We start from the raw sequence: 72,089 nt of genomic DNA on the forward strand, positions 1-72,089 counted from the left end.
AGAGAACCAAAAATTTCACACATCTGTTTTTGCACCCTCCCTTTTTTCTTGTGTTGTGGTGGGTTCCAAAAGAGATGAATATCAGTTTTTATGTGAGATTATGTGAAATAGTAAGTGAATAAGTCAATGCCTCTACCAACATGGCCTCCAGCATACAATTCCATCTTGCATTATTCTTTCTTAACTTCTTTCTATCTATCTAATTATTATTATTATTGAATAAATGAAGAAAGGGATTTAAAACTAGGTTCTCACTATTGTGGGAATCAAATAATGTCATTGAGATACAAGGCTCTTAGCATCTTACATCACATTTTTCAAAAAAAAAAAAAAAAGTTTCCAAAACAAGTCAGTAATTACGTAAAGTTTGAACTAAGAAGAAAGGGAGTATGGAGTTTATATGTGTAATCCAAAGCCAAACCCAAAAGGACACAGAACAAAGTTAATATGTGTAATCTCAAGCCAACCTCAAATGGAGTATTATATGCTTGCGTTACAATAAACAAAACAAGTAATCTTCTTTTTCATTCCCTTACACAGAATTCAAACATCACATCTCCACTCATGTAACTCTTACTATTTGACACTTTTGAGTTGTCAGTTTATAATAGCCCAAGTCCATGTATGGGCTTTAGGCATATTCTTCAATTCCCCTCTTACAGGGGCCAAATCGGCTATTTACCACTTTACGCAGAAATTATTAGCAACATACCACTATTTGTAAAATAAGTAGCAATATACCACTTTTTTGAAACTCGAGTTTGCTGTGTAAATCGAGTTTTAAACACTCAAGTTTCACAAAAAACTTGTGTTGATGTGGATTTTTTTATTGAAAAAATGTCACATGGAACTCGAGCTTGGTAAACTTGAGTTCCATGCAACACAATTCTTGAGCTTACCAAACTCGAGTTCTTTGTAAATACAAAACTCGAGCGTAATACTCTTTTCTTTTTCTTCTATGGTACTCAAGCTTACCAAACTCGAGCTCCTTGTAATATTGAACTCAAGTTTGACAAGCTCAAGTTTTTTATACTTTTTTTTCGATAATCAACAAATAAACATAAACATAAAAATAAGTAGTTTTTTTTCATTTGAATGCACAGACATATGTTTTTATTTATTTAAATAGAAATATTGTAAAATATAGAAATTTTAATTTCAAAATATTAATTTTTAGGCCACTCATACACCTCCATTGTTTGCAAAATAAGTAGCAATATACCATTTTTTTGAAACTCGAGTTCATGAAACTTGAGTTTGCTGTGTAAATCAAGTTTTAAACACTCGAGCTTCATAAAAAAAAAAAAAATAAATAAATAAAACTTGTGCTGACGTGGATTTTTTTATTGAAAAATGCCACATGGAACTTGAGCTTGGTAAACTCGAGTTCCATGCAACACAATACTCAAGCTTACCAAGCTTGAGTTCTTTGTAAATACAAAACTCCAGCGTCTCTTTTTTTTTTTTTCTTCTATAGTACTCGAGCTTGGTAAGCTCGAGTTCCTTGTAATATGGAACTCGAGTTTGGCAAGCTCAAGTTTTTTGTACTTTTTTTCGATGATCAACAGATAAACATAAACAAAAGTAATTTTTTTCATTTGAACGCACAAACATATGTTAAATAGAAGCGTTATAAAATATAGAAATTTTAAGTTCAAAATATTAATTTTTAGGCCACTCATACCCCTTGTTCATTCATTTTTAACACACTCATCAATTTCTAACTTCTCGAAAGCGTTATGGTCAAATTGGTTAAAATATTGTGGGTTACAATGAGAAATTAGAACAACATGTAAAAGAAAAATCTCACTCTATTTTTAGCCATGGGCACACCAAAAGAAGTTTAAGCTACATATTGTTACTCTATCAATCCTGTTTCAAATTACTATATGGTCAAATGATTGATAAGTATTGCAGAAAAAGTGGACCACTCAGATAGGAAGAAGAACTTACGTCTTACCACGTCTGGATATGTAAGTTCTTGACTTGCAGTTTTTCTAAGAGGAATGTGAAAGATTTTTTGTAGTGTTTCAAGAACTTATATATCCAAATGTGGTAAGATGTAAGTTCTTCTTTATATACGAGTGGTCCACTCTTTCTACAATACTTATCAATCATTTGACCATACAGTAATTCGGAACAGGATTGAAAAAGTAACAATGTGTAGCTTAAACTTCTTTCAGTATGCCTATGGCTAAAAATGGAGTGAGATTTTTCTTTTACATGTTGTTCTAATTTCTCATTGTAACCCACAATATTTTAACCAATTTGACCATAACGCTTCCAAGAAGTTAGAAATTGATGAGTGTGTTAAAAATGAATGAACAAGGGGTATGAGTGGCCTAAAAATTAATATTTTGAAATTAAAATTTCTATATTTTATAACGCTTCTATTTAACATATGTTTGTGCGTTCAAATGAAAAAAATTACTTATTTTTATATTTATTTTTATTTGTTGATTATCAAAAAAATAAAAGTATAAGGAACTCGAGCTTACCAACTCGAGTTCCATATTAAAAGGAACCCGAGCTTGGTAAGTTCGAGTACCATAGAAGAAAAAAAAAAAGACCATTACGCTCGAGTTTTGTGTTTACAATGAGCTCAAACTTGGTAAGCTCTAGTATCGTGTTGCATGGAACTCGAGTTCCATGTGTCATTTTTTCAATAAAAAAATCCACGTCAACACAAGTTTTTTTTATATGAAATTCGAGTGTTTAAAACTCGATTTACACAACAAACTTGAGTTTCATGAACTCGAGTTTCAAAAAAGTGGTATATTGCTTCTTATTTTGTAAACAGTGGTATGTTGCTAATAATTTCCGCGAAAAGTAGTAAATGGCCAATTTGGCCCTCTTGCAAGAATAAAAGTCTAAAGCCAAAATATGACTTATTTTAAGAAGGTTACAACCCATTACACACTCATTTTCACGATTATCCTATATTTTGACTAGTTGTTTGTTGCTTTTATATAAACCCACTACTTTTTTTTATAAACATTCACAATCTACCACATCAAATAATTATAAACATAGATATGAAATTGATTGTGGTCTTAGAATGTTTCCCAAAATATATGACTACATTTTGTATCTCAATAAACACATATTTTGCTTGGATTGAGAAAATGGAAAAAGCGAAGTGGGAAAGAAGTGGTTATAATATCTTAGTTTAAGTATATATTCCGGTCATTCCTTTCTTCTCCTCTTATCTCTCCTACTAAACATGCCCATAATTTGTAAACCAAGCAAAAAGGAATTCTCTTTCCTTTTTATTTTTTGTTTATGTTTGCATAAATTCACTATCGTCTATGGTTGATTGATAACCCTTTAAGGTGCTCCTTCATACAAAATGGGGGAGATAATACAATCATCCTTGGTGGGAAGGTAGCCTCCATGAGTGGTGTGCACGGCCAACCCTATGCAGTACACTTTGAGAGTACCATATGTTTTGTATTTGGTCATAAATCCCATCAAACTACCTTTTTTCCTTTTTGTGAAATAAATCTACACTTTCACAGTGGAATAATATATGTCTCAATTACTCTCCGGTTCGAGAAATTATAAGGTCCTTATGGTGGACAAGTGACGTAGTCCACCATTCCACTAAAAGACTATCACCTGTTTAAAATTGCTGAATTAGAAAAATTTTTTAAACAGAAACTAATTACTGACTCAACAATTCTAAACAAATGAAAATTTTTTAGTGGAATGGTGGACAAGTGACGTGGTATACCAAAGGACTATATAATTTCTCCTCCAGTTTAGCATTTCAAGTAGAAATTTTCAGAATCAATGTTAAGGTTATGAAATTTCAGAATCTACCATTATATCAAGGGATTTTTATCATTGTCATCTTTTTTTCTTTTTTTTTTTCTTTTTTAAAAGCTAAGGTTATGCCACTTCCTGCATGTCTTGCAAATAAATAAATAATTTGGTTAGAGGATTTCAAATTAAACCTTTTTCCATATATTATTAATTAACTCCTATAGTTTAAACAAAGTTTCAAATTAATAAATCCTATATTTTCATAAGTTATAAATTAACTAGCATATAAATACCCTGGAAGTATGACACCACAGTTCTCTTGCATATTTGAACTCTTTGCACTTTTTCTCGAAGATGCATACTTTCATGTTATCTTTTTAATTTTTATCAACTATATAACTACCCTTTCAATATAAAGCAATGTTATTATTGTGTCCAAGAAAGCAGAGAACTACTCTAAAGAGTGGTAAATGCAAGAATAATGAAGGCATTTTGAACATTTTATAAAGTTGGGCATGAATGATATATTCTTTGACTTTTAGCTTCAAGGACTTTGTTGGAAACAGGTTAGTCCATGCATCTATCATTGGAAAAAGATTTGTTTCCCTTCAGTCATCCAATGGCAGTACTTAAAAAGTTCATTGCATTATGCAACAAAGCCTTATCCTCCACAACATCATTGTATGGAATCAATAGTAGAGCATAAGTAGCATGATAAACCACTCTCTTAAAAATTCATTGCGCTTCTTTTTTTTCTTCTTTTTTTAATGCTATGATGACCATATTTGATGTTTTTCGATATCTTAAGTTGATATATATATATATATATATATATATATATATTTTTTTTTGGTAAGTTGATAAATTGTTATTAGAATAACATCACTTTCACTACAGCCATCACTTACATCACTTTTATTATTTACCAATAAAAATACACCATATCAATAATTGTGAAAACAAAAATTGTAAACAATGTACTTCCCTAAACTTTATCCTTTATATTTAAAATAAAATGAGCAGGACTAGACATTGAGGCAAAAAGAATAAAACATCAACAGGCTTGGTATAATACCAGGTTTAGACTTTAGAGGTACAAAGGTATTTTAAGCTACAGCTGCAAGAAACTCAAGTTCCAAGCTACATCACAGACCCAAGATTGCTTTTGATCTTGCAAATGTCTTCTAAATTGGCTTGCAACTGCCAGTTTGATTTCTTTTGGTATAGGCACATAGCTTCCTCCTCTCTGCCTGTAAGAAGAACCACCACTCTTATGAGAGCTATGTTCTTAGCAGTTAATTGTGCTTCCACGGTAGCTAAAAAAAATAAAAAATTTGCATTCTTTTCATTTGTTTCCCAGATGTACAATGTTTTCATGATTCTTTCACCCTCACGGTTTCTACAGAGTCCAGACAAAAGCAGAATTCCCCCCATCTTCTTCTCCTGCTTTCCCTTCCCTCCCTGTTACCAAAATAACCCTGCATATTACTGCATTATTAGAAATATTTAATTTTAAAAAAAGAAAGACAAAGTCAATTGAGGCAAGAAATAGGCTATGGTTACAGCTTTTATGTGTCATCAGGGCCAAAAAATTGGTCCTATTTCGTAGGGGCTTTGGTTTAGCTCCCTAATACATGTTTAAGTTGTACAGAAATATATTGTGTGTATGGTTTGTAGCACTATGATTATGTCTTTCATTCCTCCTTTATACACATCAAATCAAATTTCATAATCTGATAAGAAAAATCATCATAAAAGAAATGCACATCTGTGTATGGTTTCTTCTAACATTACTCACTCTTATCTCCTTGATAACATTTAAATTTATGACCCATAAATCCGATCCATGGTAAAGGATAGAAGAACACTTTACCTTATAAATCCGATCCATAATAAGTCAAACTGTAGGCCTCCATCTTTAAGAGGAGAAAAGGTACCATTAAACTGAAAAAGCTATTTGTAAGACTTATCAAATCCTGAAAATAAATATTGAAATAAGTATTTCTTGACTACATAAAGGATAACAAGAAAAGCCCAATGAAAAATATATAATCGATAAAGGAACACAGGGCACTTTCAGATTTTGGATAGCTTAACAATTACATTTAGGCTGAAAATTATAGTGCAAGTGAAAACAAGGGCATTAACAAAAACAAAAACCCTCATACAAAAGTTGCTCCAAGCCTGCAGGAATCCAGAGATTCTTCATTTACCACAAGCCCAAAGTTATTAGAATTTATCAGTGCAAAATTAGCCTGCCAGCTACACACATATCCCTTTTTTTTTTTTTGGAGGGTTATCGGATAGGGAGTTTGTTAATAAGAATCTCCACATCTGCTTACAGAAGTTACAACAACGCCATATCTACAGATGATTCATTATTAGCTCAGTTGCATAAGGTAGAGAAGCACAGCCACTACAAAACAATTCTATACCACCATGTCATGCCCACATCCTTTTCTTTTCTTTTTCTTTTTGATAAAAAATCAAATTTTATTGATATAAAGAAAATAGTCTCACCAAAGAATACATGTCCATATCCTAGTTGACACAGTATCTTCACAAAAGAGATACCTAACTTGACAATTTAAATATTCTTGCCTGCTGGATAAGAACAAGGCAAACTTGTACTTCTCAAGTGGGAACTATTAGATTTAAAATGTACTTACAAGGAATACCAATGACAACTTGAACTTCCAAAGGATTTAAAAAGAATTAGATCCCAGCCTGCTATTCCTGCTTTACTGATAGCAACCAAAATCAATTTGCCTTCTTTTTCTTTGCCTTTCCCCCTCTAATCTCTTGAGACTTTGTAAGTGAGAACTATTGGAAATTTCACAATGTTTATGAACATAGAACACCAATGATAATATGTGTTCTAATATATTTTAAATCTTGATTTGAAGTTAAAAGCCTAAAACCTAATTCAACTCCATCAGTTTTTTACTAGATTAGTATGTTTGTAGAAATAACAAAGTTTTGAACAATACACCTTGACAATATATTTTTAGTGATGGTCTTCAGGATGTGTAATGTTAAGCCAGTTGCTTTTAGTAATTTTAGTCTGATTTTCCATTACATGTGCTTCTCTTCTTTTTTTCTCTTTTAAAACATTATATTAGTCTTTAATCCCATTATTAATATCCATAACAGATAGAATCTTTATTATTGAAAGAATGAAAACTAATCTTATTTCTATAAGTGTAGGCTAATTTAGTTTGTAATTTGTCTGAGTTGTACCAAAAACTTATTATTCAATCTTTTCTTATTGATTGGGAAGAGTTAGAGATTAAGGAGTTTATGATCAAAGGAGAGCTATCCTGTTATGCAGCCTAATGGGGGGGGGGGGGGGGGGGGGGAAGAAAAGCAAAAGAAAAGATCACCCCAATACCCGTAGTTCTCTCTTGGGCTTAAAAACACAGAAACAATTGAACAAGTAAATCATGTGACACATGTACAACTAGCTTAGCCAATAAAGTCTAGGTGTGTTCTAATGGTGTATTCATTTTTTTTTTCTTTTCTATTTTTTCTCTCAATATAGAGTATAGACAGAACACACCGCTTGCCATCGAATTGACTGTTTTTCTCTTTTAAAAAAAAAAAAAGACTAAGAAATTTTTTTCAAACAAATGAGAAAAAGATGATAAAAGCAAGACAAAAACACACAGCTATGCTGCAAATTCCAATCAAAGGACACCAGCTCAATCTAAAAGGGAAAAAAAAAACTTCAGAAACTACAAGTCTACAACTACCTAATAGGCTAATATAGAGTGCAAAACAGAAGCTGCTAACCTCCAGAAACTACTCAAAACTGTCTTTTGTCTTTTCTTTTTGGATAATTCAATTGTTATAGTAAGTGGGGGAGGGGGGATTTGAACCTTGGTTCTCTTCATAGAGGAGACAGGCAATGCCACTGAGCTACAATGCTCTTGGCTACTCAAAACTGCTTGAATTGATCTTTTGAACCCTCTTTCTAGCCAACAATCTGTATCTCATATCATGCATGACAGTTCTTTTTCTTTCTTTTTTTGGGTTCCCGGCCTAGATATTACATTTGACTTAAATTTACTGCAATGATGGTCCAAGTTACGTGTTGAAATCAAATGCACCCATAATGGGTGTTAGCTTCATTTCATACAATACAACCATTGCATAGATATTTACATTGTGGATTGCAACAGAAAAATAGCTGGACTAGATACTACATCATCAATTTATATATCAAATAATAGTCACAACCAAGCAGGGCGGTGCAAGGGGACCCCTAAAATATAGCCACATGTACCTGATTTTCTGGATCCTCAATTTCTTTGAGGTCTAAATTCTGTAAAATATGTTCTTCACCAGAGTTGATATTTGCAATTTCATTGACAAGAAAAATGTTATCTTCAGAATCTCAACAGCAGAATACACTATTCAATCCAAATTTAGTGTATATTATGGAAAGACAAACAATTTAAATCAGAAGAACAGAATTGCTACTGAGTAATAAAATTAGCATTCCCTTGGTTATTATACTCAGCTATAGGACAGTAAAAAGAGAATCTAACAACACTGCAACAGAATAATTTTCAAATTTTTCGAATTTTACAAGTAGTCCAAATTCGTTTTCATTTATATATTAATATAATCAATATTACCTATGTAAAAATAGAGAAAAGACACTGCAGACAAAGGCATTCCTTTACTTGGTTTAAAGAGGATGCCTTTTTGATAGACCCATTTTGGCCAAGCAGATTATGCCAACGCCAATCGTCAAATTATCAACAATGAGAAGTGTATAGCGACATCAATAATAAAAGCAGGACTGATTTTTGTTTTTATTTTTTTGAGGATCAGAAAGTTCAGGGGAGAAAAGGTTGTTGTGCCAGAGAAGTAACAATAGGTTTTAGCTTGTCTAATCTGCTCTCTATAACCCACCTGCTTACATGAGGATGGAAAATTGTACAAACAAAAGATGATATTACGCTTCCTTGCATTATTTTAAGCAAGAAGCTATCTCAATGACTGACAATTTAATGGATTTTTTTCTTGACACCATGGTCAAGTAAGAACCACTATCCACTAGTAACAAGGAAAACCAGTGATTCCAGATTAAAATGATTTTTTGCCAAAATAGGAGTTGCCTCTAGTTGAGTATGCCAACTTATCTTGTTACACGTGCCAACCTTTGACCCTGCTATAATAAAAATTTCAAGAAAATGCCAGTTCATGATATAAAGATAGTTGAAAATGGTATGAATTTATTAATCTTCAAAGTGACTATCACACCATAATTGGTGCAATCACCTAAAAATTACATTACCTGTATATTTGTCTTTGTATGGTTGGCAGTCTTGAAAGGTAGTGAATTGATCTGCATTTCTGGAAGGAGGTCAAAAATGTATTGGATGAAACATACAGGTAATATATATATATATATATATATATATATATTTCAGAGAAATAGAAAATGTAACTAAATATACATAGCAAACTATAGACAAGTGTGGAGGGAGGAACCTGCATTTCCAAACTTATTGAGTGCCTGGAAGGTAACTAAGACAACCAGAATTTTTAAGGTGAGTAAAAGCAGCTGCTGTTGTGAATGACAAATTAAACAGTGACCATTTCAAGAACATTTCCCAGTCCTGTGACTTCCCTAGTCTGTCCTACGCTAAGTAGGAACTCTCTTTCCAAGTTGCTTCCATAACCACTAAAATTAGACATGGAATAGAGATGGTTTTGTTAGATGAATTTAGGGGCATCATTCATAACTAAAACGTTCCATTCTAGTTTTACTATTATTCCAGAGCCTTTAAGAAGAGCATATTTTATCTATGAACAATTTTTTATAATTAGAGGAAATAATTTTTTTCCACACCTGATTCAAACTACCATTTGATTATTCTAACAAACCAACCAAGCTAAATGGGAGGCTTAACCACACTAGCTTCACATCCCAAGCCAATCAAATTTCAGCAAAGGTAGCTCAGCTTGATGAGCTTAGTACTCAGTTGACTGGGCTAGCTTTACATCCCAAGTATGAGATTGGATAATCTTTGTCATGTCCATTCTTCTCAAGGACATTACTCAAACGCAAGAACAAAAAATTAAATTCACTAAAAATAAAGCTGAACATAAACCAAAACTGAATTCCTACTGTACCTTTTAAGCTCCAACTCTCTCTTGTGGAACAAAGCATCTAAATTTGTTGCCCCTACAGGGATATTCAAATCCAAATTTTTGGCATACTCAATCATATCAGGAAATATTGTCAAATCCAATAGGAGTAACTTGCTTATCGTCAGTAGCTGCAGCTATATTTGACTCAATAAAGAACAGGCCTGCAAAAAAAAAAAAACTATCATTTGGAACTTAATGCAGGTAAGTTAAGTAAGAACAGATTACCAACATCTCATTTTTCTTTTCTTTTTTCTTTTTTTGAGGAGGTGGGGGGTGGGGGGGAGTTCTATGGCTGATAACTGTTATTTACTTATTTCAAAATCTAAAGACTTCGAAACAAAAGAGCATTTGCTTAATCAACACTGGAAGCTAAGCATAAACCAGGTCACCTTTGGCAGTCTTGAGTGCAGAGAAAAAGTTGTCAACTTCACTCTTGAACAGAGTAACAGAAGAAAAAGAACACAGACTTTGGAAGTTGTGGGGCAGGCCAATTTAGTGTCATGGGCCAAGCAACAAACAGAAAGATATGCATCTTGATATAAAGCAGCTGAGGCACAATGAGTCAAATGCCACCTTATGAGGTAAGGCATCCAGGAGAAGCAGATTTCATTTGTATTCCCCTCTTTCAAAAATTTAATTGGGGCTGGGGGAGAGTTTTGACCTGCAGTTGTCACAACTTCCCAGCCTGCCTTGACCTGTTTTACAGATAGAATAGATTTGATAAAAAGATAGTTTCAGGATTCAAAATTTCTTATCTGCTTTAAAAAATAAGCCACACGCAGACAGCATGCTCCTATCTGCATGTAGTCATACACAAAAAATCTCAAACAAACATTTCAAATGCAATATCAAAGCTAAAATGATAATTTTTGCCAAAAAAAAAATAAAAACATATTTTGAATATGAATGAGAAAAATACTACACATATCACTTTTATCCAAAATTAACAGATTAATCATTTTCGGCTATAAACTCAAAAAGCTCCTCATTTGCCACCGTTTGACAAATTGTCATGCCTCTCAAATAATGTACATTGAATATCACTTGGTCATGTGGTCACATCAATATAAACAAATATATTGAACAAATTCTGTGCAGATAAAACATTGAAATCAGTCTAGGATAAAAGCATATCAACAACAACTAAAATTTCCAATAGCCAATATGACATTGTTATGTGAATTTATATTATAAATGTAATGGCATGGTGCTTCATTTGTAAAAAAATGTGGTAAGGATGTGATTCATTGTTTCTTCACTGTGCAGTGGCATCAGATATGTGAGGTATGGTATACTCCTTGTTTGTTGTGTCATGGGTAATGCCCCTTTCGGTCAGGGAGATGATCAAGGGTTGGAAGGGGTGCTTTGGTAGGCATGGGAATGGGGCTGTGTGGCAAGCAGCTCCATTGTATCTCATATGGTCCATTTGGAATGAAAGTAATGCCAGTTACCATGACCAAGCTGAAATATACATTCCTCAAGTCCTTGTATGAGTGGATATAGCCGCCTACATCATTTTTGATTGCAGGGTTCCTAGATTATTTGGCCTCCTTGAGATTTTCATAGTTGTTTCTTTTACATATTTCTTTTGTTCTTTTCTTTGTATGTCCTGTTGTATACAGCTAGTGTATTGGGAGCACACTTTTTTCAGATTTCAATAAAATTATTTACTTATCTAAAAAAAAAAATTATAAGATTGGAAGCTACTAAAAGCGAAGTTCAAGTTTCATAGATATTAGAACAATCTGAGTTTCAGAAATAACATGGATTTTCAAAATACAACTCAATGTGTAAACGTTTGTCAATTGTGAGATTAACACCTTTTCTTCTTTGAATTTTTATCATTTGTTATTTATTTCTTAATTAAAAATTTTATTTTGCCAATACTTCCACTTCTTTTTTGGCCTATATGCATGTCTCATCAATATGAAATAAGAGACCCAAGGTAGAAAGAAGACACCACTGAAACATATAATAACTTACAGTTTTATTTCGCAAATACAAGGCCTATAACTGATATCAGATATGTTTACATTGCTCTCCTTGCAATTAGAGGCTTGGGAGGAGACAGAGATCTAATTTCAGGTGCTGAACTGGGAAAAAGTGTGTTCAGCTTGTGCAGGAGGATATCAGACCTTGATGGAATCTCATTTAGAAGAAATTGTTGAACAATTGGTTTCTTAAACCACTCCATGACAGAATCTCCAGGGGCTCTTAGAACCACCTTACTGACCTCAAAAGGAGATTCTACTGAACTCAACATCTGTGCGACCACAATCTTCAAGGTAGGTCCAGTAACCAATTTAATGCGTCTTGGGACAGCACCGTAATACAACATGCGTTTTCTGAATCTATGGAGGGTGTGTGCAACTGCTATAAGAGCAGCTCCCACTGACAAGTTTCTAACATCAAGGGACCAAGCAATATGTTGATCGAAGACTATTGCCTTTGGGAAAAGCTTATTCTCATAGGCAACCTTCCAAACACATCGAGCTCGGTTTATCTGCCCCATAAGAACAAGATAGTTGAGAAGAACATTGACAAAGTACCTTGCAGCACCCTCTTCCAACTCATAATCGATGCTCTGAAAGAATTCCCTCACAAAAGATAAAACCGGTTGTTTCCTCTGCTCTGGGCCTGTGAAGAGTCCACACATGAAAGAGTGTGCCCTATGTTTGGTAGCACTACGAATAGACATCAAATGCTTCTCATTCTCCTCTTCCTGGCATCTCACAAGATGCGCCAAAATTGATGTGTATAGTATGAGATCAACTTTTGCAGCAGAGCTCACATATGTTTCAAGGAGAGGTTTGGCTGACTCATACAAACCATTCTTCATACATGACTCAAACAATTGTCTGATTATAAAATTATTTGTTCTAATACCTGATGAACCCATGAAGCGTAACCATCTCAAAGCAAGATCAACAGAACCATCCTTGATATACACCATCAAAACATCACTAGCACTCACATCAACAGAATACCCCATGGCCTTCATTTCTAGTAAAATTTTGGCAGCCACATCTACAAGCTTCTTGTTAGCCAAAAGCGTCAAAAGGGCAGTATAAGTACTTAGACCTGGTCTCAGACCTGCATTCGTCATCGAGTTATAGAGCTTCATGGCAGAATCTACTTGTCCAGTGGCTGCATGCATTTCCAAGAGACAAGAATATGTAGATGGGGTTGGTAAAAATCCAGCCTTCTCCATATCTTTAAAGGCAGACATGGCAATATCAAGCTTCCCTGATTTTGCGTGTGACTCAACAATCAATGTGTACAGCCCAAAGTTAGGTCTGAACCCTGCTTTCTTCATCTCATCCCAAAGCCTAAGAGCAGCATCTAACTTCCCGGCCTTCACATATGACTCAATCAAAGAAACATACATAGTAGCAGATGATCGGAGCCCATAACCCTGCATTTCCATGTACACCTTCATTGAGGTGTCCAATCTCCCAGCTTTGCCCATTGAATCAACAAGTGACGAGAAGACACTGAAGCCAGGCCGAAAATTCCTCTCTTTCATCTCCTGGAAGAGCTTGAAAGTGGCATCAAGACGGCCTGATTTCGCCAGACTTGGTATCATCAACTCATAAGTTGACCCATCCAACAAACACCCTGCTGCTTCCATGCTTCCATATATCTCAAATGCCTTATAAGGCAAACCCTTATTCAAAAACAATGTAATAAGAGAGTTATATGTTTGGACATCAATTTTACAACCTGAATCCTGAACCTTCTTAAAACAACAAAATGACACCTCCAATTTCTCAGCTTTAGCCAAATACTGAATTACCCGATTATACGCAGTAAATGATGAAATCCCATTATTACTAGAATCACCAACCATTTCATCAAACAACAATTGGATTCCTTCAAAATCTCTATTTTGGTTTAACCCATCAAACAGCATCGCATAACACTCATCATTTGGCAAATACCATGGCTGCCTCCTAGCCCATCTAAACAAACTCAAACAAGCATCACTATCTTAGCAATGTGAGTCATAGTCGGATCATGATGAAATTTCTGAAATTGACTTGAGGGTCAGCAGACAGGTTCAGATTGGGGTTTTCGGGCTTCCAATTTTGGGCCACAGTTATGAAGAAATTTTCAGGCCATTTTTGTATTACAATTATAGGGATTAACATGATTTTTTTTTTTTTTTTTTTTTTTTTTTTTTTTTAATGAACGCTGGGTCCAAATGACTGGTTTTTTGGATTAGACCCCATCAAACTTTGTTGAATTAGGTCATATCTAGTATTTAGAGTTTGCCTCGGTTTGGTACCACTTTCGCAGTCCGCACCAAAATAGTGCTTTACCCTTAGATGTCTAGTCAACTACTGCGCCTTAGCGTATTTCGGGGAGAACCAGCTAACTCTGAGTTCGAGTAACATTTCACCTCTAATCACAACTCATTCACTGATTCTTTAATATAGATTAGTTGATTATTTTCAAGAATAGTTATTTCACGACTCATTTTTCAAGGAAATCATTGGCATTAATAATGGGTTGGATTAAAAAGTTTTGATTTTTTTTTTTTTTTTTTTTTTTAGAGAAACAAACACACACATTTTTATAGTGACCTTTCAGTCTATTAATATTACTGACATAGCCAATGCCTCATTAACCCTTACATCATTTTAAGCGATAAAATTAGTTATAGCCTAAGACTACAACTTTATTCAATAAAATAAATATTACTACATATTTTGAAAATCTAACCGTTGAATTGCATGTTCTTTACGCTCTTAATACACATATCAAATTTTGTGTCAATCGAATATTATTTATTATATAATCTATAAGTTTATATTTTATGCATAATTTTAAACTACAAAAACTTACAATTTAAACAATTTATTTATGACATAGCTATTGATCTTTAATTTTCTAGAAATTTTGCAAGTATGGAGAATATAAGAAAAATATGTAATCTAACGGTGAATTTGTCAAAATTCACTTCCAATAAAAAGATATTGAGTAAGATTGTAGCTAAAGACTACAACCAATTTTGTACCTAAAATTTTTCCATTATTTAATCCAAATCAGCAATTTAGAAGGAGAAAAAAATCCTCATCAACACTATATTTTATTATAAAATTAAAAATTAAAAATTAAATAATTAAATAATAATATATTCTTTATTTTATTTTTCTCTTCTCTTCTTTTTTTTCTTTTTCTTTTTCTTCTTCCCCACCAATAGCTATAGCCCAAGGGACAATTAAGTTGGGTTTGATATTCAATCTCTTTACTTAGTAGAGATGCTTCAAAGAAACATAGAGGAGGAGAAGGAGGTGGAGGGGAAACCTAATTGATTTGGTTAGCCCTCTGTTTCTTTCTTATTCTTATAATCTCTACCTATATTAAGGTTGTTGCAGGATTAATATTCATCCATAATAGGACCCACACTTCAAGGAATTCCACTTAACATTCTTCTAAAAGAGTCTTCTCATTTCTCCATCGAGAAGACCTATTGTGCTAAAACCATTAAATTATTTTCGATGTTGTCCATATATTAAATTTCAATACCTATTCCTTGGTGAATTTCTAAATGAATAAGTGAATATGGAAAACCAAATTCCTTCTTTTACTAGGGATTTTTTTCCCCTGCCATATGAAATTTCAAACTAAATCAAAAAATAGGAATTTGAGACAATTTTAACAGATTTCCACCTTCACTCAAAGTCCATTAAGCAATCTACATTCTTCTTGCGAAAACTCCTCCTTAATCCAAGCAAGTCTTTTTGAATAAGTTGATCAAATTTTGCACAAGTGAAACTAAATTTGCATGCATCTATCTCAAATCAATTTTGAAGGTACACCAAATATAATATTTTCTTAAAAGTCTGTTTGCTTCAGAGGATGGCAAAATGAGAGGATGAAAAATAGAGGGAGAATAAAAAAATTAGGAGGAAAGAAAAAAAAATTGATTTCTTTCACTACAAAAAAACTGGATTATTGTAGCGGTTTTTTTCCGTTGGTTGCAAAAAACACCGCTATATGTCATCTATTGCGGCCTTTTTTGGGACAGCCGCTATAGGTATAATTTTTGCAACATCCTACAGTGGTGGGACATAAAACTGCAGTCATATATATGTTTTAGCGGCGGTAACATAGATATAGCAGCGCTCCTAAAATCCGTCGCAATAAATACATCATTTTGCGCAAATGCTATAGCGACAATAGAGAAAAACTGCTGCAATATGCTAGCTGTAGCGGCGGTTTGTATGACCGCCGCAATAGGGATACTTTTTGTGGCGCTTTTATTAGTTATAGCGGCAAGTTGGACCGTCGCAATAGACCTTTGAATTTCCCAACCCCACAATTTCCCTCTGTTTTTTTCACCTTCCCACTTAAAGATCAAATCGTAAATTACACCCGATTGACATGAAAATTGGCATACACGTTAAGAACATATAGAACATATAATCCAATGGTTGGATTTTCAAAATATGAATTCAATAATAAGTTATTAGTTGGTGTAACATTTTTTAGAGTTACATTAGGTGTAACTTGAACCCAACCCTATATTTCTTAATTCAATGTGAATTTTGACAAATCTACCGTTAGATTACATTATTTTCATATATTTGTTATGGTTACAAAATTTCAAGGTGATTAAAGATTAATAACCATGTCATCAATCAATTGTTTAAATTTAAGTTTTTGTAGTTTAAAATAACGCATAAAAAATGAGTTCAAAGATCAAACGGTAAATTACACCCAATTGGCATGAAAATTGGCATGCATGTTAAGAACATATAGAAAATGTAATCCAACGGTTGGATTTTCAAAATATGAATTCAATAATAAGTTATTGAGTGGTGTAACATTTTTTAGAGTTACATCAGGTGTAACTTGAACCGAACCCTATATTTTTTAATTCAATGTGAATTTTGACAAATCTACTGTTAGATTACATTATCTTTATATATTTTTCATGATTACAAAATTTCAAGGTGATCAAAGATTAATAGTCATGTCATCAATCAATTGTTTAAATTCAAGTTTTTGTAGTTTAAAATAACGCATAAAAGATGAGTTTAAATATCAAATGATAAATTACACCCGATTGGCATGAAAATTGGCATGCATGTTAAGAACATATATAAAATGTAATCTAATGGTTGGATTTTCAAAATATGAATTCAATAATAAGTTATTGGGTGATGTAACATTTTTTAGAGTTACATTAGGTGTAACTTGAATCAAACCCTATATTTCTTAATTCAATGTGAATTTTGACAAATCTACCGTTAGATTACATTATCTTCATATATTTGTCATGATTAAAAAATTTCAAAGTGATCAAAGATTAATAGCTATGTCATCAATCAATTGTTTAAATTTAAGTTTTGTAGTTTAAAATAACGCATAAAAGATGAGTTTAAAGATCAAATGATAAATTACACCCGATTAGCATGAAAATTGGCATGCATATTAAGAACATATAGAAAATATAATCCAACGGTTAGATTTTCAAAATATGAATTCAATAATAAGTTATTGGATGGTGTAACTTTTTTAGAGTTACATCAGGTGTAACTTGAACCAAACCCTATATTTCTTAATTCAATGTGAATTTTGACAAATATATCGTTAGATTACATTATCTTCATATATTTGTCATGATTACAAAATTTTAAGGTGATCAAAGATTAATAGTCATGTCATCAATCAATTGTTTAAATTCAAGTTTTTATAGTTTAAAATAACGCATAAAAGATGAGTTTAAAGATCAAATAGTAAATTACACCCAATTGGCATGAAAATTGGCATGCATGTTAAGAACATATAGAAAATTTAATCCAACGGTTGGATTTTCAAAATATGAATTCAATAATAAGTTATTAGGTGGTGTAACATTTTTTTGTAGCGGGCGCAAAAATGCCGCTATATGTCTCCTTTTTGAGGCGCTTTTTCTTAGTTATAGCGGCGTGTTAGACCACCACTATAGACCTTTAAATTTTCCCTAAAATTTCACTTTGTTATTTTCATCTTCCCTCTTATTAGGTTTCCTTTTCCCACTTACTCCAAACTCTCACTCTCTCCAAATTTCCGCCGCCGTCAAGTCCATGTCGGCCGCCGCCACCAACTCCACCTCTAGGTCCCAACGCATTCATCTCCATCTCCATCACTCTTTGCTTCGTCAACGTCAAGATATCCACATTGACAAGCGCTTGTCGCTCCCGATTCAGTTTGTAAGCCCTCTCTCATTTCCATTCAAATCCTTATTTTTAGGTTAGGGATTTAGGGTTCAATAATATTTGAGTTTGGCCATTGAATTTGATAGTTTTGATTCTTAATCAATTTCAATTGAGAAAGGAGAATTTTTTGGATTCTGAAGCTCAACCTTATTGAGGTTTTCTTCATGGCCATTACCTTCCTCCTTCCTTTGTTTCCTTCTTTTCAATCTTCCTCTTCTTCTACTCGTGCTGTTGGTGAACTGGGTATGGGTGTGGGTAATGTGTTTTTGATTTGGGATTTTTAGGGCTATTTCAAAATGGGTTTGAAGTTTGATGTGTGTATTTGTGCCATTGTTTGTGGGAGCATGTGAATTTGTATTCATATTTATGCTTAAAGTGGATTTGAATGTACTAGGTGTGCATGTAAATTTCAACATGAACATGTGTAGCGTGTGTGTTCCGTGTTTATAATGCAACCATGTAATGTATAGGTGTGTGAAATCTGTGTTCAAGCAAGCTAATATTAATGTGTGTTCAAGCAAGCTAATATTAATCTGTGTTTTGTGTTTCCCCCTTTCTTTGGACTTGGGATTGGTTGTGAGCAAAATATACTACACTAAGCACTTACAAAGGCAAAATTAATGTGTTATGTAATGTTATTCTGCTGAATGTTTTTGGAGCATCCTAATGTATCCCCATTTGCACTCTACTTTGTTATTTCTGGTTAAGGTTTTGGTTAACTTCAGTTTAATCCATTCACAAGACAAAGAACTATAGTGGCTTAATGCAATCATGAGGTGCACTGTCTGCACATAATGTTAGTAGCCACTGCTGCTTTTGCTAATCATCAATCAACAATGCTACAAACACAACTTTGTATTTATTGAATTTGAGGTGCACTATCTGCACATAATTTAGACTTATTGAATTTGTATTTATTTTAACCTAATGTTGGTCTTTCGTTATGGAACTCAAAATTTCTGTTAAACCTGATAAATATTTATGTATGTTGGATCATTTTGCTTGGTGAATAGTTTAGAAGTTATTAGGCATTGGTACTGACTAATTTAGTTTTTCCTTGTGTAACTATAAATACTTTCTTCTTGACTGCTTTTCCTTGAATGTCCAATTTTATTGTTCTACTTATGGAAGTGGCATGCTGTGTCATGGTATCCAACTAGCATTACTGATTGTTTCCTATTGTTCCTTAGTGGTTGATTGCACTTGCTTGTGGTTGGTGCTAGAAACCTTTCTTCAGAATCATTACTGGCTTTATCTAATGTGTCTACTGGTGCCCTTTGACTTATTAGGATGATTGGATGGTGAAATGATACATATTATTATTATTGGATGGTGAAAATGATGTGTTGTTTTGAATTATAGAGATTTTATTACTAAAATGTGACAATATAATACACATGAAGTGTACAAGAACTAAATATATATATATATATATATATATATATATATATATATATGTTTTTTACATGCAATGGGGATTAGTTGGATATTTTGAGAGAGAATTGCAGCAATGAGTTTGAGAAGCTGAGCCTAAATAGGAGACCTGACCCAAGCTCTGCCTCTATGTATGTTTTTTTCACTTTCTGTTTCTTTTTGTGTCTTATGAAGCAAAACCCGTTTGTACTATATTTGAGAGACTTTCTTTTTATGAAATTATATTGTTGTTGTAGTTGCTGAGTAAATGAAAAAGAGGATGGGACTTTGCTAGGTTGTAGTTGCAGCAAAGTTTTAGGTGAAATATTTAAGGTTCTCTGTGTGTGTGTGTGTGTGTGTGTGTGTGTGGTTGTGGTGGGTTGTTGAATTGGGGTAAGCAGGTGGCTTGCATGGAATAATAAGGTGGTTTTAGCTGATATTAGAAGTGTTTATTTTGTGTAATATTGGATGATTCTTGTTGAATTGTTTTTATTTGATTAATTCATTTTAGGCTATTGCTAGTAACGATGTTATAGTGAAATTGTGTAAATGAAATGTGTGTTAACTCTTACTTTGTGCTTTCATGAAATGACATTATAGGTATTTCTTGTAAACCACTTTATAGCAATGGATAGGAGTTGGATGAAACTTACGAATAGAAGGTTGGGAGAATATTTAGATGGAGTCCAATAGCTTTTGAATTTTGCATCTAACCATGCACACTCAGATGGAATAATTTCATGTTCGTGTAAACAATGTGTGCATATAGAGGCGTGGCCTATGTATGTCGTACGGGCTTACTTACTATCAAAAGGGATTTGTAAGAGTTATAACCCTTGGGTTTTTAATGGGGAATCATCATCTACACAGACTTCTTCTGAAATTCCCAATAGTCACGTCCAAGAAAACCCGATAGAGTATGCTAATCTTCGTGACATGTTGCATGACATGTTCCCCATACAAGATATGGTGTTTGAGCTAATGGAAGAAGTCCTTATTGTGCAACAACCCATAGAAGGTCCTATTGAAGGTCCTAATGAAGATGCACTTCGGTTTATGAAATTGCTTGAAGATGCTAATCAACCTTGTTATGAAGGTTGTAAGCATTTTAGCAAATTGTCAGCCATTGTGCATTTATACCACATGAAGTGTCTTAATGGTTGGACCAACAAGTCATTTACATGTTGCTGCAATTTTTGTTTGATTTTCTTCCTTCAAATGCTAAGTTGCCAAAAAATTATTATGAGGCTAAGAAGATTATTAAGGATTTGGACTTCAGCTATGAAAAGATTCATGCTTGTCCTAAAGATTGTATTTTATATTGGAAGGATAATGCCAATCTTGAAACTTGTCCAAACTGTAACCGTTCAAGATGGGAAAGTGATGAGTTTAAAGGTCAACAAAGTACTAATGCTTCCTCTAAGAAAAAAAAAGAAGAAACCTGCAAAGATCTTACAGTGGTTCCCCTTAAAGTCAAGATTGCAGCGACTATTTATGTCTCCTGAAACAGCCAAGCATTTGAAGTGGCATGCCGAAAGTTGTGTGAATGACTGGTTATTGAGGCATCCTGCTGATTTTGAAGTTTGAAAATCATTTGACTCTAAGTACATAGAGTTCTCATTCGAGCCTTGTAATGTGAGGCTGGGATTAGCAACCGATGGATTTAATCCATATGGAAATATGAGTAGTACTCATAGCATGACCTGTCATTTTGATCCCATACAATCTCCCTCTATGGATGTGCATGAAAAGGTCTTCTTTCATGCTATCATTATTGATTCCCGATCCAACCTCGCTCGAGAATGATATAGATGTCTACTTACAACCCCGAGTAGAAGAACTGAAGGAGTTATGGGATGTTGCAGTAAAAACGTTTGATGTGTCTTCCAAAAAATCATTCCAAATACATGCTGCATTATTGTGGACTACAAATGATTTTCCTACATATGGTAATATCTCAGGTTGGAGTACCAAAGGTGTTCTTGCATGTCCTCTTTATAATTATGATAGTTAGTCTCGTTGGTTGAAATATGGAAGGAAATTTAGTTACATTGGACATATGGGATTTTTGGATAGTAATCATAAATTTCATAAGCAAAAACAATCATTTGATGGGCATGTTGATACGAGATTAGCTCCTATTACGGTATCCAGGGGGGAAATCATGTTACAAATGGATGATGTAATCGATCATGTGTTTGGGCAGAAAACAATAAATTTGCCCAATAAAAGAAAAAGAGGGGAGGAAGCCTTAACCGCGTGAAATAAGAGAAGTATATTTTTCACCTTACCTTATTGGGAGGACCATGAGTTGCGTCACAATCTTGACGTAATGCATATTGAAAAGAATGTAGTTGATAATATAATCGGCATCGGCACATTGTTGAATTTGGATGACAAGACAAAGGATAACTTGAAGGCACGTCAAGACTTAAAGGATATGGGTATTGGAAAAGGTTGAGAATGATAAGACACGTATACCACATGCTTGCTACCATATGAATACCAGTGAAAAAGATGGTTTTCTACAATTTTTGAAGGATGTAAGAGTGCTAGATGGATATTATTCAAACATCTCACGTTGTGTTAAACTCAAAGAACGCAAGATTAATGGGATGAAGAGTCATAATAATCATATCTTAATGCAGTAACTTTTTCCGATAGCAATATACGGATCATTGCCCCTTGAAGTGAGTAGGCCTTTAATTGGCTTATCTTATTTCTTTAGGGAGATATGAACTTGGGGCTCTTGAGAAGAGAATTGTAGTGACATTGTGTGAGTTGGAAAGGAAATTCCCTTCCTCTTTCTTTATAGTGATGGTACATCTAGTCATGCATTTGGCTAGCGAAGCCATAATTGTTGGCCTAGTTCATTTATCGTTGGATGTATCCCATAGAGAAGTAACACATATAGTAACTTTGTCTATCTAATTAATTTTTTTTTCACACTAATTTTCCGTTGTTGATCTTGGGTTTACCAATAGGTACTTATCAAGACATAAGTTTTACGTGCATAATAAAACTTATCCAGAAGGCTCCATTGCAGAATGATATGTAGCAGAGGAATGCTTAGTATTCTACTCACGCTATTTTAAATCCATTGAAACTGCATTCAATCGGCCTGTAAGGAATGTCGAGGAATCCATGGGTGCAGTGGTGAGCATTATACTAGATTCAAATTCATGGATCCAAACACATCGTTATGTGCTATTCAATTGTGAACAAATCACCTCATTTCGCGAGTAAGTAATATGTCATTGCGAATCCTTTCATGGTATTCAAGTACAATATTCTAACTTAACACTAACATAGTTTTCTACATAGTGTACACATAGCGGAGATCAAGGCTGATTTCCCTTCTCATGTAACCGATGATGTTATTCAAAAGTAGCACATGGGGAAATTCTGCAGCTGGTTTAGGAACTATGTAAGTAATGCATATATATAAAACTTAGTTGTTTATAATAGGTGATGTCAATGTCTATATATAAAACTTGTCTGTAATATTTTAGATAGCATACTTATAATAAACGTCATTGTCTATATTAGATGATGTCAATGGATGCATCTGAGAAAAAGAAACTCTCTGATAAAGTATATGTGAGTCATTAATTACTATTTTAAGCCACTTTCTTTTTATAATTAATAGAAGAGTATTTAATAAACATATTATTTTATAATGCCATTAAATAAGAATTGTAAAAATTATAAATAATTGAATAGGTATTTGTATTATATATATATATATATATATATATATATATATATATATGTACTAAGTAAGTACAAAATTATATTATGTGGTTTGAGTTATTAAATACATAGTTGGTGTTTTAATTAAGCATGATGCATGAGATGTTATAGTAAATTTCCACCCATACATGCAATGGAAATTCAACACATATAATGCTAAAGCATCATACATGTTGACACGTTATCCCCTTAAACCCTAAAGACCAAGACTTGGACATGCAATGAGCAAGCTCCACCTAATCTCTTCTTTGACTTTGTCAAAGTAACTAGAATGTCAAAGTAACTAGAGCATCCAAGAAGCCTCTCTATTTCCACGGGTCCATGCAAATCAGAATTCTCACCTCACTTTACTCTCTTTTTTCTTAAGGAAAGAGCTAGAAGCTCTCTTAGTCCCTTTTGTCAAACCTATGGGTCCACACATTAAAAGAAAGACAAGACTCCATCTCATATCTTCTTCACCCTCTCTCAAAGAAACTGAAAACTCAAGAAGCTCTCTCCCTCTTTCATACCCACGGTCCAACACCAAAAGAAAGAAAAGACTCTCTCAAGCTCTCTGCCTCTCATACTCGGGTTTAGCCACTAGAAAAGAGAAATCCTTTCGTACTGAGTGATTCTATGTTTATTTCCCCTCAAGAACAATAAACTTGGTAAGGGTTTTAGCTACTCTCATCTTAGAATCCATGATTTCTTCAAGGAATTTTAGTAATGGTATTTGTGGTTTGTAAAATTAGGAAATCATGAACTTGTGATTTTTTATATCTATATATATATGCTGTTTTAAGAAACTTTGAAATTATGTTGATGGTTTGTTGAAGGTAGATTAGGGTTTTTGCTAATTAATGATTGTATATGATTAAGGAAGTAAGATAAAGTTAGGGTGAGTACTTTTGATATTACTATTAGGATTTTTGTTGTATTTAATTTTGCTATAAATGGTTAAATGACTATATAAAATGTTTTCTAACATATCTAATGAGTGTATAAAAATCCCCATATGATAATAAGACTATTTGCAATCATTTTATGATTTTACAAGAAAATGTTTCAAAGCTGCCTCTATAACAGATTCTGTGTTTATGTATGATAAATTATGTATTAAATTATATACAGTGAATTAGGATGTTAGGAGTAGTTCTTATGAATGCTAAGACACATATAGTTCTAATGGAAGTGGTCTCACAACATTTGGATCAATATAAAAATAATGGTTTAATTTCTAAGTTGCATGAAATTCTGTCAGGACAAATTTGAGCATGTTGTCTTGTATGATTTTTAGTAAATCATGATTTCATGATTTGACTCCGAAATCGATATGGTATTTACTAGACATTCAAAGGAGTTGCTCTGGAAAATTGTATGACATTTGGGTCTGTATGGACAGCCTATTTGTATTTTACAAATGAGGCATATGCTGCTGAAATGAGCAGTAAATAGTAATTGTTAACTCTAACTTTGAGGATTTAATTCTAAAGTTAGGATGAATGTTTTGAGCTATAAATTAATAAGCTCATTATTTGATATGTCTGGATCATAGATTAATTTTGTATAACTTGGTTCAAGATTTAGTACTTAAAGGAGGGGTTCTAAACTATTCAACTGTTATTTTTATGAAGCTGTTTTGTTCATGTTATATGTTGCCTTGTGTAAGTTTATGCATGCACCCTTACTTCCAATCTCAAAGCACCTTTTGAAATGAAGTTGACTCTTCTAGAGGTATGTTATTAATATGAGAATGATAGTTTTTCTTTAGTTTGGTACATCATTTGTTGATGTGTGCATAATATATTTGTGGGAACCTCGTTGAAGTGAGATTAGGATTTCCTTGGTTCTAAGATATAGGTTTTGAGATGAATATGTAAGTTTATGTTAAGGTAAGATTGATAGTAATAAGTTTTGATATTTGGTTTAGGTGTTGCCAGTACCCAAGTCTAAGCTCCTTCGACTGTAGGCTTTCGGTTCCTCTGCTTTCAGGTAAGAGATAAGTTATATGAGCATTTGGTAAGTCATGAGGTTATTTTAAAGTGTATTATGCATTAAAAGGTTTTTTATTAGAGATATGACATATAATAATGTTTTAGACAATGATATCTTCGTGAGCTTTCGAAATCTTATGTATATGATTTAAACATATTGATACCATTACTAATTTCCACGAATATGATGTTTAAAGAAAAGAATAGAAATGCTATTATTATGAAATGTTATGTAAAATAAGAAATTTCAGTATAATGTATAAGTATGAAATGTTTTCGGGTTATGTCCTCTGGTGATTTGAACTCGGCCAGTAGGGGTTAATTACTGGCTTTCTATAGAAAATGTTATCTGTTTGGCCATTTAAAGTAGAGAAAATGGGGTTGCCCCTAACTCTGGGCCATTTAAAGTAGAGGAAATGGGGCTGCCTGTAACTTTAATTTGAACAAGGCCTTCTCCCCAATGTGTACTGATGGCAGGGAGGAACAAAACCTTGAGTGGATGTGCTATCAGGCCTCCTAAAGAGGACAATATCATGCACATGAAGGCACCCAAATGTGATTAGGCCTTCTCTGTACAGACTTATCAGATATGTACTAACCAATATGGTATGAACAACTATATTATGTTATTAATCATGAGAGAATGATTTTGTTTATATGCATTGTGAAAAGTTAAAAGTTCTCATGAAAAGAAGAAGTTTATGATGAAAAGAAAAGCTGTTCTTTAAAGATAAAAGTTTCTGAAGTTCTGATGTACTTTAAAGATAAAGAATCTGATGAAAAGATTTTAGTATTCTATAAAGATAAACTTCTAATGAAAGTACAAGTTTATGTTAAAAAGTTATCAGATATCTGTTCTTTATGAAACGTTAAGTTTTATGACTATGAAAGTTATAATATTTTACAAGAAGAAGTTTATGAAGAAAAGTTTTGTTATTCTTTACGATGTTTCTAGTTAAGACAAAGTTACCAATTATCCGATTTAAGTTAAAATGATTATTTTGTAATAAGAATATATGTGTGTGTATATATATATATATATGTATGTATGTGATTTTATATAATCAATATTATATTTGGTGACTTTGTAAGAAATGAAAGAAATTCAGTCCGAAAGGTTTTGGTAATATTATTCTGATAGGAAAAAGGAGAACAATTATTTTCCTATGAAGAGCGTATAAGTTATTATTATGAATAGTATAAAATACTATGCATGAAAAGATGTTCTCTTATCTGAACATTTATAGAATGAAATGATTTGATTTACATGCATCCTTATTAAATTCTCATGTATCTTACTTTTACTGAGCTGTGTAGCTCACCCCCTTCACTCTTTCAATCAACAAGTTTTATTTTGAAGTAGAGGGAGCCTTAATCGAGTTTTGGAAGGAGCTAGTTTTTAATTTTAAAAGTATAGATCCCAAATTAGCAATTTGATGTTTAGCTTTGTAGTATTGTGTATTTTAGGATATAATGAAAGTTGTGTACCTTAAAGTATTAAGAGATATATTATGTGAAATTTAGAATTTGAGTAACTGGTGGATTATGTTATTCTTTGAGTACAGTATAGATGCTCTGAATGTCAAGTGAAAGGTTATATCATTTAATTAATAACTCAAACCACTTAATATAATTTTATACATACTTAGCATTGAATGCTGATTGGCCTTAGCTAATGGGATTAAAGCATGCATTAGACTAATGATCTTGGTTATACTGCTGCTAGAATCAGAGCTCCCTAGGGCAGATTATATCACCCCAAGCTAGGTGTCAACCATGAAGCCCTTGCTGGGAACTCTGTTGGGATCCCTTTGGTGTCCTCTAAACTACATTTCCCTAAATTTCCTCATTTGGAGTTTATTTGCTTGGTCCATGAACCAGAGAGTACACATTTTTAGTATGAAAATGAATTGATTTCAAGCTGTTTCAGGAGCTTTCATGGCCTGGTCATGGCTGCCCTTGGTTCTTGACCGAATGGGCTAGAGAAGAAAGAAGAGATAGCTGGCTGAAGCTTCCCAGCTTTTTGTCATGTCACTTTAGCTTTATGTCACATGAGAAATGATGGAATTTCAGCTTGTGAAGGAAGATTTTAACCCTTGATGGACACGTTGGACAAGTTGGAACTTGATGGCAATGGGCTCTTGTTGTTAAGTTGTGCTGAAATCTGACTAGTCAGCTCGCATGAGCTTCAGCTGCTGAGATTTGTGTATAAGCTGGGCTGGCTCAGCTGGGCTTTGTAATTGAGCTTCTTTGGGCTTGGTCATCCGTACTAAAATGAATGGTTTTGCCATAGGTAATATACATGGGCTTTTGTAGTTAGTTGGTTATAGGAAAATAAGCATAGTTCCCATGAATTTTATAAAAGAAATATTTTTGAGAGATGAGTAATTATATTTCCCATGATTGAGGGATTTTAGCATATGTAAAATAGGTGTCAAAATAATATTGGATTTTTAGAAATAGTTGCCAAAATAATATTGGGCTTTTAAAAATAGTTGCCAAAATAGTATTTGGGTTTTGTGATAATAGTGCCAAATTATCATTTGGGCTTTATGAAAATAGTTCCAAATTATCATTTGGGCTTTATTAAAATAGTTGCCAAATTAGTATTTGGACTTTATAAAATAGTGCCAAATCATCATTTAGGCTTTATTAGAATAGGTGCCAAATTAATATTTGGGCTTTATAAAATAATTTGAGATTTTGCAAAAATATTGCCGTGTAACAACGGGCTTTGTAAAGGGTGCCATGTAGCAATGAGCTTTGTAAAGGTGCCGTATAGCAATGTGCTTTAGAGGTGCCGTGTAGCAATAGGCTTTGTAAAGATGACGTGTAGCAACGGGCTTTATAAGAGAGTTTTGTTGGGCTTTTGGGCTTTGCCCACAAGTTAAATGATTTTGGGCTTTTTTGTGGAGATAGTGTAATTTTGTGGCTCAATTTTGGTAGTAATGTGGTAAGTATTTTTTGTGGAAAATCTAAGTTGGATAATATGTGGGATATAATGGGTAATATTTGTGAGAGGGCCCAAGATAATTTATGGGGCTTATATAGGAAGTATTTGTGGGAAATATTTATGTGGGCTCAAAATAGCTTATGGGCTTGTGTGGGTATATATTTTTGTGAGTGGGCTAATGAAATTAGGGCCCGAAAATTTATACCTCAACACACATTTATTGATGTTATTGTTCTTATGTATTGTATGCTTGGGACTAAAATTTTTCCCCTTTATGTTTTCCAAAAATTGCATGTATGTCACTCATAACATATTTGCCAAAGCCTGGCAATCACCTATTGTTAGTGTGTCCTAGGCATTTGAGTAGGCACCTTCTGATTGATTATTATTGACATGGTAAGCAATTAAAAATTGCCATTTGATTTGCACATTCCGAATCAGAATTAGAGAGGTTGGATTATCAAGGTCTCAAACCATTAATACAAGTAAGCACCTCTCTTAATCAATCCTTATCGATAAGAGTAATTGAAAAGATTCTTTTGGAGCTAGAAACCTTGACTAAGTCTCATATAGTCAGCCAAAATCAAACTGATTAATCCTTAGTACTAGGATATACTAAAGCCAGTGGCAGAGTCAAGATTCCAATTTAGGGAGGCCAAGATTAAAAGAAAAGATTCAAAGTAAAACTTAATTTTATTTACTTAATTGTCCTCATTTTTATATCTTTGAAACTACTACATGATTTCTCCATTCCCAATAGTGTTGAATTTAATGTATTGGAAGATTTGCTAAATCTAACTAGATACAAGTTCATTTAGAATTCAATCGAGACTCATTATCATGCTCAGGTTTTCCTTAATGTCAATAAACTACAAGTTTATATTTCATATGATTAAAACATAGAAACTAAAATAATTAACTCATAGTTACTAATAATTAAAAGAATAGATTAGTCTAAATAAGTACTCATAGTTGTTAATAATTAAAAGAAGAGATTGTTGTGTGTGTCTAGTATCCGCTATTTATGTGGGTTTCAGTAAGTTCAACTGGTAAAGTCTCTAATGGTTGTATGAGAGATTTGAGATTCAATTCTCGCTTACACCAAAAACTGATTGGTGTTTTGGTCTGATAATAAAGAGCTATCATCAAGAGTGGACACCTTAGGTTGAAACTGTCTAAAAAAAAAAGTGTTCGCTGTTTATAACCCCAGTTTACAACTATAAATGTTAGGCCCTTTTGTAGTTGTATTTTAGCTATGTAATATATTATAAACCCGGTTTAAAACACTAATATTAATATTTTTATGTGTGTTCTAATAAATATTACTATTTACTCAAAAAAAAAAAAAAGAAGAGGAGAGATTAGTCTAAATACATAAGTTTATACATCTAATGTTATTCTAATTTGGCCTTTTAGTAACAAAAATTTTCATTGCCGAAAATACATTTTGTTGTAGTGTAAAAAATAAGTTGAGAAAATAAATTAGTCTAAAAGTATTAAGAATATTGAAATATAACAACAAAGTTGTGTATACATGTCTCTGTCTCATTGCATTAATTGCTTTAAAAAAATTTACTTAGAATTCAACTTTCTCTAAAATTTGGAATTATAACAAAAACTCAAAGTAGAAAACTGTAAAAAAGTTAAATGATAGAAGGGTGAAAAGAAAAAGAAAAATAAAAGAAATAAAAAAGCTTAAATTCTAATTTGATTACACAATGTCATACTCTCATTTAGGTAGTATTTTTCAATATTTTGGATAAAATATGAGACCTATTAATATGCCATGAGAAATGGGGAAGAAAATATCAAATCAAGAAAAGTGGCGTGAGTATAGCGAAAGCTAAAGTGATATGGGTTCTGTGGAGTTCTTTTCTTTCAATTTTATTTTTTCGCTATGTCAAATTTAGTTCTAAGCCGAGTGTTACCCAACCTAAAATATGATATCCAGATTTTAGAATTGTTTTTTAAATGCAATGGGTTATTGTTGCATGCTTGTTTTTTGCATAGTTTTTGCTCTTTGACTTAACTAGGTTTTTCTTATATCCTTTGTCATACATCAAAAGAAACAACCAAAAAATGGTGACCATGGTCACTTATACATTAGAACCAACCATAGTCCTTAGGGTCTCTAACATGTAAGTGTTGTATATTAGCTATAATACCATGTTAAATTTTATGAGAATATGGAGAAAGAGAGTATAGAGAGAAGAAATTAAGATAACACAATGTTTATGTAATTTGGCCTAACGGCTTGCATCCAATGAGAGAAAGCCTTGACCACTTCATCTTCTCTATAATCTCAATACACACACTTACAATGAACCTTAAGGAGAGAGAGCTAGGGTTTGGCATACATGGGCTTACAATTGAATCGGGACTACTCATATAATCCTAATACCTCTAATCATAAGGATATGTTGATACATAAGTTGCTTACATCTATATAATTTGAGATAATAAACAGGCATATAAAGATAATAAACAGGGGTAAAAGGTAAAGATTTCATAAGAAAAGGCTTTAAAAAAACCATTTTCTCACCCAAAAATCTATGTGAAACTTTGAATTTTTGGTAAAACATTTTAAACAAACCCTAAAACATGTGTGACTCAAAGCTTTTGAGAGCCACCTTTTGCAAATCCAAAGTCTCTTGTCTAAATTTAAATCTTAACTTGTTTAACCATTATTAAAACCAATAGGAGCATGGTAAATCAATAGAATGGAAAGATATTTACTTTGTTACCTTTTGTTGTATTTCCACCGTGGGAAATCTCTTGCACCCGACCTGTACTTGATTAGTCAAGCGTCCCTTGCTCTTCTAAGCCCCCAAGCCCATATTAGTGTTAGGCCCACCAATCATCAGACCCCCTCCAAATAAGCCATTCAAACCCAACTCTCTCAAGTCCACATAAATAACCCATTGACCCATGCTCTTAGGCCCAAAACTCCACACTCAAACACACTAACCCACCAATGCGCCAGCCCAATTTAGCCCATTTAAATCTCAAACCCGTGTTCATTTAGACACATTCAAAATAAACCCACATCATGCTAGGCTCAATCCGAAAATACATCAAATAAGCCCACTCACATAAAAACCTAAAACAAATAAATTTAAGCCCACACACATTTTAAACCCAATTCCAGCTAGTTTAGGCAGCGGTACCTTCTTAGCTATATTAGCTTATTGGGTTGCGGGGTGATACAACAGGCTAGTTACGTTTCTATGACACTATTTTTCCTGCGAAAGTAAAAGATATGAACTGGATATAAGTCTGATGGTGAGGTTGTTGTCCCTTTGGAAATTTTTTTATTTTGGGTAACTTATATACATAATACGAAACAATAAGTTAAAAGTTGGTTTATTTCTAAAAAATTGAAACTCAAATTATTTCAAATAAAACTAAGACAAAAAGTAGAGTGAGATCCACAAACAGTACATAAAATAAGCAAAAAGTCAACTTATAATCAAATTCTAAACACACGTTATGTTTGATGAAAACTAACGTTAGGAAAACAAGTTGGCTTATTTGAAAGGAGAAAAAAGTTAGTTTATTGTTTGCATAAAGTAACTTTTTATCTCACATTTAAGCAAATAAGCCATGCCAAATACTAAATGCAAATCTCCAATCTAACACTAGTGTTAGATGCTAAGTGGGGATTTAAAAATAATAATAATAATTGTTGCAAGTGTGCTAGGAGGGATTCGAAACAAGGTCTTGTTTATAAGGCAAACCAAGTAATGTTATTGAACTATAAGGTTCTTAGTAAGTGGGGAACCATCCTAGATGCTTTAAGGTTTCGTCTTTGTATTTTTTGGCTAATTTTCCAAAAAATTTTAAACGCCTGATTATTTTCTTGAGTATACGTAATTCGCTTATCCCACATAGTCCGAGTAATTATTGGGAGGAATTTGTTGGAGTGGCCCTTGTTGAGATTTCTTGCAGTGAAATTTTTGTTAGAATAAAAAATTATCACTCATGAAGAAAGTATCTTATTAAATACTTTGTAGAAAATCTCACCACACTCATAGAATGCACTAAAGAGTTCTCAATAAAAGAGAGTTTTATTGATACTTATAGCAATACACACACCACTCTTCATTATTTCACTCTTTACTTCTCTATTTCCTTACACTAGCATTTACTTTCTAGCTTATGTACTTATTGGATACTTGATGCATAACACTGTTTTGGTATGAGCTGCAAGAGCAATACCAAATCGAGGCAAACTTTGAATACTAGATATGACCTCAAAATAACAAGGTCAAGGATGGAATTGAAAGCATAGCTGAAGCTAAGGAAAATAAGCAAGAAACAATGAAAAAGAAAGATAGAGAAACTGAGGAAAATAGAAAGAGAGAGAATTAGAGACAATTGAGAATCAATCTAAGAAAAATTATTCTGTATAACATAAATGAATCCACCATTACAATCACTTATAACTGAATCACTCATTGTAAACAAGTCTTTAGAGATGATTATAACAAACCCAAACAATGTGGAACCAATAATAGGAATACATGTGTCTCATTAGTGAATAATTATCTCACTTATCGAAACGATAACATATTGCCTTCAATTGTGTTTTATCATTTATCTGAAAAGATAGCATTTTGATTTCCCTGCCTATTTCGACCAGGGGAGAAAATGCTCATTTGACAGGAAAATTCATGTTAAGAGTTGTGTCTATCTTGTAGTATTACAGGACAAACCCCTATAGTACTACACAAAGGAGAAAAGATTAAAGCCTATAAACTATAGGTATAAAAAATATTGATGCATGGAAGGAGAAAAGTCAAGGAAAAAAGCTCTTTCCTTACTAAAATTCTCACACCTAAATAAGTTTTCTTCGAATAAGAGAGCTCTTTAAAGGCTAAAAGCCTCTGCACGTTATAAGCTTTCTTCACAATTTGAATGTGAAAGACAACCTAATAACATGTAAAAAACATGTGCAAAATGTTTTAAGACAAATCACAGCGCAATTGCAAAAGTCAGTGATGAATCTGCCCCAATTGTTAATAAGAAGCTTTTAACTCAAAATCCATGATTTACTGATGTGGATTGAGATAGGAATTGCACTTGATGCAATAGCTTTGACTGGTTGAGATTGAGAATTGAAAAAAAAAAACAACTTTTAATCTCAACCATTGAATAAAAAAAGTTGAAAAAAAGTTAAAGGATAAAATTGCAAATTACACCCCTAAATTTTGGGAGTGTTTGAATTTTACACCCTGAAGTTAAAAAATTTGGATTTTACCCCCTAAAATTTGGGATTATTTGGATTTTATACCATAACGTTTTAGAATTTGGAATTTATCCCCTAAATTTTAAGGGTGTTTAGATTTTACTCCCTAAAATTTGAGGGTGTTTGGTTTTTATACCTATTCAAGGTGTAAAATCCAAATACTCCCAAATTTTAGATGGTAAAATCCAAATACTGAAATATCAGGGTTTAAAATCCAAATCCCCCTAAGATTTAGGGGGTAAAATCCAAAATTTGAAATTTCAATTTGTAAAAATCCAAAAACACCCAAATTTTAGGTGTATAAATTGCAATTTACCCAAAGTTAAAAGTTAAATTTCAAAAATAGGAGTGGTAAAAAATTGATGTGAGAAGAAGTGGGGTAATTGCACCATATCCAAATCCTACATGTCAACATTCTGAGCCACAGGTTCCAGCTATTGAGCATGGTAAGTGCCTATAAATTGTGTCTCGTACAGCTATATTTGTATACTATCTCACCAAGTTCTATACTTTTAATTAAAACCTATTTGCACCAGCTCTCTCTCCCTCCCTACATGTACAAAAAATGAATTTGAGAAAACAAAAACTGCATTGTTTCTATAACTACTAGACTGATTGACAAATTCAATTGGTTTTTAAGAGCATCATTGGACTAACTCAAACATTTGAGGGCTAACTTCTATTTTTGTAGCTAAATATTTACTGTTTTCAATACTTATACATAATATAATAGAATTTTTTTTTTTTTTTTTTAATTTTGGGCTGTAGCTCCGCCCCTGTGAGATGATGATCTTCACCATTTAACCTTGGGGTATTTCTTCCCTATACAGTTTCATGCACCTGCACAAGAATATGTCGATGTTTTCTCAGTAATCCAAATTAGCCTATCTTCACTTCCAATCTATTTACGATATAGCCAAATAACATATATGTCTTCAACTCATTACATCAAACACAGAAATATCATTCAATGAAAAGAAATCCCAAGAAAAACAAAAGGGATGACAATGATGCATTCAGCTATGAGACCCAAAAAAAAAAAAAAAAAACACCTTTAATGGATGGTTGTTCTGCCACTGCTCTATGTTTTGATTTAGGCAGAGACAACACTGCTAGCAACCACGTGAGGAGCCACTGACCATGAATGAGAGATTGACAAGTGAGAAACCACTGGTGAGTGCATGTATGGAGGGAATGAGGCCGATATACTCAAAAAAAAAAAAAAAAAAAAAAAACAATGGTTGATTTGCATTAACTTTCTACCAAAACAAATAGAAAGTTAACAAGAATTTGGCACAAATAACTAAACAAAATTACAATCAAACAAGCAAATGATGTATATATGGTTGATTTGCATTAAATTTCCTTTTACCTTGTTCCCAATATAAGTTTATCAAAAGTGCTTAAGTAAAATTTGTACAAGGTGACAAAATGAAAATGGCATAGTAAGCTTCCACACTTGCACGTTTAAGAATCTAGTAACAGCAATGACATTTTGACAAAAAAAAAACTATGGTTGTCCTGTAAACAATCTTGCGGACAGGGAAGATTCATTTGTATCATGGGCTAACTTCTCAGACCCAAAAAAAAAAAAAAAAAAAAAAAATCAAGGTTACCACAGGCTTAATAGGAAACTACAGAGTCTATGTATTAAGGGCTGCACTTAATGTAAACTATAAAGTTTAAAGTTTAAATTTAAAAAAAAAGAAAAAGTATATGTATGCCAAAGAAATGAATATATATATAGCAACAAACATTACCTGTAATTTAAAGAATGACGATGACTTACCAATCCCAGGCCACCATCATTAGAATTTTTGCAATTAGAGTTACCAATTTACCATGAGCTATACAATCTCTATCTTTCAATCCTCAAAAGTTGTCCAACAAAAGCTGCAAGTATCAAATTGCATCATATTTTGTGACATTTAGAACTTAGAAACTACTATAACATACAAAACAAATAATGTGAAAGCCTCTAGCATGCCTTCAACATGCATGAACTGGCCATAATCTGAATAGGAGGCTGAGTTTCTAATTTATTTATCTGTTTAGTGATTATTATGGTAAATAGACATAAAATTTAGCAGGGCAGTTACACTTTAGGATTCAAATTGCAGCAGGACCTTTGTTTTTTAAAGCCAAGTTTTCAAACTAGCCCGAACTAAGCAAAGTACTTCAACAATTAAAGAAAAAAATTTGCAATCCAACAAAACCAAAGATGATATATCATGGATAAAAATCCAAAAATAAACATAAAAGCTGAAGAAAATGGGTCTCTTTCCAAATTGACTCACTCCCAAGTAAAGCAAAAAGGAAAAAAAAAAAAACATTTCAAAAAAAGAACACACCATTTCAGAAAAAGAAGAAAGTAGACTGAACAGAGAAAGCTCAAGCAAAAAAGCCAAACTTTATTAAAACAATTTATACTGAAACATCTTCACAAGCACCTTGTAGGCAATCTGTCAAAAACAAAATTGCATGATTTAAGCCTATCAATTCCAATCCTATATTGTTAGAATATGTTTAACTAGAATGAAACTAGTAGTGACGCATTTATTATGAAATTTTGACAAAAAAACTCACATATCATGGGTGTCCTATAAACAATCTTGTGGACAAGGAAGAATGGAAGATTCATTTGCATCAGGACCTACTTTCTTTGACAAAAGAAATCAAGGTTACCACAGGCCCAATAGGAAGTTAACACCCATCAACTAAGCTTTTAGCAGCACTGCGGGAGACCATTTCTAAGCTCGTTCCCTACTTTGTACCAATCCTGGAAGCCCATATGTGAAACAAAAGGAAGACACATTTAGAGTGTAGAAGCTGTCAGCCTATATATCAAGGGCTGCACTAAAGTAAATTCTGAAGGCAAAATTGAAAACAAAAAAGACTTGTAAGAAAGAGAGATGATGATCACATGTACCTAGGAGCAAATTAATTGGTAAACTCCCAGAGCTACAATGAGCCAAACATCCTTCATTAGAGCTGCCTTCACCACTGGAATTTGGGCTTGTGGAAAGCTGATTCCCAGAGATTAATTGATGATTGTAGTCTCTCAGATCCAATATATTTGAAGACCAAAGAATTTCAAACGTGGAAGTTTTAGAATTTGGGCTTAAAACTATGAAGCACGGGTGCGTTTCGGGACTCGGGTGCGGGTGCGGGTGCGGGTGCGGGTGCGGGTGCGGGACTCGGCAATTTTTGAAAAAGTAGGGTGCGGGTGCGGCGGGACTCGGCGATTAAAAAATTATTAAAAATATTTTTATTTATATTTTCTATATATTTTTACTATTAAAATATTCTTAAAAAACACATTAATATACTTGATTCACAAAACAAAGAAAGAATAAGGCAAGAAACGCATCTAAGGTCAGAATTTCGGCCTCTCCGGCGATTTTCACGGCCGATTTCGGCCTGTTTCGGCCGATTCCGGCCGATTCCGGCCTGTTTCGGCCGATTTCGGCCGATTCCGGTCTGTTTCGGCCTATTTCGGCCGATTCCGGCATGTTTCGGCCGTATCGGTGGCCGGCCGATATTGGCCGATACGGCCGATACGGACCGAGTCGGCCCTATTTGGGCCGCGTCGGCGCCGATTTCGGCCGCGTCGGCGCCGATTTTGGCCGCGTCGGCCCGAGTCGGGATCCGCCACGTGGCGCGACGCGGCACGACGCGGGACGGACGCGCGGTCTGCGGCGTCCCTCCCGCGTCGCCGCGTCCCGCCGCGTCGGACGCGGGTGCGCCGGCCTGGGAGCCGCGTCCGTGCATCCTTGGCTTAAAAGCCCCAGACTTTCAAGCTGATTCCATTTTTCAGGTGATAGGCTTAAAGGCCGCTCAATTGCGGGATTCCTTAAAAAGTTCTTTTCATTTTTCTCTTTTTTTGAGAAAGACCTTAAAAAGTTCTCCAGCTGTATATCAAGTTTCAAACATCCAGCTACATTGACATCTTCAAGCCACATGAAGCTAAAAATGATGCTAGGAATAGACACAAGATTTTTGCAATCACTTAAATTCAATGAAGCAAGGTTTATCAAATGTTTAATCAAAGAGGGAAGTTCTGTAATAGAAGTACTATCTAAGTGAAGAATCCATAAGCTTTCCATATTTCTCATAAATTCTGGAATTCTCTTAATTTTTGAACAATCCATAAGAATAAGAATTTCAAGAGACTCCATTTCAATCTTGCTTGGAAGGCAATTAAGGTTTTTGCAACCTTTTAGATTAAGAAGAGTGAGCTTTTTACGAACTACAATAGATGGGTGAACCTCAAATAGATTTATACAACCTTCAAGCATCAATTTCTCAAGATTTGGGACTCCACTGAAATTAGGGGTCGCAATGAGGTTTAAGGAATTGTTCAATTTGATGGACTTCAAGTTGTCAAAATGCTGGTAGAAGCCAAAAAGAAAAATATTAATAATTTAATTAATTAATTAATAAGAGAAAGGTAGATTAGGTTCCACAAATTTTAAGAATCTTTTAGTATTTTTTATGAAAAAAGAAATTGAATAGGAGTACTTAAATAACAATCTTACGGTCTTACCTTTTTTGCTGTGACACATATGAAGTTTAACAAGCTAATCTAGTTGGAAACTTGATGGCAAAGATTTTGAAGGATATTCACTCCAATCAAGGTATCTTAAGTCATTAGAAAGGTGTTTGAGACCGTGTAGAAAGGGAGCACCATGAATTATAAGCAATTTAAGGTTGGGCATCTTTGAAAAGGCTTCAAGGTTCCATTGTGCCTCTTTGGATATATGTTGATTACCCAATTCAAGGACAAGTCCTTCAATTGCTTCACATTCCTAATAATAAAGAAAAAGGGATGAGTAAGTCACAAGATATATGATTTTTAGAGTTGTTTAGATATTAACTTTGTCAAGATAAGGTATATGCTAAAGTTCTTTGAATGTTCTCTTACCATATTGTTCTTCAACACATTGTGAATGTCTTTATATAGCCAATTTGCTCCACTTTCGAGGTTCTTGACGAACTATGTCATGACCCATTATTTGTAGTAACTCATTCATCTAAAATGTATTTTCACAATGTTTAAGAGAGATTTTTCAATAAGAACTCTTAATCCAATTTTAGGACAAAGGCCAAGAAAATCTAGTACTTCTACTACATAATCTTTGTCCTTCATATTAAAAAAACATGCTATATGAAGAAATATTTCTTTCTCAGTTTCCCCAAGTCCATCAAAACTTGTTTGAAGTATTTTCATAATATTGTTTTCGGGAAATTCTTTGAGCCTATCTAATACACTTTCCCATTCTAGCTTTCTTCTATTGTACAAAAAAGAACCCAAAACATCAATAGCTAAAGGAAGGCCTTTAGCATATTTTACAAAATGTTTGGACATCTCTAGATAATCTTTGGCAGGATGATCTTTATTAAAAGCCTTCAAACTAAAATGGCAAAGAGCGACATCATCATCCAATTCTCGAGCCTCATATATTTCATATACTTTATGTCTTATCAACTGTTAGGTTCTAAAGACTTAGGAACTAATGTATTTGGAACTCTAATGTGTATTGTTGGCAAATCATGATCAAAACAGGTTGTTTAGTCTTGTTTAGACTTGCTAAAAGTTATGTCTTTTATGTAAAGTTGGATTCATGCTGATGCAGAATTGATAGTGCATTTCGGCCTGGTTCGATCGATTGAAGCTTAGGCTCGATCAATCAAAATTTGGGCAGAATACAGTTTTTTGCAGAATTCCAACTCAGCTCTAGTTCATTAAAATGTTTAGGGTTAAATGTTTTTGCCCTAGGTATATAAGGCAAACCCTAGCCACGTTTTAGAGGTTGCTTATATTGTGGTTTGTGTAAATCTCTTGTGAGATCTGTGAGGAGCTTTCTTTTACACAAGTTTAGGATTATCAAGAGGAGATTCGTTCAAGAACTTGATGATCATTCAGTTGCTGCAATAAGAACTTAAAGAAACACAAGCGAGTGTGCTTGTTAGTCTTGTTTAGACTTGCTCAAAGTTGTGTCTTTTATGTAAAGTTGGATTCGTGCTGATATAAAATTGATAGTGCATTTCGGCCTGGTTCGATCGATTGAAGCTTTAGGCTCGATCAATCAAAATTTGGACAGAATACATTTTTCTGTAGAATTCCAACTCAGCCCTAGTTCATTAAAACATTTAGGGTTTTATGTTTTTGCCCTAGGTATATAAGGCAAACCCTAGCCACGTTTTTGAGGTTGCTTATATTGCGGTTTGTGTAAATCTTTTGTGAGATCTGTGAGGAGCTTTTCTTTACACAAGCTTAGGATTATCAAGAGGAGATTCGTTCAAGAACTTGATGATCATTCAGTTGCTGCCATAAGAACTTAAAGAAACACAAGTGGGTGTGCTTGTATTTGCTGGAGAATCCAAGAAAGAAGGAGTCCGTGGTCTCAGAGTTTGCACGTGATCATGTCAGTAAGTTTCTACCGGTGGGTAGCAATAGGATGTTAGTGGTCTAAGTCGCTATTGTAAAATTTCAATTCTTTCATAGTGGATTTAGGTTTACCTTGGGGATAGCTAGGTTAAATTCTCCCCAGGTTTTTACCGTGAGGTTTCCTGGATCATCATATCATTGTGTTATTTATATTTCCGCTGCTTTGCATGATATGATATATTTGTGTTAATCTAGATTTGTTAATTTGACTAAGTTAATCACTTGGCTAATTTACTAGGTTAATTCAGTTGTGTTTTAAGAGGTCTAAAAACAAACATCAACAAATGCTCTTCTCTTGTTGTTATGATAACTCTACTAACTTGACCAAACCAATTTGGCTCCCCAGCTAACTTTTCTAATTGTTTGAATTGATTTACATCATCAAGAACAAGAAGAATCCTTTTATGACATAACCTATTCTTGATCATAAGCACTCCATCATCAACATCTCTTATATTCACATTTTCCTCCATCAAAATATCACAAATAAGTTTTTGTTGTAATGGAAGTAAACCACATTTATTATATACTTCTCTAATATTAGTGATAAAACAACCTCCTTCAAATTCACTAAAAACTTTCCAATAAACTACTCTAGCAAGAGTTGTCTTACCAATCCCTCCCATCCCCCAAACCCCAATAATGCGAACATCATTTAATCCTATAGCTAAAAGCGACATCAATTCCTTCACTTGAGAATCTCCTCCCACTAAGCCTTTGATATCTCTTTGAAATGCATAACTCAATTTATGCGATATCATTTTCATAATATCTTGGATAAATTCTGACTCATGCCTACAAATAAGAAAGACAGTTAAGTAGTGTGACCATCCAATATATCCTCATCCTATAAGTAAATGCAATAATTTCTACACTAGAATAATTTTTAATTCAATATCAAAGCATTAGTATTGGTGGTGCTAAAACGCCATATTGTTGTTTTTAGCACCACCAATATTAAAAAGCATGCTGCAATGGTGGAGGGAAAGCCAAGATGGTAAAAAAAAAAAAAAAAAAATTAAAAGTTATATTATATTATTTTATTGAATACTAAAATAAACCACTAATATTAGATGCTTTATAAAGTGAGGTGGTAAAATAGATAAAGTAATTTTTTGTGGTGCCCAATTGCTAAATTTTTGTCACCACCAATGCTGATGCTCTCACTTAGAACAGATAAACGAGTTACTGTTAGAGTTGTGAATGTAAAATTATAAACAATGCTACTAAGGGCTTGACAGCTAATAGCTTGGTTCAGACAGGGACTTTGTATTGAGGTGGTCCTTTCAAACGGAAAATAATTAGTTGAAAGACTTTCATGTTTAAATATACGTTCAACTAGTGTGATTGTTTTTGGAAGCGAAAAGGTCCATGGTAGTTTTTACTTTTTAGGATTAAAAGAAGGCATTGTGTGAATTATAATCTTGTTTCTTGTTTGAGTATAATAGGCTAACAGCACTATTTTGAGTTTGTGAGTTTCATTATAAGAGCAAATTATGCGATTGTAATATACTAATATGTATTATTAATAATGGATTTTTGTTAGTGTTACCAAGGATATGTATACATAGAGATTTTTGAGTTACAATTAGTATCATAGCTTTGTGTGAATATTCTAGTATATTATTTGTATGAATACACTTTTTTTTTTCCTAGAAACAAACATACACACAAAGAGAGAGAAAGAGGTTCTAATACGAAGGTATGCCACTCCTCCACTCAAAAGCCATGATAACTTTTAAGTGAGGGTGGGACAAGCTATTCTCAAAAGAATATAGATACACTTTTTCTATTGTCTATTTACACCGAAATAGTATTCAAGCTCAAAATTTTTATCCAAATCTATTCTTTGGTATAAACTTAAGCTTAAACTTAGCTTGATTGATAAATAAATAAACATAAATAAAATTTTCTCCAATTAATCCCAAACTAAATAAATAAACATAAACAACTGTGTTTTTAGTTACGGTCCTACATATTAAGGTTAAATGAGTTGCTCCCATTGGAGGCTAGGCCAATTAGGCCCCCTAAAGGCCCTATAAGAGAAAGGCCTGAAATTGTTTGATACTTATATAGTTTTACTGAAAAAATAATTATATATATATAATTATATATTTATTTATTTATCATAGAGTGTTTTTCACCCTTAAAAGGCCCTAAATTGTGGCTGAATAGAAATCCAACCTGATTGAAATTCTAAAAATGTTATAAGAAGATTATTGTAAGTGTGCCAAATCACCATTAATAACTAATTTTCCATAACAATTTAAAGCATCAAATTTTGTAAATAAGCCTTCAACACGATAAATTGTCAACTTTAGTCATCCAATCACTTATACAACAATGCACCAAACAATCTCCCTCTTTCCATCTCTCTCTTCACAATCGAAAATTAGATTTTAGCTCTCCTCTCTTTTCTTAAGGTAACTTAAAACTCTTTTATTGTTAAAACTAAAACCATTTAATCTTTTTTTAAATTTAATGTTTAAACCATGATAATAGATTTTCTATATAAAATTCATCTAGATTTAGTTAATATTAATTCAACAAGTTCTGCGTTAAAGTCTTTATTTGGATAGGTTGAGGGTTTTAGGCAATTTCTATAATTAATTGAAATCATAATAGTGACTTTGATAAACTAGAATATATTGTTCTTTGCTTTAAATAGACTAGTCATATTACCAATTGAAAAGTAGATGTTAGTAAAACTTATATACAAAAACTTAATCAGTAAATTTTAAGTAAATACATTTAAAACAGATTTTGAGTAAGAAGAATGGATTTTAAGTGCTGCAAAACTAGGTTCTTCATGTGCAGTAGTACTCTAGGCATTCCACAAGAACACCTGTGGCTACGTCTGTGGCACACCTAAGAAATTAATGTCAGAGTGCCTTAATATGTGTTAGATTTTTAGAGCTTGGTTGATCGATTTAATCAAATTAACCCAACTTAATTAACTGATCAATTATGATCAGATTTGACTGACAGGTGCGCTTAACCAATATTGGAAATATAAGCTGCGGAAACACAAAGGAAGCAACATTAGATGGTTACGAAAGAAAAATCTTGACAGCAAAAACCCTTTGGGGGTTTAACGCTTACCCTTAACGGAGGAATCCACTAATTACATTGAAGGTTTACAAATGGAATTATCCAATTCTAACAAGCACAATAACACATATTTTTAGACACGTTATGAATTAGCTTAGAGTTCTCCATGTAATATGAATTAGTTAAATAGAAAATATGTGTTTATCAAAGGGCTTTTTTGTGCGTACGTAGGCAATTAAGACAAGTCATATTAAATTCTTGCTTTTGTTTTTCTCTTTTCTCTTTTTTAATCTCTCAGTTACTCAGCAACTTGAACACATATTTTTAGACATGTTATGGCCCAAGTAGCCTAAACCAATTGTAGGCCCCTGCAAGCAAATTAACCTTATGTTAGATGTGGTTGGCCTAGGGTTAGTCTATGGTTCTCTAGTAAATAAATCATACATTGGGCTCATTGTAACGCAAGAGCTTAATAGAAATATTTACCTATTGTGGACACCACATTTTGTACCCTTTACGATTCGGGCCCCCCTTCCCTAATAATGGTAGTACTCTAAAGCCCATGGTTGGTTTAAGGCCCAATCAGATGAAAATTGACTTAAAGAAAATATTTGTAAAAGTATAACTTATTTTTGGAAAAATGAAACTATTTTTGAAAAAGAAATGCCACAGAAAACCCTAGAGTGTGCGGATGCGTACATGCGTATGCGTACACACACTCAAGTCATGCGTACGCATGCTTATGGCATGCGCACACATGCTTATGACATGCGCATACATGCATGGGCATGCATATGCAGCTAGGGTTCCAGAAGCTATGTAAGGAAAGCTTTTTGCACTTAATTCTAGTTTGAGACGAATCTAACATTGTCTGGAAGCTGCCCCAAAACCTTATTTTTCGACAATATAAAGCCATACAAAGCACTTTTTTCAAAAGGAGGATGAAAATAGTGGAAAACACACACAAGATTCACTAGAGAGTAGTGAATCAAAGAGGGTGTTTTTAACAAAATATCCTCAAGTCAAATTTTGCTTGATCAAGACCTTTTCTGATCTTGATCTTCAAGTTCTAAAGTTTACTAATCCATTTTGATTTGGTTGTGAATAGATTGACTGAGGGGAATGGTCAAAATCAAAGCTCTAAAAAGTTTGAGTGTTGAGGTAAAGGTTCTAACTTTGACTCTTCACTTTCTTTGCTTTTTCTTTGTTTCTTTGTTGTTTGTATATATGTTTTAATTTCTTAATATGTCTGTTTAGTTTAAGTTTACATAGAGTTTATGCCTAAAGCATGCTAGGTTGTTAGATTCCTTGTTTTCAGTGTTTTTTTGTTTTGTGTTTCTAGGTTAGGATTTGGGGTGTGTATACGTGCAGATGCATATGCATGCTTGAAGTGTGCATACGCATACAATTGGGATGTGCATGCACACTCATACCCAAAAACCATAGTTCTTTCTTGTTTGATCTTTTCTTGTTTTTCCTAAAATGTTTAGTCTCTGTTCAACTTAGTTTACATATCTTTAAGTTTTCGCCTCTCTGTTTTGTTTTGTTTGTTTTGATCTCTTTGATGCTATTTAGGGTTTTAGATTGTTTGAATACCATGAACATACAAATGAACATGAATATGCATTGATGCATAGGTGCTGTGATGCAGTGAGGTAAGTGAAGTAAGTTATACATAATCACATGAGCATGCATTTGGTTTGGATGATGAACATGACATAATAGATGAACACAAATATGCATGGTTGAATCCCATGATTTTAATGCTTAGATATCTTGACATGCTTGTTTGAATCTGCCTTGTGATGTTTCTGCCCTTGGAAATGTATGTTTTTTCTGCCCTTGGAAATGCATGTTTAATGCCATGATAGATGAATGTTAGGCTTGAGGATGATATTGCCATGTTGTTTGCTTTTAAATGCATGTTAGAGTGTGTGTGAGTTAGAATAAAATGTTAAATTTTCCTTTAATGAGATTAAGACTTGGAACACAATGAGAGGAAGATGACCCACGAGTCGCGTGGGGTTGGGTGCCTAACCCCCTGTCATCCCCATACCTAAACACCGGACACGTGCTCTGGTAAAGATCAGTCCTTTCACGAAGGGCATTATATATATTTTTTCTAGACCTAAACTAGGTGGCAACTCAATTTACACCCTCTGCCATGGTCCACCCTAAGCCAAGGCATACTTCCCAAGAGCGGTCATAGGCACTTGTGCCCACACCTGTCAAGAACTTTCCATTATGGACTTAGGTACCCACATAAACCTTTATAGTCTCTCTTTCTTGCTTCCTCTCATCATTCAACAATTACTCACAATTACATAAACTATAACACATATAATCACTGCACAATGCAAATGGTCAGTTTTTCCCTACTATGTAACCATTATTTAAAACAAGGATTTGGGTTTTAACTTGTTGTAATTACTTTTTTAATCACTTAATCTTTACCCTTAAGTATCATGAGTCATGATTGCAAAACTTTATACATGGCATATGCCAATTATTTATTTATTTTTTAACTGCAATCATAATAATATGTTAATATTGTAAGCATGCATATGGCCCGTAGATGGGTTTAGCGAGCTTTGGGCTGAGGTGGAATCAAGGAAAAGTTAGCCTCACAAATCTGCATTATTAGAACTTTACATAATATGTATTTAAGATAACAAGCCTTGAGACTCATAATTTAACAGTGGACAAACGTTCCTCTCTTTTTGGGTGTAAACCAAATGAAGCTCCTGGAATGCGTTTGGAGGGCTTTATTTTAATTAACTTCTAAATTAAAAAAAAAAAAATCCAAATAAAAGAACAATTATACTTTAAAAATTAGTGGTAGCTCCAAGAATTTTTTCCAAGGTGGTTTTCAAGAAACTTAAATTATACAAAAATCTAATAAAAATAGAACTTCAAATATGGACAAAGAAAAAAAGCGTCAAATACATAAAATCTCATAATTTCCTTCTACGAATTTTTTTAATCTTAAAATCATTGTATAACGGTCTTATTAACAATGCTACAAGTTACATCTCTTTCAAGATTTAGTTAAATAAAATTTTCTTGGGCCTTTTCTTTTTTTTTGGAATGACCTAATATACTAATGTATAACCCTATGCATGTGCACGTGTACAATTAAAAACAATCACAATTACATGGTTCAAATTATACAATTTTTTAGAAGAGGTTCAAATGATACATGGTATTAGCTTACACCTTTTTTAAACCATAAATTTTTAAAATTTGTAATGGCTTCTCATTATATGATTTAGAATTTAGTTGGATTTAAACTCTTCGGTTTTTGTACCCAATAATTCATTTGCCACAAAATTAAAAAAAAAAAATTTAGAATGGACATGTTGCGCAAAAATTGGACTCCAATTGAAATCCAACTTAGAATCTAAATGGATTTTCTTTGAGCTTTGGCTTTTAATATATACTACCATGTAACCCATGCAAACATATGGTTGCATTTAAAATTAAACTCAATTTTTATTATAAAATATAAATAATTAGTGAAATTATTAAAACAAAAAGAAGAAAAGCATGTAACATATGTATACGTATAGATACATTTAAAATTAAACACAATTTTTATCATAAAAATATAAATAATTAATCAAATTATTATATCTTAAAAAATAAACGTAATTAGTCACATTAAAATTCTTACCTAAATTTAATACTACTTACGATCATTTTTTTTTCTTCTAATTTTTAAGAAGACAGAACTTGTGGTGATTTTTTTTTTTTTTTGAGTATATGTGATTTTTTTTTTTAATTTTATATTTCATTAGTATTAGATTCTGAGTATTTTGCACTCATTAACTCACTTGGTACAAAGATTAAAAAACTTAAGTAGACATATGGCACAAACTTAAGTGGATAATTATGGTGTGATCCCCACATAAATTTAGATACATGACACAAAATTAGATTCTAATTTTAAATTCTAATTGAACTTTTTCTGAGCTTTGCCTATTAATATATATATATATATAGGTTCTAAAGATTTAGATTTAAATATTTAGAATCATTGTTGTATTGTGTTGCCAAATTTAGAACAAAACATAGCTAGTCTAAGTGTTTAGGCAATGCTTAAATGTGCGTGTTCTGAGGTACAAGTCCAGCTGAGTTCAGAAAAAGGAAGTGTGATTCTGTCTTGCTCGACCAATCGAGAATTAAGCCTGACCGATCGAAAATCGCAGGCATTGTTTTTTTCTGTAGATTTTTAAACAGGCCCAAGCCCGCGAAAACATTTTGAGTTTCATCTAAACTTCTCCACATATAAAAGGGATACCCTAGCCATGTTTTGATAGAGCTGAAGAAGCCTTGTGTGTTACTCTCTGTGAGATTTGAGAGGTTTAATTATGCAAGAATCTACCAGAGCTAAAACTACAATCAAGCATTGGTGGAACATTTGCCGCATTAAGATCATTACTAAGGGTGATCTGAAACCTTTGAGTGGGATCTCAAAGTCACAAGCAAGGGTGCTTGTGTTGCTGTAAATCCAAGAAGAGAAGAAGTCCATGGATTCGGAGCTTGCACATGGTCGTGTCAATAAGTTAATACTGGAGGTAGCATTAGATTTAGGGTTAAATCTTTTGTAAAAATCTCAATTCTCTTATAGTGGATGTGGTTTACCTTGAGGATAACTAAGTCAAATCCTTTTCAGGTTTTTACCTTGAAACGGTTCATTTCATTAGTTTTCCTGGGTCATCATGTCGTGGTGTTATTTATTTTCCGCTACTTTGCATGATATGATTTATTTGTGTTTAACCTAGATTTGAAAATTAATCTAAGTAATCACTTGGTTAATAAATTAGGTTAAATAATTTGGTTTGAGGGGTCTAAACGAACAAACATATATATATATATATATATATATATATATATATCCATACATATTTTCAAATTAACTTAGCTACATATTTTGAAAATCTAACTATTAAATTGCATGTTTTTTATGTTCTTAAAATACACGTCAAGTTTTATGCCAATCGGATGTTATTTCCTATTCAATTTATAGACTTATTTTTTATGTATAATTTTATATTACAAAAATTTGAAATTTAAACATTTGATTGATTACATAGCTATTGATCTTTGATCTTCTTAAAATTTTGCTAGTATGGAGGATTTAGGAAGAAAATGTAATCCAATAGTGGATTTATCAAAATTCACATTCAATAAAAAAAATATTAAGTGGAGTTATAACCTTATTCTCCAGGACTATAACCAATTTTGTGGCTAAACTTTATCCAAAATTTTGACCAACCGGGACTCATTAAGCAGCTACCCCTCTTAAAAATTTGGCTTAAAAAACTCTAAATAAAGAGAAAATAAACTAAAACAAACACATAAACCATGTAGAAGTTCACTGTTATAGGCAAAAGGGCAATATAATACCCTATTGACATAAAAACATCTCTATACAATTTATTATTTGGAAAATGTCTATTGCATGCACTCACTTACAAACATAATATACACAAGTTTTTGAATTAAAGTAGTGACAGGTGAGCGTGTGTACTTTGTGAGTAAGTGAGTGTCTAACATAGACATTGCTCTTATTCTTTTGCCTACACCTCTTTTATTTTTTTAAGATTTCTCCTTGAACTAATGTAAAAGATCTACGGCTCGTTTGGTAATGTTATTCTAGTAACATTGTTTAAATGTTCTGAAAATACGTGTGGATGAAAAAGTATAATGGAAATACGTGGTGTTTAATTACTCATTCCCTAACCTTTCATACTAGTATTAAAGTCCTTAATTACTCCTTTCCTAACCTTTCATACTATTTCTATCTTACTGTTTATTCACTTAAATGCATGCATGTGTGATTTTTCTTTGACTTTTATGCTGGTTTTTTTTTTTTTTTTTTTTTTTTTTTTTTTATTTTAGATTTTCTAGTATCAACCGTTTCAGTATCTGGCTATTTCCTAATAACAATTTCTAAGTCTCATGGTCAAAATTTTCTGTGCATTGCACATGTTCTATCAATACATCATAGGAAATTTCCATATAAAAAAAATAAAAATAAAAATAAAAAAAGATCATAAGAAAAAGTCTCTTTTCAAATTCATAGAATCTTTTTAATTTTTTTTATTATTGAGAAATGACCGAAATTCATTCAACAGCGAAGAAATAGTACAATACCAGCCAACACGTTGAAAAAGGAACCAAGGCAAAACAAAAGGATCAGCACCAAACTAGACCACAACTAGACTCAATTACAATGAGACCTCAGAGCTTATTAAGTCTTTAGCTATATTTGTCATTATTCCTATCCATAGAATGGACGTTAAAAATTCAAGGAAGCTAATTAATGAATAGGGGTCCATTATTTTAGGACTTAGATATACCAAATACTTGGTGGGTGTCAATTGAACTGTCACAAATTAATGTATGACAACTGAGCAATGATAAAGAGTTTGCCTTTGTATTATGTCTAACAGTCTCTCAGTTGCCTAGAAATTAACGAGGGGAAAAAATTGAAGATAAGGTGTGGGATTTCCCACCAGTGAAAGGAGGACATTTTAAAAATCTTATCAATATTGAGTTTGTACATTGTTGTGTTGACGAATTTAATGTAGCTGGTGGCCTTACAAAACAACAAAAAATACCAAATGCCCCAACATGTTAGGGTATCTTAGATAACTGTTCTCTTTTTTTTTTTTTTGGTAAAGAGGAGATAATTAGATTAGATTAAAAAGAAATAGTTACACCCTGAATGGTTCGGGTATACAAAACACTAGTAACATCATTAGTTAAGACCTCCATAACACCAAAAGGAGGGGATACATAATAAACAAAAGGATCAAGTTGGCTATGTCCTAGTTTAGCAAGGAAGTCAGCAGCTCGGTTAGTCTCCCTAAAGCAATGTTGCAGCTGGACCTCCTAGAAAGCTTGGAAAGTGTTCCTGCAATAATCCATAATGGGTTGGGTTAGCCGATTAGTAGCTTTTGAGTGAGAGAGGAGGTTAATAACTTCAGGTGCATCCACATTTATAATGAGTTTTTCAATATGAAGATCTCTAGCCATAATTAGTCCGTCTCTTAATGACTAAAGCTCAGCTAATAGGCAGCTAGACGTGCCAATTTTCCTAGAGAAACCTTTCACCCAGTCACCACTTGAATCTCTAATAAGACCTCCACCACAAGCATGATCCGAGGCTGCCAAAACAAAGTCATCGGTGTTGAGTTTATGCCATCCGGGGCTTGGCTTGATCCAAGAGATATGCAAACTTCTTCTAAGGATTGGCTGGTTGGCTCCTTGAGTGAGGTAGAAAAATTCTGTAGCTCTTGTAATGCATTCTTTAATACTAAGAAGGGCTGCCTGGTTCCTTTGATGAACAACTGAGTTTCTGTTTAGCCAAAGAGACCAAAGCCCAAAGCAAAAAATGATTCCCCATGGTACATATGGCATCAAAAGGTGAGCTTGGAAGTACCATTGAAGTGCAGCCAATCAAGGAGGGGAAGCCCAAAGGATTGGATGACTTTTGAAGGAAGGCCAAGCTGATTCCAGAAACTTGCCGAGAAGTGAAACTCTCTAAGTAGATGGTTAATTGTTTCCTCATGGCTGGGACAAAGGGGGCAAGCTTGATCTATGGTTAAACCCCTTGAACCCAAAACTTTTCTAATCGGAATACTATTGCGAGAACAGAGCCAAACAAAAAGGATGATTTTTTGAGGGGTGTTCATTTTCCAAATCCAGTTAAGATTATTAGTAGTAGGGTTCAAAACATTTAAACCTTTAGCTAGTAGGTAGGCCGAACCCAAAGTGAAATTTCCATCACTTGAAGGAGACCATGCAATAATGTCACTGCTTAGAGAGGTGAGATTAGTGGGAATGGCTTGAATAACATCCAGAAAAGATTGGGGAGGAGAGAATGAGAGGTTATCCAAATTCCAGTAACCATTAGAAGCAACATAGTCACTGACCAAATTGTTTTCTTCCTGAGCATTGAGGGGACCCACAAGCATGGACCTGACTGAGCCTATAGTGCACCATTTGTCATACCAAAACGAAGTATCATTACTCGTTTTGATGAACTTTCTTAGACCCATGTCAAGAAGTGGTTTTGCCACCTTGCAAGCAGCCCATGTGCGCGAGCAAGAGCCCTTAGATGTCCACGGGGTAAGTATTGCATGGTTGGAGAGGTATTTAGCCTTCAGAACTTAACCTAAGGAGAGTTATCTCCTATTGAAATTTTCCAATCTAGCTTGGCTAGGAGAGAAAGATTTCTTGGATAGGCAACATGTATACTAAGACCCCCATGATCAGTAGGAAGGGTGACAGAATCCCAATTAACCATATGCATTCTCCTCTTTTCAGGTGTAGATCCCCATAAGAAATTGCGGTTTGCCCGATCAATCTCCTGGCATACTCTGCTTGGCAGCAAAGCCGCTTGCATCACATAATCCGCTATTGCAGAGGAGGAAGATTGAATTAGGTTGCATCTGCCTACTAGGGAAAGTAAGTTAGCTTGCCACCTCACCAATTTTTCTTAGGTTTTCTGAATGATGAAGTCAAAATCTTTATTGCCTCTGTCAGAAAATTTAAGAGGAAATCCCAAGTATTTGTCAAATTTGGATGTTTCCAAAAAACCAAGCAAGTTGTAAATATCATCTCGGACAGTAGGGGGAGTGTTTTTTGAAAAGAGAATCCGAGACTTGTCATTGCTGACCTTTTGGCCAGAGAGTTGGTAGAAGTGAGTGAGCACATCCTCAATTGCCCTTGCAGTGGTGAGAGAAGCCTGTCCAAAAGGAATAAGGTCATCTGCGAAGAACAAATGGGTGAAGGCCAGGCCAGTTCTAAAAACCTTGACAACTTTCCAAATCTTGCTAGTAGTCTTTTCATGGATGAGAAGTCCAAGGTATTCAAGGCATAGGATGAATATGTATGGCGAAATGGGGTTGCCTTGGTGAATCCCTTGCGATGGAAGAAAAGGTTCTAGCTTGCCTCCATTGAAGAGAATTGTAGTAGAAGTGGATGAGATGCACTCCATGATTATAGTTGTAAGATTTGGGGGAAATTTGAAATGGATTAGAACTTCTCAGATAAAACTCCATTCTAATCTGTCAAAAGCCTTTTCGAGATCAATCTTAAGTGCCATAACACCAGTGCGACCTTTTTGTTTTCCCATGGAGTGAAGGATTTCTTAGGTTATTATCATGTTGTCAAGGCCTTTCCTACTAGGGATGAAGGCTGTCTTGAAGGGGGAAATCAGCTAATGCATGAAAGGCCTGATTCTGTTGACAATAATTTTTGTGACAGCTTTGTAAACAGTTGTGCACAAGTTGATTGGTCTAAAATGCCCAAGGAGCTCAGGACTAGTCCTCTTAGGGATGAGGGCAACAAGGGTCTGATTAAGGTAGTGTGGCATTTTGCCAGTAGAGAAGATGTTCTTAACTTCCTTAGTGACAGAATGCTCAAGAGTTGGCCAGAAGTGCTGAAAAAACCCCGCATGTAGGCCATCAATTCCTGGGGCTTTAAAGGGCTTTAGGGAGAAGATGGCACTCCTAATTTCTAAGGAGGAGACATCAGAGCAGAGAAGAGAGAATTCCTCTTTAGAAAGCGCAATAGCCCAGTCTATTTCAAAGTCAGAATGAGTAACAGAGGTAGTGTGTTGGGATTTATAAAGCTCTTGAAATCCTTTAAGAATGTGCTCAATCACTTGTTGCTCATTGGTCAGCCAATCACTAAAGGGGGTTTTTCATGCGATCAATTCTATTGTACCTCCTGCAAGTGATGGTTTTTACATGAAAGAAGGCTGTGTTCCAATCCCCATGAATTTGCCAATCTAGGTGGTATTTAAGTGCCCAAAAATCCTCTTCATGGTTTAAGATTTCTGTATATTCCTGTGATAGTTCTCGGTCAAGAGAAAGAAGAAAAGTAGATGGTCTAGTTGCAATAGCATTCTGTACCCTATTGAGTCGAGCCAATATTTTCTTCTTTCTAGCAAAGAGGTTGCCAAAGACCTCTTTATTCCATGTAATGGCAAGGGTGGTGAAAGAGGAGACAGCTTGGTCGAGGGAAGAAGCTTGATCCCAGGCCTTTTCAATAATGGTAGGAAAGCTTGGATAGGAAAGCCACATTTTTTTGGAATCTGAAGGGCCGTTGTAGCTTGTTGTGATCCATCCTAGATAAGCTTAGAAGGAGTGGGCAATCTTCAGAGCTAAGCTTGGGGAGGTGGGTTACATTTGCTTCAGGGTAAGCAATAGTCCAAGAAGGGTTAGCCCCGCATCGATCAATTCTAGTTTGGATAAGCCCATTGACATCCCTACAGTTGGTCCAAGTGAAGATGCGCCTATAGGCTGTGGCTTTGGCCCATTGACATCCCTCATGCAATCACTATAGGCTGTGGCTTTGGCCATGTTAACTATATTGCCTCCCAATTTTTTAGAATCATTAAGGACATCATTAAAGTCTCCCACTATGGCCCAAGGAAGATTATGGAGAACAGAAACAAAGCATAAATTTTCCCAAAGAATTTTACGCTCAGCAACCCTAAGGCTACCATAAACAGAAGAGAGGAGCCAGGGAGGGTTAGAATTGTTTACCTTAACTATGGCATGAATCTCCTGTTTAGTGGCCGCAAGGACTTCAAGATCAACCATGTCTTCACGCCATAGGAGCCAGATACTCCCAACATATCCAATAGGATCAGTAGTATGGATACCATCATAATGAAGGGTTCGGAGGATCTCTCCAGCTCTAGATCCGCTAATACGGGTCTCAGTAACAACCACAATACCAGGAGCATGAAACTTGGTTAGATCACGAATAGAGCTTTTAAAGGAGGGTTTCATGGCCCCCCTGCAATTCCAGACTAAAATATTCATTTTGGGAGACAGGTGGGGTTCAAAGGACTTACATTCTATGGCAAAAGCCCTCCTGGAAGTCATCCAATTCCATCCCACTTGTCGCAAGTTCTCCCTGTCCACATGGGTTCCCCGCATCAGAGTGATAGCATGCTCTAAAAGGTTCAGTTGAGTTTACTTGGTCAGGGTGCCTATGGTGAAGCTCTCTATTGCAACCAATGTTTGGATTAGTTTCAGCTGATGTAGAATGCCCTAAATCAGTACTCTCGTTGACTCCCTGGTCAAGAATTTCCTCTAACATATCTCTAGTGGCACTATCTCTCTCTCCATTAGATTGAGCGATGTTTCGGAGAGGTCATTTTCCAAGAGACAATTTGAGTTGTTGGAGGTCCTCAGACCTAAGGGCAGGGGTGGGGGCTTGTCCAGTGTGAATCTCCACCACAAATTGGGCGTGTAATGACATGCCGGATCAGTCAGAGGAAGGCACCCATCTTGCATGCTCTTCTCTGTTAGTGGAAAGATGAAGCTCTAAGCTTCCAGTAGCTCTTTGCTTGTCCATTCGAAGATCATCAATGGGTCCCATCTTATATTGTTGATCATGGAGTCCCCCAGCTCTACTGCTTTGTTCTTGTGCCATATGGCCCACGACATTCTAAGGGCAAGGTTCAGATGGGTAGGAAGTAGAGAGTTGGTTTGTGGTAGAGGTAGAAGGAGGGTGCGGTGTGTGTGTTTCTGTTTGAGCTTGAAAGGAGAAAGGTGTATTTGAACACCCAGCTAAATCAAAGTTATTAGGAGAATAAGGCAAAATTTGCATGGGCCATTGGGGAGAGCTTGCGGCACGTGACCTTGTTTGCTTTTCATTGTAGTGTTTGGGTTGGGCTGTGGGGGCTTTAGAAGAGCTAGTAGGCTTTGAATTAGGCTTAACGGTCGGCTTTTGAGTGTGGCTAGTTGAAGTAACTAGCTTCCTTTTACCTTTAGTAGCACTTGGTTCCTGTCCGTTTGCTTTATGGTGGGATGGAATGATGGATGGGACCTTGTCGTGTGAAGGAAGTAACAGAGGGTTTTGGTGGCTGAAGGGACGTGGCTGTGGCATTAGGCCTAGGTTTTCCAGTAGGCTTTTTCCAAGCCGCCAGAAGCCACGGTCCAAAGGAGTCAAGCTTATCAACAGGTGGCGAAGACCCAATGGGGGGTGGTTCAGAGCGATGGGTGGCTGGGGTCGGTGAGGCATTGCATGGGCTTGAGTTGTCTGACCTTTGCTGCTCTTGACTGACAGCTTGTTGGGTTTCTCTTATAGTATACTGGCAGTGCTCTTTCTTATGGCCTAAACGACCACATGAAAAACAGAGTGAGTGAATACCTTCGTAAGTTACTTGTTGCTTGAACTTTCCGATGAGGATATTCTTGATTAGGGGCCTGTCGAGACAAACCTAGACACACAACCGAGCAAAGCGGCTTCTAGAGTTCGTGGCAGTGTGCCCATTGTTGAAGGCCATTTGTGGAAGCCCAGGCAGACAGAAAGAAAGCCTAATAATGAGGGCAACAAAGAATTGACAAAATAGACAGCAAAAACCCATTAGGCCCAAGCGGCAGGAATAATGGATCATAGGCCCAACAAATAAATAAATGGATCTTGAAGAGGCAAGCGGGCTCAAAGAAGCCAGGAAAGAAAGAAATAGCATCCCATGGGCAGTGTATGAGGTAGAAAAGCGAGAAAGGGCCACCGCAGGCCCAAGGCAATGCAAACTAAGAGAGTAAAGGGTTTATGGCAGGCCCATGAACCCCAAGGATAAGAATAAGGTTATTGGGTCGGAGAAGCCCAATGAAGTTAGTAAAAAGCCCATGGGAATGTGGAATTAGCAAACGGACCGAGGAAGCCCAAAGAAAGCAATCGGGCCGTGGATGCCCAAAGGAAAGCCCAAGGGACATAGGAGCCCATAAGTAAAAGCAAAACAATACCCATGACAAGCCACTGAGAAAAGGAATAAGCAGCTAGCCCAAAAGAGGTCCAGCAGGATTGAGTTATTACGGCAGGAATAACAGTTTAACGTTGCAGGGAATAAAGAAAAACAAAAGTGGACTAAAGAAATGTAAGGCCCATCATCAGACAAAGCCCAGCTCTTGAATGGAGCAGGAAACCAAAGAAAAGCCCACATGAAAGGTCAAAAAACACAGAAAGAGATTCTCCAGATCACGGCAAACGCATGAGCAGCAGGCAGACTCTTGGACATATCTGAAAGGGAAGCACGCGCAAGGCCCAGGCATCACCAGCCTGTACCCAGCCAATATAGGACATGGTGAGGCCATGGGCCAGAGGTAAGAGGTAAACGGGGTATGGTTTGGTGGTGGAGAGAGGGGAAAAGATCTATTTTGCGGCTCCTACCCAAGCTCTTTTGGGAGGTACGTTCTGCTGGGATGATAGACCACCCAAAAGAGGCAAGTTTGAGGGGGAACCGTTGGGTGCATTCCTTGAGGGAAAAAGAGAGAAAGCATTTATACCGTGGCAGGAAAGAAGTGCTACGGTAGACAGAGAAACGAAACAAACCTGCCTCTGTCTGGCAAGGGTGAATGTCGCACAGACTTGGTGGTCGGCAAGTACGCCTAGACCAGACAAAGGCAGTTAAGGGGCAAAATGGTAAAACATTGGTCACGGCAGGCACTATAAAAGGGCCCTTGTCGTGCCCTGAGGAAGGGACGGAAAAACAGAGCATCTTGGGAGTAAAAAGAAAACAGAGTAAAGAGAAAAGAAAAAGAGATAAGAAAGAAAACGGAGAAGAAAAGTGAGGAAATTGAGAAAAAGAAAATGAAAGGTAATATAATGGGCATGCACCAGTAGGTCATTTTCCCTCTCTCCCTTTTCAAATCTTGCTCTCTTCCAAAACGTAATAAAGACTCCTTTTGGGCAATAACCATTCAGGTCTGACTCCCTCAAAGCCATTAATCCCCACGGCAGGATCTTTTTTCTTGGGAGATTATTTGCATTGAGAAGAGGCGTTCTCCCCTCTTTGGCTTTGCTTTGGTAGACTAAACTTAAAACTTGATTTATGCCCATTTGATTAGTTCATATTATTTTTTTTCTCCTTTACTTTCTCTATGAATGACTGTAATCATGCTTTATAAGTAGGGATTACATAGTCATTTATTTAAATAGTCAGAATACTCTGTTTTGGTTATTGTTATTATATATGCCTGCCGTAACTCGTCTGAAACAATTCTGCTTGCCGTAAGCCTGCTCCTGGCAAACTAGGCATAAGTTTGTACACAAACCGGCTCAAGTTGAGTTACAATTGGACCAGCCCCAACTCCCTTACTCAGAAACATCCGGGCCTATTACCACAGGAGGCAGCCCAGCCCAACACACAACACACAAAAAAGGCCCCTACACCCATCAATTCTAAGATCTAGTCCTATTTTTGAGCCGGTTTTTTTGAGTATTTCAGGTTAATAGAATTCAATGGGCAGTTGGGGAAGACGTATCCAAATGGCAACTTGAGAAAAGTTAGCTTCAGTAGCTTGAAACTCAGGTTCCCAGGATTTTATGGCTAGGAAGTGCTGCCCTATAAACCAGGGACCATTTTTCAGAACGTGATCCAAGTCTTCATTGGACTCAAAACGAGCAAGGAAAAAATCATGGCCAAGGTCAACAAGGTTTAGCCTGTTTGATAGTTTCCAGAGCTCACGGACTCGCTGGGATAGGAATTGGTAGCCCACTGTTCTTCCAAATGTCTTAACAATGAGAGCTTTGGACCATTGGGATTGGATACAGAGTTTTTCTTCCTTTGAGATCAGGGCAAGGGCCACCGTTCCTTCTTCGAGATCACTCTCTTTGACGTCAGAATCGACATCTTCCTGCATTGAGTCTACAAGACTAAAGGCACTTTTATAGGCCCCACGGAGCTGGCCTACAAGTTTCTCCTTATAGCTGAGGTTTTGTTTTGGAGGTGAAGGATCATGTCCTTCCTTAATCTTCTTAGTGCTTCAGTGGAGGGCGTCTTCTTCTTCATTGGAAAGAGAGAAGGCTTGAGAGCTTTTTGACTTCATGAGCGTTGTCTTAACAATGACTACATGCATCTAGAGAACTCTTGAAAAGATGCTATAATTAAGCGAGCTTTGGGCCTGAGGCGTATGGCCTAAGATTAAAACATGGATCCGTGAATGATGTAAGGTTGAATTTAATCAACCATGTGTTGGCTTTATTCCATGATAAATTTGCTTGTAATACAGCACTTAGAAACCCTGTATTTAGGTGGGAATCATGTAAGGGTAGTGTGTGAGAGAGTGTGAAGAAATGCTCAAGACAGTGCAGTGAAGCAGAGACTCGCGGCTAGGACTCGCGGGTGGCTCGCGGCTTGCAAGCCGCCAAAAGTTGCTCACGTGCAGAGCATGCAGGGGAGCTGAACAGTCACGCCACCTGGAGCACTACACGACAAAAATCCAGACTGGCCATTAAGTTAGCTCGCGACTTGAACTCGCGACTCAGTCAAGTCGCGAGGTCAAGTCGCCAGCCAGCCCTGTTTTTGGAAAAACTGACTCTTCGTATTCCATTCTCACACCAGTATAAATACCCCTCATTCCCACAAAATAGGTGTGGCTATTTCAGAAAGAAAAACCCTAAGAGAGGCTTCTTCAAAACACCCACCCAATTAGAGAGAGCTACTCATTCTTAGAGAGAAATCTTTGTAGTCTCTTCTCATTCCCTCTCTCATTGTCATACCTATTGAGAGGAGATTTCTATCCAAACACTACCCACACCCATTTAGAGTGTTGAGTGTTCTTGGAGTTTTGGGAAGCATTGGAAGATGCCAAGGATGGCGGATGCTATGGTTTAGTAGCGGAATCCGGGAAGCTAGAAAAGAAAAAGGTTCGGCGCAACCTCGTTGGAGCAAGAAGCTTGGAGGGTTTAGGTGCACTGGGTAGATTAGGCTTGGAGGGTCTATTGCTGTCCATGTATCCCAATTGTATTTTCTAGTGGATTGTTTACCGCTTGGAGGGCGGCGGAGAGGTTTTACGCCGAGGGCTTCGGTTTCCTCTTCGATAACACATCGTGTGTTGTCTTTGTGTTTGCATCTTCCTTCCTCTTTATCTTTGCCTTTCATTATCTGCTGTGGATTTTAATTTGTTATGGCTTAGATAGTATTTAATCAATTTCATATTATAGCATATGTTAAGTTTCCGCACACTAGTTGTTTGACATATTGCTTGAATTGATTAAGTTGTAATTTGGGGGTCTAAACGTTCAAAGGTGTTTTTACACGTTTTTTGAACTTTCAATTGGTATCAGAGCGGGTACACTTGTTGTGGTTTAAATACCTAAGTGTGATCCTTGACCCCTTGTGTTTATTTGCCATGGATTGTGCTTTGTATGACTCTTTGCATGATTTGGTTGGTGATGAATGTAACATGCCACGTGTTTGTGAAAATACCTCTATGAGTGTTAATCCTCATAAGTGTGATGACATGTTATTTGAATCTATGGGTGTTGTTGACAAACTCTTGAAGAAAAATGCTAAGAAGTTTCAAAAGAATTTAAGCAAGTTATTTTGTGAAAAGGATGATTTGATTGCTAAGCTCAATGAATCCAACAAATTGGTTGAAAAATATAAAAAACTTGCTGAAATTTCTCTTGAAAAGCTGAAAAAGTTTGAACGTTTGAATATAGACTTGGATGCTAAACTTGTTTTGTCTAACAAACTTGTTGATGATCTTAAATGTGAAAATGAATCTCTTAAGATGCATGCCAAGTGTTTGATTGCTGAACCTACTGTTAAAAAGGATGAAAATATGTGTTGCAATCATGTTGTGGTACCCGATTTTGTGCCTAGTATGTGTTCTACCTTAAAGGACAAATCGGTGTACATTCCTCCACATAAAAGAAATCAAAAGGTGGAGAGAAAGGCTGTTAAGTCAAAGCCTTTGTTTAGGTCTCAACCTAAAGCTTTTGATGGATCTAAGTTTGTTCCAACTTGCCACGATTGTGGTGTGATTGGTCACATAAGACCCCAATGCCCCAAGTTAAAAAGAGAACAAACCTTTGTTGTTAGATCCCTTTCCAAAAGGCCTAGTGGACCTAAACATATTGTTTGTCACCATTGTGGTGCCTTTGGTCATCTAAGACCTCATTGCTCTAAGTTTCAAGCTCTTAAGAGAATCAAAAGAAAAGAGAAACTTGAGCTTTTTGGAAGTTGTGCTTTGAAAGCTAAACCGGATTGGATGGAAAATGGTAAGTTGTTGAAGAAAGTGGTTAATGCTCTTACCTCCTTGTCTATGTGCATCTCCGGTTCTCATTCTTCTAACCCTCGTCTCACTTCCCTTGAGACACTCATTCCAAACAAGCGTTCCGTTTGGATGAGGAAGGGTTCCTATGGTTGAGCTTTTGCTCTTTTGGTCCTTAATCTAATTCTTTCGATCTTTGTAGGACCCTTCATGCATTAAATGTCATAACTTCATGCATTTTGTGCATCTTGCATCTATTTTTATGCATTGTTTTGTTTTTGATCTTACTTTTATATTTCAGTTTTGTGTGAGTAAAAAAAATCCAAAACCACATAAAAAGTGAAAAATTCAAAAAGTTTGATCGTATATGTTTGAGCACATATCACATGTGAGTTTGGCCTTGTACCTTTGTACAAATGGCTTTGTGCATTTTCGAGCTTAGCTTGTTATTTTTGCACTTATATCTTTGTGGGAAAAATCTTGACATCTTTGTGTGATTGTTGTAAATCGATCTTCAAGCTTGTCATGAATGATTAGTCAATAGTCATGTTGGTCTTGATACATGCGTAGACTTGTGCTTATATCTCTTCCCACTCTTTTATTTTTATTGCTTAAAGAGCTCAATAAATGTAAATCTCAAAATGAAAAGAGATAATGAGCTGCAAAAGCCGTCGCACATACTAGTATTCGACTAGGAAAAAGGGAAAGCGACTTAAATAAAATTGTATGATGCCTAAAAAGCCAAAGGCTTGTTCATCAAATTGAAATATCACAAATTTCAGGCATCGATCTCAAAATGAGATGCTTTGATTCAAAATGATCAAATGTTATGAATTGTAAAGAAGCCAAATGAAAAGCTTCATCATATGTAATCATTTTCTTGTGGGAGGTCATATATGTTCATTTCTATAATTGAGATAGACCACTTGACTTAGCACTAGTTGTGTATGACTTGATTGAATTGATTATTGAAGCTTCACTCTAGACTAAGGACTACTCCACATTTGATACACACACACAACACACATGCCTAATGTTCAATGAATGTCTTATTCATTTGTTAGATTGTACTTGTCTAAATGTGATGTGTGAGTGCTCAATCTTATATGGATTAATCCAAAAAGATTTTTGATCATTTTATATGTTTTTGGAAGTGATTTTTATCACTCTTTGTGTTCATGTTTAGTGTTTACTTTGTTTTTCAATGTTTAAACATGTTCTGTTTTGAAAATCAAGTGTCAGAATTTTTGGCCACTCATTTTGGCTACTTGCGTGAGCTGCCAGCAAGCTGCCAGTTTTGGCTACTCGGTTTGGCGGCTTGCAAGCCGCGAGTCTAAGCCGCGAGTTCATACAGAGAGGTTTCGCGGCTCACTCGCGACTCGCCAGTCGCGAGTCGCCCAGAATCAGCTTTTTACAGAGCTTTTTAGTGGGAAACTTGTTTTTAAACCTCTCCCATCCTCTCTAAAACCCCTCTTTCAATATTTTTACATCAAAACCCAACCAATTTGAATGGTTTTTCAATCCATTAACATCTCTAAGGTAATTATAAACTCTTTTCATTGATTTTGATCCTTAGATTATGTTTTGGAGAGTTTTGTGCTCTTGGTTGGGATTTTCATCATAGGGGTTGGGAAAACTTATTTTTTTGTCAATTTTCTTCATGGGATTGGTTTCTTTTGTTGATATGCATTGGATGTTGGCCCCTTGTGGCAGAAAGAACATGTATTAAGGGTGGATTTCAGGATGTTCATGCATTGTTTCACATTATTGTTCATAGTGTGCATGCTAGGTGTTTGATAAAATGCCTCTTAGACATTTTCTCGCTTGTTTGGACTCCGATGAGTACCAAACTTTGGGGTTTCTCATGTTTCCTCATTAGGAACATGTTTGGTTCATTAGTTGTGTATTTTGCACACTTTGCCCCACATGTGCATTTTTCATGCATTGGACATGCATTGCACTTAGCCACCTCTTGCACACACTTTTGTTACCCTTGTCATGCATTGGTCTTTACCTTATTTCTTCATCCTAGCATGTCATGCTTACCTTATGCTTTGTAGCATGTTACTTTATCTTAGGTTTGAGCTTCATTTTCTCATTCATCTTGCACCCCTCATGCATCATTAGCATTGTTCATACCTTCATCTCTTGCCCTCGTTTCTTCTTGACCCTTTGTCTATTCCTGACAAAAAGGGGGTGAGTATACTCTAGAGAATGTTTCGGAGTATTTTGTCATTTCTATATGACTCTTGTGCACATCCTTAGGGGGAGAAATTTTATTTCTCATGCACATTTGTAGGGGGAGAGATATTCCATAGGGGAGATGCATATACCAAGGGGGAGAAGACATTGTGTTAACTAGAAAAACTTGTTCTGTTTGTTTTCTTGTTGGCTTTATGGTGCTTTGTGTTATGCTTTGGTGTTCTCATTGTATCATGTTTGTGCTTTGGACATGCATATATCCCTATGTTATTATGCTTCATTGAATGCATGTTCAGATGATCATTTGCTTTGCTATGTGATCATTGTAGTCATTTCTATACTTGTTATATTATACTTGTCTTTTATTACTTGCTTTACCTTGAGGGTCTAATGTGTTTTGTGCAAGTGTTTCAGGGTACAAGTATATATATGTTCCAAGTGCATCACAGCTTCTCATCACTTTGAAGGGGAGAAATTTTAAGCACTTTTAGTTTATATTGTTTAAATTTTTATTCAATATAATGTGTTTGTACCCATGTGCTTTTGTAAGCTTTTAGGGTTAATGTGTTATGCATAGCTTGTAGGCTTTATGGTTTGTACCTTGCTTAGTGCAGCCTTTATGCTATGTTAAAAATCAGTACTTTAATCTAAATGTTATGCATTTTGGTTTATGTACTGTCACTCTTGTGCCCTTGTAGGATTGTTCCTAGATGCATATACCTTGTGTATTATGCATTGGTTGAGTGTTGAACATACAAGTGTCTTGCCTTGTGCTTGTTAACTTGTATGTCCTTGTGTTCATTCCAAGTGTGAATGAGCACTGTGATCACTACCTTGTGGTGTTCACTTGGTTGATCAAGCCATGGTTTGTTTCTTATCTCCATCTTTGCTTGATCACATATTACTTGCTTCATATGCATTTCATACTTTTCTGCATACAATGATCATGGTGTATTGTTGTGTTTTAGGATATTCATGTTCATATGATTCAAGAGCTGCACAGCTTCTAGATTTAGGTGTGAGTGAGTTTTGTCATTGTTCCCAAACTCACGTTTAAGTCTAGAGTCTGTTTTAGGGTGTTTTGTCATGGAATAGCCAAAGGGGGAGATTGTAAGGTTGAATTTAATCAACCATGTGTTGGCTTTATTCCATGACAAATTTGCTTGTAATACAGCACTTAGAAACCCTGTATTTAGGTGGGAATCATGTAAGGGTAGTGTGTGAGAGAGTGTGAAGAAATGCTCAAGACAGTGCAGTGAAGCAGAGACTCGCGGGTGGCTCGCGGCTTGCAAGCCGCCAAAAGTTGCTCACGTGCAGAGCATGCAGGGGAGCTGAACAGTCACGCCACCTGGAGCACTACACGACAAAAATCCAGACTGGCCATTAAGTTAGCTCGCGACTTGAACTCGCGACTCAGTCAAGTCGCGAGGTCAAGTCGCCAGCCAGCCCTGTTTTTGGAAAAACTGACTCTTCGTATTCCATTCTCACAACAGTATAAATACCCCTCATTCCCACAAAATAGGTGTGGCTATTTCAGAAAGAAAAACCCTAAGAGAGGCTTCTTCAAAACACCCACCCAATTAGAGAGAGCTACTCATTCTTAGAGAGAAATCTTTGTAGTCTCTTCTCATTCCCTCTCTCATTGTCATACCTATTGAGAGGAGATTTCTATCCAAACACTACCCACACCCATTTAGAGTGTTGAGTGTTCTTGGAGTTTTGGGAAGCATTGGAAGATGCCAAGGATGGCGGATGCTATGGTTTAGTAGCGGAATCCGGGAAGCTAGAAAAGAAAAAGGTTCGGCGCAACCTCGTTGGAGCAAGAAGCTTGGAGGGTTTAGGTGCACTGGGTAGATTAGGCTTGGAGGGTCTATTGCTGTCCATGTATCCCAATTGTATTTTCTAGTGGATTGTTTACCGCTTGGAGGGCGGCGGAGAGGTTTTACGCCGAGGGCTTCGGTTTCCTCTTCGATAACACATCGTGTGTTGTCTTTGTGTTTGCATCTTCCTTCCTCTTTATCTTTGCCTTTCATTATCTGCTGTGGATTTTAATTTGTTATGGCTTAGATAGTATTTAATCAATTTCATATTATAGCATATGTTAAGTTTCCGCACACTAGTTGTTTGACATATTGCTTGAATTGATTAAGTTGTAATTTGGGGGTCTAAACGTTCAAAGGTGTTTTTACACGTTTTTTGAACTTTCAAATGATGTTCATAAGGCGTTGCATGTGTGAGCTTGGCAACATTTACAAACCCATGTGAGTCCCATATCCGGATATCCCATGTTACAAGGAAGCAATTTGATTGATCACCCATTCCCTCTCCGGCTGAAATCAGGGAAAATTTAGCCTCACAAATCTGCATTATTAGCACTTTGCATAATATGTATTTAAGATAACAAGCCTTGAGACTCATAATTCAACAGATGGACAAACATTTCTCCCTTTTTGGGTGCAAACCAAATGAAGCTCCTGGAATGCATTTGGAGGGGTTTATTTTCATTAGCTTATAATATTTAAAAAACAATCAATATAAAAGAACTATTATACTTTAAAAATTAGTGGCAGCTCCAAGAAATTTTTCCAAGGTGGTCATTAAGAAACTTAAATTATACAAAATCTAATAAAAAGAGAATTTCATATATTGAAAAATAAAACACACATCAAATACATAAAGTCTTACAATTTCTTTCTATGAATTTTCTTATTTTGAAATTGTTGCAATCAATGCTCCATTCTACATCTCTTTCAAAATTTTAGTCAAATAGAATTTTTCTTGGGCCTTTTATTTTCGTTTGTAAGGACATAATATATTAATTAGGGAACCAAAATTTAAGGACAAAGTTTGACTACAAACTTAGTTATAACCTAAGGCTATCACTAAAAAAATTAACGTAGCTATATATTTTGAAAATATAACTATTGAATTGCATATTCATTATATTCTTAAAATATATGTCAAATTTTATGCCAATCGAATGTTATTTGCTATTTGATTCATAAGCTTATTTTTTATGTATAATTTTAAACTACAAAAAATCAACATTTTAAACATTTGATTGATAATATAGCTATTGATTTTTGATCTTCTTGAAATTTTGGAAGTATGAAGGATATAAGAAGAAAACATAACCGAATAGTGGATTTGTCGAAATTCACATTTAATAAAAAAATATTGAGTGGAATTTTAGCATTAGTCTGCAAGATTATCAAAAAAAAAAAAAAAAAAAAATTGTTACCAAACTTTGTCCAAAATTTATGACTACCCTCGACTCATTGGGGAGCCGTCACTGTCAAAAATTTGGGCTTAAAAAAACTATAAATAAAGAGAAACTAAACTAATAACTTTTTGGATAGGTAAGTAGAAAATAAACTAAAACAAATATACAAACTAAATATACACGCTTAGGTTTTTGAACTAAAGTGTTGTCTAGTGAGTGTATGTAATTAATGATTAAGTGAGTGTCTCACCTAGACATTACTTTTTTTTTTTTTTTTTTGCCTACATCTCTTTTCATTTTTAAAGATCTCTCCTTGAACCAATGTAAGAGATGTAATTTCCTTAATTCATTCATTCATGGAAAAGGTAATAAACAAACATATCAGTCAGTACTACTTGATCAAGTCCTTAATTACTCCCTTCCTAACCTTTCATACTATTTCTATTGCACTGTTTATTAACTTAAATGCATACCTATGCATGTGGTTTTTCTTTGCCCTTTATGCAGTTTTTTTTATTTATATTTTTGAGTTTCAAGTTTCATCTGTTTCGGTATTTGTTTATTTCTTGATAAGTCTCATAGTAAAAAAATTTATGTGCATTGCACATGTTCTATCAATAGATCATAAGAAATTTCCATAAAAAAACATCATAAAAAATGAGTTTCTTTTCAAATTCATAGAATCCATTTCTCACACGTTAAAAATTCAGGGAAGTTAATTTAAATGTATAGGAGTCCATTAGATTTGGAGTGAGATCGATGTACCAAATACTTGGTACGTGCCAATTGAGCTGTCGCAAATGAATGTATACAGCTAGGCGATGATAAAGAGTTTGACTTCGTATTGAGTCTGATAGTCTCAATTAAAAAGTCCTGGTTGCCTAAAAAATAACGAGGGGATAAAAAAAAAAAAAAAAAAATTTGAAGATAAGGTGTGGGATTTTCCACCAATGAGAGGACAAGGACAAAATAATAGCTTTGCCACTCCTGTCCAAAACTACTACAAAAGAAACCGGGAACATTCACAAGCGCACCTGTTTCTTTCTTGTGTTGTTCAATCCAACTTTACTTTCATTCTCCATTAGCTATGGCTGATACACTACTCATTGATCTCTTCAAGCAATTGGGTTCAATCGCTGTTCAGCTTGCTAAGCAAGAGATCAACTTGCTAGTTGCCGTTGATGAAGAAGTCCAAAAGCTTCAAGGCAAGCTCGGAATGATCAAGGCAATGCTGGACGATGCTGAGGAAAGACATGCAGTGAAGCGGCGAACGGAGAAGCTTTGGTTAGAGCAGCTCCAAAACCAGTACTACGTGATGGATGACATCTTGGACACCTGGAACACTGCAAGGATCAGAGCAGAGATTGAGAAAGAAGAAGGAAAACCAGCTGATACTAAAGCTCCTGCTGTTGTCAAGAAGAAGGTATGCTCCTTCGTCCCATCTCCATCATGTTGTTTTAACCTTCCTCTGCGTCATGATGTTGGTCACATGATAAGAAAACTGAATGAAAAGTTAGATATGATTGTCAAAGACAAAGCAACCTATGGGATAGACTTTAATAGGCAACCTGAAGTAGTTGAGAGACCAACAACTACGTCTTTTGTGGATGTGTCCCATATAATTGGCCGTGATATTTATAGGGATGATCTGCTAAGAAACCTGTTAGGTGTAGGTAGTCAAGAAGAAACAAATTCTTATTGTGTCATTTCCTTAGTGGGTTTGGGTGGTATTGGAAAAACAACTCTTGCCCAATTAGCCTACAATCATCCTGACGTGCAAGCCCATTTTCAAAAAAGAATGTGGATTTGTGTTTCTGATCCTTTTGATCAATGCAAGGTTGCCAAAGCAATCATTAATGAGGTTGACCCTGGCCATGAACATGGACCCCTCAATGATATTGAATTGCAAGCTCTCGTGTAAAATTCATGATTTGATTAAGGAGAAGAAGTATTTTCTTGTCTTCGATGATGTGTGGACTGAAGACTCCCAAAAATGGGAGCCTTTCAAACTTGCTCTCAAAAATGATGTTTATGGTAGTAGAATTCTATTAACCACACGTAAACAAAGAGCTGCAGAGGTGATGGGGAGTGTCCTCATGATAAATTTGGAGCTATTGTCTAATGAAGACTGCTGGTCAATTTTCAGTAAAATAGCATTTTCTAATGAGGAGCAACTTAAGTATCTAGAAGATCTTGGTAGAAAACTAGCAATTAAGTGTAAAGGCTTACCGCTCGCTGCAAAGGCTCTAGGTAGCCTCATGCAGAACAAGAGAAGTAGAGAACAATGGAATAAGATTTTGGATAGCAGTTTGTGGGAATCGGAAGATATAGAAAAAGGCCTTTTGGCACCATTGTTTTTGAGTTATTATGAACTACCCTCAACAATGAGACGTTGTTTCTCATATTGTTCTGTCTTTGCAAAAGATTATTTCTTTCATAGAGATAAATTGGTCGTCCACTAGATGGCACAAGGATATGTGGAGACAAAGACAAATATGGAGGTGGAAGTCATAGCAGAAGAATACTTTGAAAAGTTAGCCATGCGCTCTTTCTTCCAAGATTTCAAGAGAGATGAAGATAGTGATGGCAAGATAATAGGTTGCAAAATGCATGATATAGTGCATGACTTTGCTCAATTAATGACAAAAAGTGAAACCTTCGAAACTGATGGTGATAAGAAGGAGATAGATTGTCAAAGTGCTCGTCATTTACATTTACAAATTTCAAAAGAAATGCAATTTCTTGAATCCATATATCGTGCAAAAAATCTACGCACTCTCTTTCCTCTTTCGCGTGAGAGGGATTATGAGTTTGAGGTGCTCCTATCAAACTCATTCTGTCATTTTAAATATTTACGAACATTAATTTTGGATTGTCCAATTAAGAAACTTCCAAATGCCGTGGAAAATTTGATACATTTAAGGTGTCTCCTTATATCTAATAATGTTGAAATAGTAGAGTTGCCTGAAACCTTTTGCAATCTATGTAATTTACAAATTTTGAATATCGAGAATCATTCTTATTTCAAGAAATTACCACAAGGGATGAGTAAACAAATTAATTTAAGACATCTTATATTTCATGATGATTATTATTGGGGCAATGTGGTATTTCCCAAAGGGATTGGGAAATTAATTGTTCTTAGAACATTATGTACATTCAACATAAGTGATAAAGATGATAGAGAAGGATGTAAACTTGGAGAGTTAAAAAATTTGAATCAGCTTCGAGGGGCTCTTACAATAAATGGGATGGAAAATGTGGTAAATGTAGATGAGGCTCAGAATGCACAATTGAAAGATAAAATACATCTCCGTGGATTGGTGCTATTATTTGAACCTTTAGATTTACTCGAATATGAAGAGGGTATAAGTAAAATGGAGAAATTTCTCAAAGAAAAAAGTAGAATGGAGAATCACGTAAAAGTATTGAATGCCTTAGAGCCACCACCAAACTTGCAATATTTAGAAATTACAGGCTACCCGGGCAACACAATTTATCCTAATTGGATGATGTCATGGACCACACTGAAAAAGCTTCAACTTACTTGCTGCAGAAATTTAGAGCATTTGCCTTTTTTGGGGCAGTTACCATTCCTTGAAGTTTAGTGATAAAGTGGCTTCGTAAAGTGAAGAAGGTGGGAGATGAATTTCTAGGAATAGAAGATTTCAAAAACAAGAAAGACCACGACATCATATTCCCAAACCTGAAATCTCTCTTATTTAGGGATTTGTACAGCTGGGAAGAATGGATTGGGATGGGAGGAACGAAAGAAGAAGAAGAAGAAAATGATAATGGTATTGTTACAAATCTGATAATAATAAAAATAATGCCACGTCTTCAGTCCTTGACAATTTTGAACTGCAACAAACTAAAGTCTCTGTCAGACTACTTGCTTACTGCCTTTCTTGGTCATATGATTGAATGGGATAATCACAACCACATGATCCTCACATGGATTCAGAACCTTCCATTCCCTCCATCTCCAATCTGTTGGGCAGCTTTGATGATGCAAAATCTGCATGGGATATGTTGGCCAAAAGGTACTCCACTACTCACGGATCCATGAAATATTAGTTAGTGGTTGAATTGCATCAACTCAAGCAAGAACCATGGTAATCCATCAATGACTATTATGATCAGCTTCGCTTCATTTGGGACCAAATTGACCTTTTTTATCCAACTTGGGCATGCTCAAAGGATGCTCAGCAATATGCTTCCATTAGAGATGAATTTCGCCTCTATGAATTCCTGATGTAACTTCACAAGGACTTTGAGCCCATTTGAGGTCAGCTTCTGAATTGTAGTCCAGCTCCCTCTCTTGATACTGCTGTGAACGAGTTGGTTAGAGAAGAAGCTCGTCTTACAACCCTTCAAGCCCAGAATAAGCTCAATGTTTTGGCTATTACTCCATCTGCTCCACTCATAGAGCAACCTCAGCAATCAGGTGATTCATCTGGCTCTAGCAATCGTCGTAAGCAGGCCAACAAAAAGTTCTGCAACTATTGCAAGCATCCTGGCCACACCATTGAAACTTATTACTGTTGCAACAAATCTACTGCTGTTGTTGCTAATACTGAGCCTACTCCGCCAATGTCTTCCATTTCAGCTGAGTCTCAGTCTTCTGGATCCACTATCAACCTTTTCCTCATTGAACTACAGGAGATCATAGCTCAGGCTGTTTGTATGACTGGTAATGTATCTCTTTCCACTACCCTATTAGTTCTACCCGGTAAGTCTCAAACTTGGCTTTTTGATTCTGCCTACTGCAATCACATGACACCTCACTCGTCCTTATTCTCCAAACTTGACCCTGCACCACATCCTCTAAATATTCATATAGCTAATGGTTCTACCATGCATGAGAATAGTCTAGGTTTTGTTTCAATCTCCAACCTCTTTGTTCCTGGAGTCTTCCATGTACCTGACCTATTCTATAATTTGTGCTCTAGGAACAATTACCTGAACTAGGTTATCACCTTATTTTTTACTATTCTGGGTGTATTGTGCAGGATCCGAGGAAGGGGCAAGAGCTTGGGACCGGTCCTAGAGTTGGGCATATGTTTCCCGTGGACAATCTTCATCTTCCACATGTTGCTCCTGTTTCTATTGCTGCTGCAGCCACTGTAGTTTCTTCCTTACCTTCTCTCGCACTTTGGCATTCTCGTCTTGGTCATGCACCATCTTCTCGGGTACAACAGTTAGAGTTTAAGGGTCTGTTGGGTTTTGTGTCCAAAGACAATTTTGATTGTACTTCATGTCAGTTAGGAAAACAGCCAGCTTTGCCTTTTAATAACAGTGAATTCATTTCAAATAGTATTTTTGAGTTAATTCATTTTGATATTTGGGGACCTTCTCCTGTTGCTAGTATTGGTGGATCTCGATACTTTGTTGTTTTTATTGATGATTATTCTCGTTATAGTTGGATCTTTCCTATGAAATCTCGTTCTGAAATTTTACCAATATGTAGCAACTTTGCAAAAATGGTTGAAACACAATTCTCCAAACGTATCAAAACTTTTCGATCTGATAATGCTCTTGAATATACTCAATATGTGTTTCAAGCTTTGTTACATTCCTATGGCACTGTACATCATCTAACTTATGCAGGTACCTCTCAGCAAAATGGTTGAGCTGAAGGAAAATTCGTCATATTCTTGACACTGTTCATGCTCTTCTTCTTTCTGCCAAAGTTCCTGCCATATTTTGGGGTGAAGCTGCTCTTCATGCTGTTCATGTGATTAATCGCATTCCAAGTGCTGTCATCCATAATCAGACTCCATATGAGCGTCTCTTTGGGTCACCCCTTGAATATCATCACCTTCACTCCTTTGGATTTGCTTGTTTCGTTCTTCTTCAGTCCCATGAGCACAAAAAACTTGAGCCTCGATCTAGACTTTGTTGTTTCCTTGGTTATGGCGAAACTCAAAAAGGATATAGGTGTTATGATCCTATCTCTCATCGTCTTCGTGTTTCTCGTAATGTTGTCTTTTGGGAACACTAATTGTTTGTTGAACTCTCTCACTTTTTTTCTTACCTGACTACCTCCTCTGTTTTAGAAATATTTCCAGATGAGTCTCTTGTTCCTTCTACAAATACTTTTAATCCTTCTTTGGACTTCTTTCTAGATATTTTTGATGCTTCTCCTAGACAGGTTGAAGATGAACAGGTCGATGACGAGCTACCCTACCTTGAGCCTGGGTCCCCTGCTCCTGCTCCCCCTAAAGATCCTCCATAAGACATTCCACCTCGCCACTCAACCCAGGTAAGATCCATTCCTACACATTTACTTGACTATCATTATTACACTGCCCTTGCTACACTTCACGAGCCTCAAACCTATCGTGAGGCCTCCACTGACCCTTTATGGCAGATTGTAATGAAAGAGGAACTTGATGCATTAACCAAAAACCATACTTGGGATCTAGTCACTCTCCCTCCTGGACAGTTTGTGGTTGGTTGTAAATGGATCTATAAGATCAAGACTCGCTCTGATGGGTCCATTGAGTGCTACAAGGCTCGTCTTGTTGCAAAAAGTTTTACATAGGAGTATGGGATTGATTATGAAGAGACCTTTACTCCAGTTGCTCGTATCTCATCTATTCGTGCCCTCTTACTTATTGCTACTGCTAGTAAATGGGATCTT

General features: G+C 35.2%; 2 protein-coding genes across 2 annotated transcripts; one reads left to right on the forward strand and one right to left on the reverse strand.

Moving 5' to 3' along the window:
- Nucleotides 1–9,914: 9,914 nt before the first annotated feature.
- LOC115986184 (pentatricopeptide repeat-containing protein At1g79490, mitochondrial-like) lies at nucleotides 9,915–40,692 on the reverse strand. The gene is made up of 8 exons (XM_031109040.1): nucleotides 40,252–40,692; nucleotides 38,405–38,476; nucleotides 38,150–38,288; nucleotides 38,027–38,034; nucleotides 37,375–37,871; nucleotides 11,914–13,916; nucleotides 10,320–10,625; nucleotides 9,915–10,091 (listed from the first exon to the last, which is right to left on the reverse strand). The coding sequence occupies exons 1-6, from the start codon at nucleotides 40,690–40,692 to the stop codon at nucleotides 11,960–11,962; spliced, it is 3,114 nt and encodes a 1,037-aa protein (XP_030964900.1). The 3' UTR covers nucleotides 9,915–10,091; nucleotides 10,320–10,625; nucleotides 11,914–11,959.
- A 25,791-nt stretch (nucleotides 40,693–66,483) lies between these two features.
- On the forward strand, nucleotides 66,484–69,302 carry LOC115984284. Its single transcript, XM_031107247.1, has 2 exons — nucleotides 66,484–66,866; nucleotides 69,170–69,302. Exons 1-2 carry the CDS (start codon nucleotides 66,531–66,533, stop codon nucleotides 69,233–69,235), a joined length of 402 nt encoding a protein of 133 aa, XP_030963107.1. The 5' UTR covers nucleotides 66,484–66,530; the 3' UTR covers nucleotides 69,236–69,302.
- The last annotated feature ends 2,787 nt before the right edge of the window (nucleotides 69,303–72,089 follow it).

This window comes from Quercus lobata, chromosome 4 (genome assembly GCF_001633185.2).
Source record: "Quercus lobata isolate SW786 chromosome 4, ValleyOak3.0 Primary Assembly, whole genome shotgun sequence".
NCBI classification, from domain to species: domain Eukaryota; kingdom Viridiplantae; phylum Streptophyta; class Magnoliopsida; order Fagales; family Fagaceae; genus Quercus; species Quercus lobata.

Bases quoted from the DNA above. Each gene is read 5' to 3' on its own strand.
- LOC115986184 (XM_031109040.1), bottom strand. From the start codon at position 40,692: ATGATATCGCATAAATTGAGTTATGCATTTCAAAGAGATATCAAAGGC. The intron at 38,477-40,251 runs GTTAGTAGAGTT...GTCATGACATAG, and splicing joins AGCCAAATTGGTTTGGTCAA to TTCGTCAAGAACCTCGAAAG. The intron at 38,289-38,404 runs GTAAGAGAACAT...CTTTATTATTAG, and splicing joins ATGTGTTGAAGAACAATATG to GAATGTGAAGCAATTGAAGG.
- LOC115984284 (XM_031107247.1), top strand. From the start codon at position 66,531: ATGGCTGATACACTACTCATTGATCTCTTCAAGCAATTGGGTTCAATC. The intron at 66,867-69,169 runs GTATGCTCCTTC...TCTCTTATTTAG, and splicing joins CTGCTGTTGTCAAGAAGAAG to GGATTTGTACAGCTGGGAAG.